Genomic DNA, 71,420 nt, shown 5'->3' on the forward strand with positions numbered 1-71,420 from the left:
ATGGAAAATTGTCCCCCTCAAAGATAGGAGGAGGTCCATCCCCGTGAGACATCTTTCACTAGGCGGTTAAGCCTAAATATGTGAGCACGAGGCTCCGATACCAATTGAAAGGATCAAGATGCCTAAGAGGGGGGGGTGAATTAGGCTAATTCTAAATTTCTTTGCAATAATTAAGTCCTACGGTTAGCCTAATTAACCCATTGTGCCTAGAAAGTATTTCTATTAAACTAACGCACAAAAGTTAAGCAACCTAAGGTCCAATCCTACTCTAGCATGGCAATTCTATGAATATAAATGATAAGAATTGAATTGCTCAAAGTAAATGCACAAAGTAAAGAGAGGAGAGGAAACGCGGCGATGTTTTGCTGAGGTATCAGAGAGTCGCCACTCCCCACTAGTCCTCGTTGGAGCACCCACGCAATGGTGTAGCTCCCCCTTGATCCGTGCAAGGATCAAGTGCTCTCTACGGGTTGATTCTTTGACACTCCGTCGCGGTGAATCACCCATAACCGCTCACAACTTGAGTTGGGTCATCCACAAGCTCTCCGGATGATTACCAAGCTCCCAATCACCACCAAGCCGTCTAGGTGATAGCGATCACAAAGAGTAACAAGCACGAACTCTCACTTGATCATGACAAGCCTAATGAGATGGGTGGATGCACACTTTGCTACTCTTGATCTCGCTAATGAGGGCTCTCTTTGGGATTCTCAAATCTCAATCACCTCACTAGGACCTTGCTCTTCTTGGCACTCTCAAACGTGTTTCTCAGCTGTTGGAATGAGCAAAAGTACCCCCACACATGAGTGGAGGCTCTATTTATAATATGGGCTGAAAAACGAACCGTTATGTGCCTCTGCAGGGTGACCGGACGCTCCGGTCATGTTGACTGGATGCTCCGATCAGTATACCCTGAACTCTAGTGTTTATAGTGTGACTGGACGCTGGCCAGCGTCCGGTCAAGATTTTCCCTCTCTGAAACCTTACTGGAGTCGACCGGACGCTACCTCTCAGCGTCTGGTCACTTGACCTCTCAGCGTTTGGTCAAACCAGACGCAATCACATTGGTCAACTGAACTGACCGGACCCTGAGCCAGTGTCCGGTCAAACCGGAGCCAGGGTCCGATCAGTATTTGACCCTCCATTCACTTCCAACTCTCGATCATATGTGAATGAAGTTTGCTCCATTGGATCTAAGGGTTGTTTTGGAGCTACCTAGTGCTAGTTTTAACAAGTGTGCACCACATGTAACTCACTAGACTCATCTAGGTCAAGCTACCCGTCCATACCCCCTTAATAGTACGGTCAATGGAGAAACAAAGTCCTAAACTACTCTAAGTGTCTCTCCAACTCCAATCGACACTTAGAACTAGTCCATCTTTAACCTTGTCGTCCATCCTTTGAAAACCGAAACGATTTCCATCGTAGGGGCATGACCACCTCGATTGCCCAATCGATCTCCATTACCATGACCTAACTTAATTGCCTCTGCAAAACACACGTTAGTCATAGTAATCTTGTATTGTCATTAATCACTGAAACCCAACTAGGGGCCTAGATGCTTTCACCGGTATTGCTAGACCAGCAAAAAATCAGTTAGCTCTTTTGTCTCTCAAAACTCACATGGGTTGACATGAGCACTTATGAATGATTATCAATCAACATGATGCATCCCTCTTAATAGTACGGCATACCTATTAAACTCAAGATCAAAGGAAAAACGAATTTATACCGCTTGAGTTGACCTCTTTTGAATTGATGCCGTCTCTTTCAATCTTCATCAAGTAAGGGTGTCAACATGTTGATATTGATATTTTCACTTGAACATAGCCATATTGAGCATGTGACTTGATTCCATTCATCAAATATGAATAATCCTAAATGTATCAAGTCACTTCCATCAAATACTCCAATAGTAATTTGATCCTCCACATTAATATGATCATCATAGCTTGATTAGTACCTCAACTAAATGCAAGTACTTTCTTCTTCACCCTAGCTAGATTCTTCGGCTGCCAAGCCATCGCTTGCCATTCACCCTTGCTTAGTACCTTGAAGCCTTTTCTTACTATCTTCACCATCTCAAGCCATCAAGTCACATCTTGTGTTGAATCATCAATTCATTTGTATTGTTATCTTTTTCATTTCAATTTATCAAGCTTCAAATATAAGACCATTCCATATGCAATCCCTCATGTCTCATTAATTAATTCTCACGAGCTTGCTTTCATATAGTATATGAAAATCCCACAATAAATAAGCCTTTGTATGAATTACATTTGCATTGTTGTCTTGTGCTTGAACTAGACTGTTTATATAACAACACATTATTTTGGCTTTCATTAAGTACATGTAAGATAACCTATTACCTGTCCACACTTAGCAGACGGGTTAGATCTTTAATCACGTTGTCATTCAATCATCCAAAACCCACTAAAGGATTAGATGCACTTTCACCTCTTCTCTGCCCGAGGGCCATAGGAAAGAAAGAACAATGTTGTCTTCTTGGGCCACCTGGCCAGTTGTGGGCAACCTGGCTAGTTGGGCTATAGGGCCTAAGGATTTGTATACCTGGGCTTGGGCCCCTTCCCTGCCTAGGCCCTCGGCCGTCGCACCCCATGTTCTCCCCCAAGGGTCGGCAATGATTATCAATATCATTGACAAATTGCAATATACCTTCTTATTAATATATGCAGGCAATGGTCCAGGAAACCTCATTAATATATATCTTTTGTGTACTTCATCAATGCATCAATGAATTTACATGCAAGTGATTTGATGATTGGATCCTGAATTGTGCTTAGATTTATGCAAATTAATGTGTAATTGTATCAATACTCATCTAGTAAAGAAGGAACAATTGCATCATAGCATTCAACATTCTAGACCTGCACATAGGAAGAAAAACCATCGGGTGCAATGAGAATTTACAAAGATAGAGATATGCCGTATGCGAAGACATAATACATGATGCAAGATTGTGAGCTACACATACTTTAGCTGGTTAGGTCATTTGTGGTGCAACTGTGGACGCTGCCCTTCGGATTATTTGAATAACCACACAAATGGCTATAATTTAAAATATTGTTCTTTTAGCCATAGATAACGTGCATGTCAATGAGGCGTCCATGAGGCCATGAGCACTACAATAGTTTCAAGATCTATCGGACGTGTATATGTATTCCTAGGAGTGAGTATGGCTAATCATGAAGATGAGTATGCATATGCGATCATCTACGTTTGTACTATGTTTTTCTTTGAAAAAATAGAATGCAAGATTAGCATTACCACGCATGGTCAAGGGTTCGTCCTGTTGTAAATTCATAATTGCATCAGAGTAATTGAGTATGATTTTTAGTCAATATTTAAGTATTGATTTGGATACAATAACTGCAAAACAAGTGGCTCCGTGCATTGATTTGGTATATGAATAATATATATATATATATATATATATATATATATATATATATATATATATATCAAGAGAAAAATCAAATATTTTCACAAAAAAGAAAAAAAAAATCAAATATTACACAACGTGGTTTCACACTTTTGCAAGTGCTTGACCGGTTATTCATTATCATTTCTAAGAAAAAAAATACCGCGTCCAAATCTACTTGACGTTTTCCTTATATTCACAATTCTAACCACTACTTATCCACAAATCACCGCGTTATTACCGTTTTTAGGTTTCCATGCTAACTGGTGCGGCCCAAAAGAACATTTTATTTTTACATACTTCCATCACGCACGTTGTAATGTGAGGGATGAAACCAATCCATGCTATGCAAAACGTTGCTTGAAACTCTTTTTTGGGATACAAGGTGTTTCTACAGCAACTGAAATGTATTTTAACTTTTTACCCCTTCATCTTTTGACAAAATGTGATTTTTGTTATGGTTGACAAAAAACTTCCCCATTTTTCTTGTTTCATTTCACAGTTCCACACACGTGATCCACACTCCACATCAAATTTATTTTACCAACAAATAATGTCCTATATAAATCTCCCGAGTCTCCAGGATTCTCCATGCTCCATTTTCATCCAAAATTGAGTTACACGAATCTCCAAGTCTGAGAAAGAAGAGGCCAAGAAGAAGAAAAAAGTTTCTTTTCGATCATCCTTCTCTTCTCTTTTGGTTTGGATACTGCAATGGCAGGTCATATGCTCTTCTTTGCATGATTCCAGTTTTTCATCAGAACCAACTTTAGATCTAGTCATTTTTTGTGGTTCCTTCGAATCCTGATTTTTACGTCAAAATTGTTGTCTCCTTTGTCGAGAATTTCTGTTCGACATCCTCTTCATCGTTCGCAGCTTAATGTGGAGCAACGTATTTCCGTGCAGGCGTTTCCTTTGATGAGATTCTTGCTGGCAATAACATGAACATGGATAAGACACCGATCGCAGGCGGCGGCGGCGGCGGCGGCGGCGATGCAGGAGGAGGTGGTGGCGCCGGCAATGGCCCGGAGACGCAATCCACGTCCGACGCGGTGGCGCCTTCGCCGACTCCTCATACGGAGTGCGACATCAGCAGCATGCCGGACTCCCCCCTGCGCAAGCCCGGCCACCGGCGCGCGCTCTCAGAGATCATCGGCCTCCCCGACGACCTGGACCTCGGCGCCCCCGGCGCGGGCGACGCGCCCGCGCTGTCGGACGAGAACGAGGAGGAGCTCTTCTCCATGTTCCTGGACGTTGATAAGCTGAATTCGCGGTGCGGGGCGTCGGAGTCGGAGTCATCGTGCGCCATGGCCGGGGGTCGGGGAGAGGCAACGGAGACGTCTGCGGCGCCTGGGGCAGGTCATGGTCAGAGGCATCATCACAGGCACTCGATGGACGCCTCGAGCTCCATCAACGCAGAGCATCTGTTCGGGACAACGGCAATGGAAGGGGTGTCGCCGGCAGAGGTGAAGAAGGCAATGTCCGCCGCAAAGCTTGCCGAGCTAGCGCTCATCGATCCAAAGAAGGCAAAAAGGTATTGTTTTTGTGGATCTCTTTTGTTTGTTCCTTATGAAGTTCATCTGTTAGATCATGTTTCGTTCATCTGAGTGCGTTCTCCATCAAATAAAAATGGATTTTTGTTAGTATATTATTTCGTACCAAGTAGATGAATTTGGTGCTTTCTTGGGCAGATATCCTTAGGGCATGTTTAGATCCAAAAAATTTTAGGTTTTGGCTACTGTAGCAGTTTCGTTTTTATTTGGCAATTAGTGTCTAATTATGGACTAATTAGGTTCGAAAGTTTCGTCTCGCGATTTCTCACCCAACTGTGCAATTAATTTTTTTTTTCCGTCAACATTTAGTACTCCATGCATGTGCCGCAAGATTTGATGTGATGGGTACTGCGCAAAAATTTTTGGGAACTAAACGGGCCCTTAATCATTCTGGTTCGAGTTGTTACATGATGATTCTGTAAGAATTGATGCAATGCAGATGGCATGAAAGACAATTAGACACGTAGTCGTTGGAGGGAAAGAGAAAATTATTTGTCAGGAACTGTAGAGGGGAATTCTCTTGTGGATTCACTATTTGCCAGGAACTGCAGAGAGGAATTCTCTTGTCGATTCACTGTTCTGACAACCCTCCTAACTAAGAACAGTGAAATATATGACCATGCCATTATAATAAATAGTAAATTGTTAAGTTATAAGGAGGAGAAGATATATGGCAGGGAAGCCATATTAATAATTAATAATAATTAATAAATTAATAAATATAAATTAAGAAGAACAAGGATAAGATCCAGTACCAAGATGGGCTCGAACCCGGGTTGGCTCGGGCGCAACTAGACTATTAACCAAACACGCGACTAGGCTACTAACCAAACAAGCTAGCGCTCGCTCTTGCCTTTTCTTACTAAAGAAAACTAGAAAAGCACTGATTCTTGACTCTGGAGGCTATGCACCTTAACACCTAAGAGAATTTTTTGTGCTAGTAAATAGTAGAGCTGTATACACAGGGTGAAACTTCAAATTAGTTTTTTGGGGATCATACGGGGTGAAACTTCAAAGTTTTGTTTTTCGGGGATCATGTTGCAGTGGATACTGGATAATATAGTATAGTAGCATGTTCTGTTGATGGATGATTCTGTTCTGGTGTTGTTATTCTGTATTTTGGTATAGATATAGAAAGGATACTGACTTTTTGTCATGAAACAAACCTAACTGTGATGACTTATTAGAACTCCTTTTTTCAGAACTGGTTACAGTCCAAAGGAAATTGTACATTGCATTCCTGGACTTCCACCGTATGTCCAGACTTGTTAGTTGCAGAATCTAACAGTATTTGCATTCGTCCTTTTTTTTTCTTCTTAAGAATCACATTTCGTATGTCAAGTAAAATAAATTGAAGTTTGTACCTAAATCTGTCCTCTTTTTTGTGATGTATCGATGTAATTACTTTAAAAAGGAATTGCTTTTTTATGAAGACACTCAAAAGAGTGCCTCATATCTGCTATATATCAAGGAACACAATGAAAGGATGGAATATACTTGGAAAACTGTCATTGGATGAGCATTGAAAACAGCTATTCATGTGCCTGTACCATGAACAGGGTTTAGATCCCCTATTATCATGCCTTGTATATATACATTTTTTTTCTCTTTCTTTTCCTCTTGTTGGTCGCCTATGTTGGGTTTCAACTCTAGCCTACCCAACTTCCTTGGGAATAAAATGCTTTTTTTTGTTGTTCTAAACTATAATCCTTGCATGTTGTTTTTTTCTTGATGAGAAAATCCTACACAGTCAGAAATAAAAGTGCAAGGATAATGAGTTCAGAAGAACTCAGCATTGGTGGAAATCAAACCTTTTCTAAAAACTAATTTAGTCCTTTTGTTCGAGAAACGCTTAATTGTCTATTCTGATTATTACTTGGTGAATCATGTGATAGGATTATAAATAATAGACAGTCAGCAGCCAGATCAAAAGAAAGGAAGATGAGGTACATTGCTGAACTTGAGCGGAGGGTGCAGTTCATGCAGAGAGAAGCCACAGCACTGGCAACCCAGCTGGCATTGCTACAGGTGTGAACGCTTCTTCTCTGTTGGTGATGTCCTGTAAATTTCGATTTTTTTGTTACTACTGTTTGTTACTATTCTGTTTTTGACTAATTATCAATCGTTTATTACTACTCTGTTCTAAACTAATTTTCAGTTGTTTGTTACTACATTTTTAATAATTATGATGTTAGCTAAGACAGTCATTCAGGATGTTTCGAAAACATTGCACTCGGGATATGATGTATTATTGCTAGTGGACATAGATTTGTTGGAGAGAGGAGGGGTGGTATGAACACTGCTGTGAACAATAATTACCGGAGAGTGAGAGAGCAACAACTAGGAGATAGGGATTTCCCCTCTGTCTTTATTGATTACAAATGGTACACGGAGCCACTATTTCTAGGAGGAGGTTCGATTTGATGGTTAAACAAACTATAGATGGGATCTTATAATCATGATCCATGTTGCTTACATGAGATAGACTTACTGAGACTTGATAGGAACCTATATCCTAGTATATTCGAACAGTACAGGCCGGCCTGCTGGCCCATTTGAGCTAGGCTAGCCTGGTCTATGCTGTGATCCATTTGAGCATACAGCAATAGTAGTTTATGACTGTAGCAGGATCCAACAATCTTTTCCCTAGCCTGGATCTAGTTTCTTTGAAGCAGCCAAGCCTTTTTTTTTCTTTAGTATTCTTCTGAGTTCATGTTAATTTCTCATTGCTGTAGGCCTGTAGCTAATCATTCCTCCTTCCTATTTTCTAATACAAACAGAGAGACACAGCTGGGCTGACGGTTGAGAACAGCGAACTGAAGATACGTCTGCAGAGCACAGAGCAACAAGTCCACCTACAAGATGGTAAACAAAGCTCAACATCACACTAACTGCTTATCTACACATTTCCTCTTTCATTCTGCCAAAATCGCAGCAGTGCTTAGCTTTTGTTCTGGCCAAACAAGTGAATGAACAACACAAGCACAATCCTGTTGCAGCTCTGAACGAGGCCCTGAAATCGGAGCTGCAGCGGCTGAAAGTGTCGACAGGGCAGATGGGCAATCAGATGATGATGAACTTCGCCGGACCGCCGCACGCTTTCAGTGGTGGGAATCAGCAGGTCTTCCACCACCCCAGGCAAGCAATGCCGCCGTTCCTGGCGATGCAGCAGCACCCCAACCAGCCGTTGCACCCTTTGCAGACGCAGCAGCTGCAGCAGGCTGCGCTCAGCCTGAACATGAAACGGCCGCAGGCGGCAGCTCCTCCCGGCCAGTGGCAATGGGGTGGTGATGCGTGGTCGGAGAGCAGCAGCAGCTGATCCGGCCGGCGGCGACAGAGGCTAGCTGCATGCTGTCGTCTTGGAAGAGGTTGGGGGTGTATGTCATGTCTGGATGATTGAGGATATACTGTATGTTCGGTAAAAGAAGCGATACATATATGTCTGAAAGGCGCAGATATAATATAAATTTCGTTGGCTTTTCATCTTGCTTAAGCCCTAAAGGATGTTATACTCGGGTTATGTGTGGATGCAAACGATGGTTGAAGAAAACCCTTTATTCCTGCAGTTTATACTTTGATCTGCCATTTTGAAATGGTGTAGCCAGGTGATCTGTATGATGTGGTTAGATATGAACAGAATTTTCTTTAGAGTTGATTTCCTTTTGTTCATGCAAGTGCAGGAGAAAAGTACCCTCGTCGAGGTTGTAATGGCGGTAATGTACAGGCTCCCGTTCGTATATCGGGCTTCGATAACGAGTGGGCTGAGATAATTGGGCCAGATTTGGGCCCATCTGACACTCACGTGCGCCGTCCACCCCCGCGGACGGCGGGCATACCGTCCACCGCCATGGCCAGCGGTCGGGATGGCGTCAGTGCGTGCTGGGCGCCGAGGAAAGGCGCTCGGCAGGAACCCATGGGCGCCGGAGCGTTCTGAGTAGGCGAGGGCGGTCGATGTGCGTCCGGCTGTCTGCACCGCCGCGCCGCGCGCAGACGGCGGAGGCGAAACGGATGGCGATGACCTCGCCGCTTCGGTGCGTCCTCCCCCCGAAACAACCACCGTCGTATTCCTCGTTGCAGGCAAGTCACGGATCCTAGCATCAGCGGTAGCGCTGACGGATTTTTCGCCCAATTTTATATTGTGATTGTCCTATCGCAGGCAACTGAAACTTGCAAAACACATCCCAAACTGGATACTGAAGTCAATTTATACAAATAAATGGTAAGCCAATTATTTAAGTTAATTAGCATCGGGCTTATCCAAAACTATTCATAGTATGCAATGTTCCTCTAAACTGCAGTGGAAGTGGAAGGCCCTCCGAAGTTGTACCGAGTAAAGGAGTTCTGACTTGCTGTCGGCAGGGACAGGTCACGTCCTGCTAACATCCTGTTGATATGGAGCTTCATGTCAGTTGCAGTGTGCAACTTATGAAGTATGCCATCGGCGAACTGAAAATATGCCTTTCTTGCAGCTGCACTGGATATGAGGGTCAGGCAAACAATGGAGAATCCAGTTGCAAAACCCAGCAACGTATACATGTATGTCAGCGTATCAAAATGCTTCCACTTGTTTTTTCTTGGATAATGCTTGCTGTTGTTGGGTAAGCAGATTCTTGATAGTGGAGCCCCGCAAAGATTCGCATTTCCCAAGTAGGAATCTCCATAGAAAGTCAGAAATTGGCCTTGCAATGGTATCTTTCCCGAGAGGTCGTTGTAGGATAAGTTCAGATAACTCAAAGATGACACTGACGTCAAGCTCTGAGGAATTCAACCTGATAGATCATTCCATGAGAGGTCCAGTGATTCTAAATCTCTCATGCTTCCAATTTCATCAGGAATACTTCCTCCAATGAGATTCCTTGACAGATTCAAGCTTCATAAAGACGATAGAAATCCGATTTCACTTGGAATCTCACCAGTCAATTGGTTTGCTGAGAGATCAATGCTCGTTAAATATATATAGTAATACATTCTGAAAATCAATACTTGACCTTTGAGTGTTGCTTCTAAAGTATCCGTGTACACATAAAAGTAAGCACCTCCGACACCGTAAACCATGAATTCAAGAAAAGGAGACGTGTCCCAGATTTGACTGCTTAAGTGCAAGGCTGTTAAATTTCCCAGGACATGTGGTATCTGGCCATATAGTTTGTTGTTACTAAGATCCAAATACTGCAGAGCATGAAGTTGGGATAGTTCTTCAGGTATTTCACCAGAAAACTGATTAGAACCTAAACTCAGAAGTACCAGACTCTGTAGGCCATCACCTATCCATTTCGGTATGTTTCCAGACAAATTATTGTCACCAAGATCAAGAAACATCAGCCTGCTACATGACTGCAATGAGGTGGGCAATATCCCAGATAAGTTATTATTTCTGAGATGTAGTGTAACGAGGTTACTTAGAGATCCTATGGTGGATGGTATTTCTCCCCAGAAATTATTGCTTGAGAAGTCTATGGTATACAGGTTTGAGTTTGTACGCCAACAGTTCAGAAGCTCCCCTGAAAGACTGTTGTTAGATAGATCAATAACTAACATTGATACCATGTTGCATAGATCTGTTGGGATTCCTCCACTAAGAAAATTGTTTGAGAGAAGCAGGTAATATAATTCAACTTCCGCGAGGCTCTGTGGAAATGATCCAGACAGTAGTTGTGGGATAAATCCAACACTTGAACACCAATTGGCAAATCAGGAATACTTCCCTCAAGTTGATTATACCTCATATTCAGAGTTGTCAGCATTTTCAAATGCGCCAAACTTGCAGGCAATTTTCCACTTATGTTATTTGTTGATACATTTAAGCTAGTAATTGATGAAGAGAAGTTCCAGATCCAGTCAGGTAATACACCACTGATGCCTGCACTACCTAGATCAATCATCTCGATTCTAGTTTGTGATTGCAGCCAGGTTGGAAATTGTGGCCCTACCATGCAAGCATGCATTCCTAGCTCTCTGAGCTGAAAGGGGGGCACCCAGCCGTGCTTGATTACAATCTTCAAGGAATTCGATGACAAAACTAAAGTGTCCAATCTTGACAAATTGAGAAAGTGGAGTTCTGATAACGTGCCTTCAAATGAATTAAAGGATATATCCAAATGTGTCAGGTTTGATATCTTGCCCATGCTGGCTGGCACATCTCCAGATATTGAGTTCTTACTGAGATCAAGAACTCTTAAACTTGTCATTTGCTCAAGCCATCCAGATATATTTCCTTTTAATTTGTTGTCAGAAAGGTCTAGAATTTGCAAACGCTTTATGCAAGGTAAAAGATTCTTTGCTGTTTTCATGATATCTCCTGACAGAAGGTTTCGAGACAAATCAATGTGTACGAAGTTGCTCGGACTGCTTGCTGGTTGTGGTATTGCACCTTTCAACTTGTTGTCGGTTAGTGCAAGAAACTTAAGTGATGTCAGTTTTCCTAGCTCATCAGGAATCCTACCATAAAGCCCACAACTAGACAGGTCCAACTCTGAAATGGAAGATAGATTCCAAAGCCAATTTGGCAAGGAAGAACTAAGATTATTACTCTTGAGATCAAGTACTTTAAGGGTCGTGAAGTTCACCTGAGGAAGACAATTGAGGTTGGTGACAGGAAGGTATGCGTCATGCAACCGAATCACCTCGAGCAAAGGAAGCATATTCACAGCCTGCAGCCAATCCAAGGAGGCAGCAAGATATAACCAACTGAGGTCAAGATACCTCAGGGAAGTCAGTTTTGAAACCCAGTGGAAGTTACCGACAGTTATCATATGAGAACCGGATAGGTCAAGGTATCGGAGCCTTGTTAAATTACTGAGCTGAGGTGGGATTGGACCGCCAAAATTGGCACCCGAAAGATCAAGATATCTCAACATGTTGAAAGAGCCCATGAATTCAGGGATGTTCTCCCCGCTGAAGTCACTTTGGCTGAGGTTGAGGTATACCAAGTTGGTCAAACCAGCCAAAGATGGATTGATCTCACCTTGAAGAGCGTATCCGCCAAGGTCCAGCTGGACGACATGGCCAGTCTTCTTGCTACATCTGACACCGCTCTAGTCGCAGCAATTTTCACCTCTCCATGAACTTAACCTCTCATGAGGGTCCTTGATGCTGGCGTTGAAGGCAACCAGAGCATCCCTCTCCACTGCGATGCACACTGCTGTCTCCCTGGTGTTGAGTACCAGGCACCAGAGTGCCAGTACTGCGAACACTCTCTCCAGTAGAGGCCCCATGATTGTTGAAAAAAAGTGTCTAGAATAGGGGAGTTACTTCTTCGCTGTTGCTTGCTCTTATTTATTAGGAAATGGAGCCAGTGCAGGTGAAGACTTGGACCTCTAGTCTTGGTCCCAGTCTTCCAACGTCTTTTGGCGTTGATGTTAGGCGTAGTGACACTTTGGATTGCCTGATCCTTTTAGGCACTTTTTCGTTAAATGAAATGACTTAATGTGACCCATGCAATATGAATGATGTCGTTAGATTTGAACAGTTTTTCTTAGAGCTACTGCCCTTTTGTTTGGCCACAGCATTGCTACAGGTGTGAATTCTTCTTCTGTCATGGCGATGTATACAGAAAAACGGTAAGACAATTATTTAACTTATAATTAGCATCGGGCTTACCCAAAACTATTCGTACGATGCAACGTTCCTCTAAATTGCAGTGGAAGGCCCTCCGAAGTTGTAGCGAGTAATGGAGTTCTGACTTCCTGTAGGCATGGACAGGTCTCGTCCTGCTTACATCCTGTTGATATGGAGCTTCATGTCAGTTGCAGTGTGCAACTTATAGAGTATGCCATCGGCGAACTGAAAATATGCCTTTCTTGCAGCTGCACTGGATATGAGGGTCAAGCAAACAATGGAGAATCCAGTTGCAAAACCCAGCAAAGTATACATGTATGTCAGCGTATCAAAATGCTTCCACTTGTTTTTTCTTGGATAATGCTTGCTGTTGTTGGGTAAGCAGATTTTTTATAGTGGAACCCCACAAAGATTCACATTGCCGAAGTATGAATCTCCAGTCAAAGTCGGAATTTGGCCTTGCAATGGTATCTTTCGCGAGAGGTCGTTGTAGGATAAGTTCAGATAACTCAATGACGCTGACGTCAAGCTCTGAGGAATTGAACCTGATAGATCGTTCCATGAGAGATCCAGTGATTCTAAATAGTTCATGCTTCCAATTTCACCAGAAAACTGCACCCTGTTCGCTTGGGCTTTTGGCTTATAAGCCGTACTTTTTCAGCCAACGAACGGTACTAAATCAGCCAACGGTACTTTCAGCCATGGCTTATCAGCCAAACAAGCCCAAACGAACAGGGCGCTGATTAGAACCTAAACTCAGAAGTACCAGACTCTGTAGGCCATCACCTATCCATTTTGGTATGTTTCCCGACAAATTATTATTGTGACCAAGATCAAGAAACATCAGCCTGCTACATGACTGCAATGAGGTGGGCAATATCCCAGATAAGTTATTCTTTCTGAGATGTAGTGTAACGAGGTTACTTAGAGATCCTATGGTGGATGGTATTTTTCCCCAGAAATTATTACTTGAGAAGTCTATGGTATACATGTTCAAGTTCTTACGCCAACTGTTCAGAAGCTCCCCTGAAAGACTACCGTTAGATAGATCAATAACTTCCATTGATACCATGTTGCATAGATCTGTTGGGATTCCTACACTAAGAAAATTATTTGAGAGCAGCAGGTAATATAATCCAATTTCTCCGAAGCTCTGTGGAAACGATGTAGACAAGTGGTTGTGGGATAAATCAAACACTTGAACACCAGTTGGCAAATCCAGAATACTTTTCTCAAGTTGATTATGACTCATATTCAGAGTTGTCAGCATTTTTAAATGCGCCAAACTTGCAGGCAACTTTCCTCTATGTAATTTGTTGATATTCTTTTGTGTTTGAATCAAAGTTTGATTTTTTTACGTGTTTGTTTTTCAGTATCTCTTTCCAAACTCTTCCGTCAATTAAAAGTCTGAATAACCATTTGCTTAGTAGGCATTTGTTCTGAATGTCTAAATTCTCGATATCCAGACCACCTTATTTTTTGGTTGACATAAAATGACCCATTTGGCCAATCTGTATTTCTTTTGATCATTTTGCTAGATAATCTAGATCTAAAACGCTCCAACTTTTTGGAGTTTGCTATGTCCTTAACACAAATACTTGCATAGATTTTGCAGCCGGAAAGAAATGTTGCTCTAGATGTACAGTGTGTTACTCTTGCAGTATACAAAAAGGATGACTGTTGCAACAGAATGTTTTCACTCATCATCGAGACCTGGTATGTACAGTAAGTTGACGTCGAATACGACGGGGCTGCTAGGAGGTACTCTTGGCCTCCCTGGTGCTGAAGTAAGACCCTTAGGAAACGCTAACTGTTCATGATCAAGAAAAGGAAAATCATCATTGTTTTGTTCAAATCTTCAGAACAAGAAGATCTTTATCAGATTGCTACCTTGTCTACCTTCGTTTTCAACATATACAGTTGAGGTCATTTTTTTACTACCTACGTCCTAAAAAGGATGCAATTCTAGGTTTGGTCAGAGTCAAACTAACTTAAGTTTGACTAAGTTGATCGAAACTAGTATCACCATTTAAGACTCCAAATAGGTATATGATAAAAAGTACATTCCATGACAAATCTAATTATGCTTATTTAGTATGATAAGCATTAATATCTTTTTATATAAATTTAGTCAAATTTAAGATAGTTTGATTGAGCATTATTTTGAAATTGCTTCTTTTTTTTTGGGGATGGAGGGAGTACTACTTACTGGACCAGGTATGTACAACCGACGTAGTCCTCCAACCTTCATTGACAAAATCCCTTCATCAAGCCCCTTAATCACCTGATGTTGACAAATAGATATGAGTTAGTAAACAAAAATAAAGCACATACTAAAACTTCTACTTGAGAGCTGAAAATTGTCTTCTCAGTTTCTTTCTTGTTTTTGCCAATGTGGCTTAGTCCACTGATGCATCGATAGACATGAAGCTGAGAACTCCAAACATTATCGATTTCATATTCAAATCAATTCATCCTTGAATCACTAGCTCCAATTTATAATATATTTCAGAACATGGACACCAACCGAACATGCAGAAAGTAATACCTGTCCTGATCCAACACGGAATATGTAGGGCTGACCTTTCTCCAGTGAACTGCACAAAGCAGCAAAGCACAATAAGAACTGGAATGGATTCATAAACAAAATGCTAAAAGAACAAATTCTAAGTTTGCAAGTCCTCCTGATATGTGAATAGGACATCAGGTACATTCATGTGTCTTTTGTCAATAAATTACTTGTAGACTGGACTAGCATTTGTTTCTATTTTCTTCTCGTAATAAAATTGCAGCCGCCCTTATAAAGAACTAGTGAAGGAAGTACAGATAACAAACAGCTCTTTAGCTGAATGTCACACATAATTGTCCAAATCTCACCTGTCGAAAATCTGCCCATTTGGCACCATAGCAACATAATTTGCAGCAACCTACATGGCAAGAAGTGAAACAAGCTGTGAGTATATGGCTAGATAAAAACAGCAGAGTACATTTGACATTTGACAATATAGTGATCACTTGAGCAACCTGGAAACCAATGGGTGGACTTGGCCCTTCGCCCACTTTGATATCCTTGTATTGTAGACCGGATTCTGTAGTTACCATAGGCACCTATAGATAACATTAGGTAGTTCATGTTCAGATTTAGCGTTCAAACTGCACGAAATGAAAGGCAGGTATCCAATTTTCTGAACCAGCACCTTGTTAATGCTATTTGTTTTCTAACCAGTCAACTGAAAAACTCCAAGAATAACACACGCTATAACTCAACCAGTCAACCTACATTTTCGAGCTCAGTTTCGCAGGAGGCATCGCAGAGCTTGGGCTTCTCCTCGGGCGGCAACCCGGCGGCGACGGCATCAAACGCTGCCAGCCCCAAGGCAGAAGCTCCCAGGGCCACTCCTAGCAACCCCCTCCGGGTACTGCTGCCACCACCGATCAAGAAATCGTCAGCCCCCCTGCATTGCGCCGCGCTTCTACCGGAGGCGGCCTTGCAGCAGCACGACACTTCTGAGCTCAGCGCCCTGCTCCTGAACGCGCCGCCGCCGCGAAGCCACGCCGTCGAGGCCGCCGCATGTCTCGGCCCTGTGGACAATAGTTACATTCATCAGGCACGGACGAGTGAGCTGAGATGGCAAGGAAAGAAGTGAGCTATAAGTGGGGGGTGAGCCAGGATACCTGAGGGGAGGAGGAGCGGCGAGGCAGAGCACGACGCTGCTGCAGCCATGGACAGCTGGAAGAGGAGAGGGCAGAGGAAGGCGGTGGGACACTGGGACGAGAAGGGAAGAGGAGGTCTCAAAAGTGGATAGAGAGTTGCGGTCTCCACCACTCGCTGCCTGCCTACTGCCAAGCGTGGCGACCAGAATCTGGCGTTGGTCTCCGTCCGTGCCCGTGCCAGTGCCAACACAACTGACTCTGATATCAGCCTAAAGCTGAATTCCTGCTCCCTCCGTCTGAGTATCATTTTCATTTACTGAATAGTATATAAGAATAATTAGTATCTTCGGATGAATCGTTAAATATATTTTTATATAAACTTATTTAAAGATATAAATATTATTAATATTTAAAAAACTAGTTAAATTTAAAAAAGTTTACCAATACGAATACTATAGTAACACTTTGTTTTTACGGAGAGAGTAGAGGTTAGGTACTTAGAGGCCTTCTCGACAATCACGGTGTATCTATCTTACTGTCACTACTTGGCATCTAAAAAAGTTGAAAACATGTTGAGGGTCACCCAGCTTTTACTTTGCTCCGGAAATCCTCTTATTAGCTTAAGCACAAGAAACATATTTAGAAGGGAAAAAACACATATGCACTGAGCAAACCCTGAAAAAAACATATGGAAGAAACGGAATTCGCGGTGCTTTAGGTAGTCCTCAACTGCGGTGCAGGGCCTGCTGCAGATCATCAAGACTGAAGCCAGCCAATGGATTCACGCGGGGGTTGTTGTCCTAGGTAGCTTAGCAACCGGGTAGTCTCATCGGGAGTTAGCGGCCTCTGTTGTTCAACGGCAGATTGCTAATCAGTTGTACAAAAAAATTTTTGCACCGAGGGTTCAAATCCCTCTCTTTCCGCCCCCTCACATTATTTGGGACTTTCGAATTGCGGAGTTTTTCATAAATAAATGTACGAAATAAATCCAATTTTAATTTATAAGAAAAAACTCCTTTTTTTTTGGATTTTTACTCCTCACGCCCAGGATTACGTCCTGGGTCATTACATATGAATCCAAAGATAAAGTGGGAAACAAAGAATATCACTACTGAATAGACAAAAAGTTTGAGAGTAAGCATTACATAATCTTCAAAAAAGATTTTGTTAAGGAATAGATTACCCATTTTCCCTTACCACACGGGTCCACTAGGATGGGTTTTCCCGCCGCCAAGTAGCAGCTTACGTTGTAACGGCTGACATGGCTGGTTGTCTGTAAAACTCTCTTCTTCCTTAGTACAGTGATATACAATGCTCTTGTGTATTCGAGAAAAATGCAAACCCTGAAACACCTCTTCCTTCACTGCATATCCACTGCAAGCTGCTAGAATGACGCCACAATCTTTCAAGATTTCAAGCTTTGGAATTGATAACACAACTTAACCAACCATTTTTCCTCGACATCTTATCCTCCTTTGCTGGTGCATTCGGGCAGAAAGAAATGATCTTATCTTTAAAGGAATTCAACCTAACGTTGCGAAGTGCAAGTCAAACCTTTTCAAGGAATTGGCTCTGTTGTTGCATAGGGTCAAGAGAAAATTAGCCTTTTTTATTCTCATGGATAGAAAGCTTTTTGTACTTCTTCTTATCTTTTTTTTAATCCTTTTTTTGTCTCTAGAATATTTTCTCATGTTTTTCCTCCTCTTGCTCTCCCTATTTTTTGTATTTATGTATTTATTTGTATCACTTTATCTTTTAATTAATTTATTTAGCAGGGGCTTTGCCCCTCGTGTTCCTTAAAAAAGTTGTGGACTTTTTACTAAGGTCAGGTTTGGTACGGCTCCAGCTCCTTACTGTAGTGCACTAAGGAGCTGGTGAAATAAAAAATACTTACTTCATCGGCTGCTAATGTATTTTGAGAGAAAAGGTAAAAACAGCTTGCACAAAAGTACTAGAGCCACATGGAGCTCTACCAATGCAAATAGGGCCTAAGTCTCATGATACGCACTAGGGAAAAATATAACTCTAAAGGTTTACATAAAAATTAGAAACATCCTACTATTAGTAATTCGTTAGACTCACATTAAATATATTGTGTTTGTGAATAATTACCAATATTCAACATTATATTAAAAATTAAAGTAACAACCTATATCTATATCTAAATAACCCACATATACCATTATGAAATGAAGAAATTACCTAAACGTCAGTTTATTTGGTTATCGAACATAGGCCAATACAACTTGGAGAGTAATTGAACTTTTTTTTATTGAAAATAGCATAAATTAACTCCTAATTTGCATATAAAAACCTAAGTCTGTCATTATAAAAATATCCTAAAACACCCCTATATAAGTTTTTTAAAAACTAAGTCAACGCACACATGTGTGATGCATATCATCATGCAAATCATGTATATATGTATGTAGAATGTCTTGAAAATGTTGATTTATGTGTCAAACACATATCTAGAGCTAAGGTTTAACTGAACACATGTCAAACACATAAGCAGACACGATGCAAATGAGAAAATAACTTTCAATGGGAATGAAAACTATATAAACTTATAAAGTATTTGGTAACTCAAAATCTATAACAACGAATAAAGAAAAAAAGATTATATTAGTGTTATAGTTATCAACTAAGATCTATCATCACAGGATAAAAATAAGAAAGTATATCTCTAGATGAGTATTATGGTAGAATATGTGTAAATATGAGAGAGTAATGATAACCAATTTTGATTAGACGTGATCATAAATTTATCCATGGATTTTAACACTCATGCCTCCTAAAATCACTGGCTTGTGCCGCAGCATGGGTCGGTGGAATACTAACCAAAAATGTTAGTGGCAATTATGAAATTTCGAACGCAGAGAATCCTCCAAGGAAAACTCAAAACACAAGGTTAATTTTTATGAAAAAAAAAGATCAACACCAAGAGACTCTTTATATACTTCATAATTTATAGGAATAGAGATTTTGATGAAAAAATACTCTCTAACAACCTCTTTAAATGGAACTCGAAATATAGACATCATCTATTCTGGATTTCTCGCTAGTTGATGGCTCTCTAGAGTGCGCATATAGAAAAGTTGTTGAATGGAATAAAAATATAAAAAACAGTTTTCACTCAAATAACTTTCCAAATGATGATTTGTATTATAGAGTAAATTTTAAAAAGAACCTAGGAGACGCTCTTAGCAATACCAGAATAGGAACGGAAAGATAATCAAAACAGACGCTTGTTGCCCAAGTTTTCTCCTTGACATGTTCAGAGAAACATTTATACAGTGTTATAAGCAAGAGAGTGGCCACAGCACAGCAATGTCTACTCCCTCACCACAACATTCTGCAAGTTCAACTCGCATTATCACACGCTGATTAAGGCGCACATCCTTACATTGCACTATTCATCTTCGTAACTTAACTTATCTGCAGTTCTGCACAAACAAAGGAGCTGAGCAAGAACACAGAAGGCTGTGCAGTGTAGCTCACGCTGAAGAAGAGCCGGAGCCGGACGGCCGGTCACCGCAGTATCCCGTTCTTCCAGTAGTAGAGCATGGCGACGACGAACAGCGTGGCCGCGCCGGCGAGCGTGCCGCCGACGGCCTCCCAGAAGACGTTGAAGTCGGTGATCCTGTAGAGCGCGATGTGGATGTTCATGCCGAAGACGGCGGTGACGACGACGGCGCTGGTGATCAGCAGCGTGACCGTGGACAACACCACCCCCATCTGCAGCAGCTGGTTCTGCTTGTCGTCCAGCATGATGTTGATGTAGTCCTCCGTGTCCTCCACGTACTCCCGCTGCTTCAAGTATTTCAATACAAACCAATCCATGAATGAACCAAGAAATTAAGCGTTTCTTCAGCGCACGGCATGGATTGAAATTGAACGCATCGGCGGGGCAGGAGAATGGACGTACAGCTGAGAGCTTGTTCAGGGTGCCGTCGATCTGCACGAAGTAGGCCTCCAGCAAGTTCTCCAGCTCGTCGATCTTCGGCATGAAGGCCATGGATCCTTGCTCTGCTTCTGTTTCGTCGTCATCCCTGCGCGCGCGTTCATCATGAAAAACAATGTCTTAGCTTGGATTAATAACGACTTTGTGGATGGAAGGAAACGATAGCTTCTGCTGGAGGTGTTCAGTGTTCACTGATCAGAAATTGAGAATTCAGTACCCATCTTCATCGATTTCGACGAGTTCTGTCCCGATGTCGAATCTGGACGACTGACTAGCTGCTTGGAATGCGGCCTTCTCCGATAGGTGCATCGCTGCCATGTCAGCATCGTCGTCTAGCAGATGTTCGAGTTCATCCCTGACCTGTGGTAATGAAATCATAAAACACCTAAATGCTCTCTCATAGCATAATCGTCCGGTAGCTTATTACCTTATGAACTCCCCCAGAAATGGCAACTAATCGGCACTTTATTTGCCGTACGTGCTCAAGATTGAGAGTGCTGACTCTTGAGGTGAGTGCATCTAACGCTGGGTACGCCTCTTTCTCCAGCATCGATGTCTGATGAAATATATGCACGGTAGGAAGCAAAGATGATTTCAGTGAACAGGTTAAAGGTCCCTATGCTGTTTATATGCAATTCCAATTCAGCACAGAGCATCCAAAATTAAAGCTAGCAGATCGTGGATATGTAGGGACCTTACCTCATGTTCGAGTGACTTGCACGCGTACTCGAGGCACACCTCCAGCGCCCTGAACTCAAACGGCAGCACCTTGCCGCCACCGCCTCTCGGCGGCGAGACGCCCCCGTCCTTCCCTGCCTCGCCGTCCTTCAACCCGCCCAAAAGATGAGATCTTGCGTAAGCAGCCATAAACAGTCTAACAAAGCCAATCGGATCAGATTCAGACGGAGAAAAGCAAGAGAGACAGAGACAGACCGAGACCGCACGCGGCGGCGCGGGCGAGGCGGCGGCGAGCCGCGCGCGGAGCTCGGCGACGAGCGGAGCGACGGAGGGGTCACGCGGTCCGGGGACCAGCGCCTCGGAAGCGGTGATGACGGCGCGGACGCGGTCCAGGTTGACGACGATGGCGCGGTCCCGGCCCATGACGCTGGACGGGTACGACAGCGCCGGGTCGAGCGCGCGGAGGTCGCGCGCCGACAGCCCCGTCCGCCGCACTAGCTGGTGCTTCCCAATGGCCTCCGACCGCCACTCGCCCGAGGTCGACACCGCCGCCCACTCCCCCGCCGCGGCGCCCGTCGCTGCGTGCCTCCGCCGCGGTGGCATGGCCGTGGCCGTCGCCATGGAGGGCTAGCTCTTCCTGGCGCGGGTGGCATCCGGGCCGGTGTGCCCGCGGCGAAGCTTTACTTGTCCGCGCGTCGTGTGCGCTGCCCCGTGGCGTGGCTTGCCGGAGGCGGCAGCATGCGGGGGAGTGGCCATACGGGCGAGGCCTCCAGCCCGCCAGGGAACAAATTCGGCTGGCTGATTTTCTGTTGCTGATGCTGATTTACTATTTATCGTGGAAGGAAAATACTGTTCTTTAATAAGTAGTGCTGATAAGTTCAATCGAAGAAGACGAACGATCGTTATGCCCTGTGGTCCCACCGAGCTTAATCCCGCGTGCCGGCGTGTGCTGACGGGCTTGTGTTGTTCAATCTTCAATGGGCTGCCTGAATTAGGTAAGCCGCAACTGTTGAGAAGCCCATTTTTGAGGATCGGTTCATGGGACTCGTAGTTTCAGTCAAAAGCACCACACTTTTGTGTGACAAGTGCTGGTGGAGGGGGTTCAAATAGCAATGGATCAATTCTTATTTCTTGGTGAATTGTGAGATGCAAGCTGAGCTTGCTTTGAGATAAGTCCTAGCAGTATATAGACTTATGCAGGTAACTCTCAAGCTCGCTGCCTTGCCCGAGGCCCAATGTGCTTAATTCATTTTATTTTATTTTGGAATCAATGGGTTTTCCCCCATACCCACCTCACCCGTGTACTGATTTTTTTTTTTCGGTTTGGATGTGATTAAGATGGATGTATTGGGCAGGTTGTAAAATCATGAACATTCTGATCCAGGGTGATGTTCTAGGAATCTAGGATTGCACCCTCCTCGTGGCCAAGACGGTGCCTGGCAAGCATAATGTCATAACTGCTTAGGGATGCAATGGATCGGACAACTACTCAGATTTTGTTTTCCAGGATTGTACAATGAAGAAGACGGTGCCGGGGCACAACTTCAACGAAGCGTCGATTAGAAAAAGTGGAATACCACAATTGAGGAGACGTTTTTTTTTCTTTAAGAGCATGTGCCCCTCTGCTCATTATTATTGGATGTGCAAGGAGGCACATGCCTTTTAGGGCAAAATTTACTTTTGTTGTAGTTTCGATCCTTGACACCATCTAATATGGCGAGTACCAAGACACGGGATTCGATGCGGACATAAAAAGGCACGTCAACTGGACAGGGTTCCATGTCTTCAACGATGCTGCTGTGACAGCAAATTGCACAAGTGGCTTCTAGGATTGGAAATCACCTACACTCTCGACCTCAACTATACATCATTTGTTTCCTTTGTTTCACAGAGTATCTCCCTCCTAGTCTCCCTTCCTTTGGTTTCTCTCCCATTTAGTTTTTTTATTATTGCCTTAGCTCATTCTTTCTCCAGTGCTTGGACTTGCCATCATCTTATCTTTCTATAGGTAGTTCTTCACCTTGAAATAGCTTGCTTCAAATCTAATAAGAATACAAAAGCGGTCTTTGGCTCCTTTTGGTTGGGCTTCTCAACCTGCTAGCTTCCTAAAAGGCCAAAAGCCAACTAAAGAGGTAAAAACTCACAGCTACTTTAGACCAAAATCTGATTTTGCTCTAATACAAAACTCACAGCAGCTCCCCCTGCTTTCACCTGCTATGAAGGTGGGCAACTTCAAAGAAATTACCTGCCTGCCACTCGTTATGGAAGATACTACTTTGTTCTTTTTCCCCGAGCGACCATTTCCCTTTGTCGTGGGCTCTTTGTCCCCGAGCGTGAGATCCGCCACGGGGCTCCGGTGCAGGCACGCAGCCCTACTCCGGTGAGACGTAGCTCTGGCGCGGGCGCCTCTCGCCTCTCACTCCGAAGCGGAAGGGTAAGTGGCGCAGGGAAAGCGACCAAGAAGTGACGATACGATGGGAAAGGTGTCTAGCGGCGGCGGTGGATCAGGATCGTGATCGGCGATGGGCCACAAGTACGTCGAGGAACTGCTGGACCGATTCCTCCAAGGTATGCGACAACTCGAGGAGCGACGAGCGCAGCGCGAGGAGGCCTGGCGCGTGGAGGCACGCTCAATGACCGCAACGCTCAGTGCCAAAATGCAGGCACTAATCCAGGTGCTCACAGGTAATGGCATCCCAACCGCCACCTCCCTCATAAGTGTCGCCACCAGCACAGGCGCCGTGGCCAGACTCACTGCTTCCGCACTGAGACGTTTTTTCTAGAACGTGCTTAGCACGTGTTTCATTAAAAAGAAGTTTAGAAGTTTACACGCTCTACATCACATCATAGCGAGATTTCATTAGTGATGGGGTTGAACACAAACAAAAGGTACCACAAGGCAGTGGAACGCACACTGGTTTGATTAACTAAGAAACTAATTGTGCGACCAAAGAGCTGGGTCAGCGCTGCCCGCTAGGCAAATCTGACATGGGCAGCACTCCGCCCTTGCACGCTCCAGCCATTGGGAACAGCTCACGCATGGCGGCCTGCTTGGAGGCAGAAAGCGGTTCGGCAAATGTTTCATGGAACTTCGCCGCAATGGCCGACGTCTACGACCTGTTGGGTGGCATGCGTGTCCACTTGTAGAGAAGGACGCGCTTCGCCTGCTTCTCTAGGTTGGGGTCGCGGTGGATGGACTTGGCAGCTAACCTGTCACTGTGCCTTGGGACGAATACGGAGTCGTCAAGACACAATACATGCCGGCGTGGGGGGGGGAAGCGATCAGTGGTTCCTCCAATTAATGGCAGCTTCAGGGATGCGATGAAGCTCTGCAAGGAGGCCGCGGGCACTGTAGGTGATCCGACAGCCGCCGCTGCCAGCTGAGCTCTTGGGGTCACAACTTGGGCCACATCATCGCCCACGGTCACAACTGTGGAGGGCGCAGAAGTTGATCACTGGACAACAGGGCTCGGCAGCGCATCGCACGGTGCTGGAGCGACCGACAGTGGTGCTAGGGTAGCAGTCTTCTCTGCCTCCACCATTGTCCATGTTCCAAAATTTACAGACATTGCCTAATTAAACAGGATACCAAATCACAAATTTAGACATATGAAAAGTCGAGTAGGGGCACATGCCCTTCCATGAATTGGATGATTTTGAAAACATAAATCGACCACAATTGTGTCGATTTGTCTCTCACCCGAAACATATGGCTTTCGGTTTGTGATAAGCATATGCTAAATTCACTGGGTCCCAACTAAGGCTCCTCCTAGTTTGTCACCGACAATGTACTATAGTACTTCTTCTATTTCAAAATGTAGGGTGACTAGGACCCAAAAGGTCAAATATTATAAACTTTGATATATCGCACAAAATACATACATCAAGATATTTGTGTCTCAAATGTTGTTTAGTAAACAATAGTTTTATAATAATAAATGACAATATGTTGTAAAACAAATTAATTATAATAGACATGAAAAAGCGACTTTAATTTCTCAAAAATCCTAATAATACCCCCCTTTTAAAAGGAAATGGAGTGAGTAGCACACGATATTTAATTTTCCAAGCCAAACCCCCAACGTGCTTGGCTTGCACAGATAACAAACTTGGGTAGTAGCTGGTCAATGGTTTGTCCCCCAAAGTGGGTTCTAAAATGATATTGATTATTTAGGAAATAACAACATGTTCTAAGAGAAACTAGTGGTCAAAATCTATTATGTACGGATAACATTTTATTGATCAAACTACCTTTATGATTTCAAGACTAGAGGAAGTAGTTAGAGAAAGAAAAAAGATAAATTTTGCTCTAAGACATCCAACAAGGTGAAATTAGCGTTTTTAACCTTGCATGCCTTCATCTTCCCATTCTCAGAAGTGTGAAAGGGGCTCTCTTTGTTCTTGGCCACCACACCCCGCTATGTGTTGCCTTGCCACGAAAACAAACATAGGAGTGCATGGCGATACGTACCAGAATATCTTGAGATGTGTGCACCGAGGCAACCCGTATGTGGAGGTTGAGTATTGCTACGGTGTCATGCCCAGTTAGGTCAAGCAAGCTGAGCATGTATTTCCTTGTGGCAAGATAGGCTTCAAAGACACCGTCCCGTTGTAAATGGCGAGTAAGAAGGGGAAAGAGAAGGTCGAGAGTGGCACCATAGGAAGTGGTGGCAAGGTGTCGCGCTCGGTTTTTCAAAGAATACCAAACACTAACTATATGTGTGCCTCGGATGTCCACACAACACATATAGTGACAAATATGAAGAATATCAAGAACAATGCTTTATTATATATCGAAACATAGTTACATCAAGACTTACATCTATTACAAAGCATAGAGGAAGCTATTCTATATCTTCTATTCGGGACTCCATACTCCACAGGGACGGTTGACTGGAGGAGCACTCGCCTAGTACTCTTGGAACATCTCATGTAACTCATCACTTGAATCCACCGTTTGGTACCCATCCAGGATTTTTGTTGATTGTATGTAAAGCAAGTGTGACCGCACCATACTCAACAAGTTTAACATGAGGGGATGCAAGGATCAAAAGGTTGGACACGGCTAAACTACGGTAAACATTTTTAGTTGGTCATATTTTATTTGTTAAACCTATGTTGCTAGGTTATGCTTAAGCTCCCAAGGTGAAAGTATAATTATCATCAAGATTAATCATCACCCAAACCATCCATAGAACCATCTATCTCGAAAAGGATCCAGGCCACTCATGTCCGTGAGCATGGCTGATATACCAGTTTTACACTCTATAGAGGTTGTACACTTTCACCACGAGTCGTGACTGCCCATTGCTCAAGGCGACCAACCTCTTGACTCACTTCCAAGGTAAGTTGGTAGGGATCACTACAAAGCTTTTCACCAGTTGTTCTAATAAGTAGCAACCGCTAAGATTTTAGCCGTCTAGTTGTATGCAGCCCTCCTCTAGGAGTGGCACTCATAGTCGTGGCATAGTACACACCCTGGCAGGAAAAGAAACATACCAACTAGTGCCCCCCTCTTGCCCTTTCGATAAGCTGCTGATGAACTAGAACAGATCAAGACACTAGGTTAAGACTAGAGCCATGTAGTTCTTGTGGCTGTACTATAAGTCCTGGGTTGCCGCTTTAAGATTCAGTCCTTACGGAGGGCAAACTAGAGCACTCAAAAAGGCCCAATGCTCTAGCCCCTTCTATCCATGTTGCTAAAAAGCATCATTTTATCATTAATTCCATAATCCATTAGTTAATATTAACTTCATATGGTTTGGTGATTGCAGGCTAAGCAAAACTACCCATATGCATAAACCCAAGGTAACAAGGAATCATGATACAAAGATGCTAGGTAATCTCCTTAGAGGTTCATCATATTAGACACATGCACATGAAAGGTGAATATATAGTTATTGGGTAACAAGGGTGTTGGTATAAATTAATGCACATAGAATAATCCACAAGCGCACAGATAATATACCGATGTAGCACTTCACCAGGAGTACCCAGTTTTATATCGAACTCGAGGAAACATGTGTGATAATAACTAAATCTAACTTATCCCAACTTTACAATCAAGGCTAGATAATAGGAGCGTAGAGAAGACTGCTAAGGTCTTCTAGTTCTAACTTTGGTAAGCTTTGTCTTCTATTATTCAATTTTGGGGATATTACTAGAGAAACCATGTGCAGAGTATGTTTTCTATAGCAACAATATCCTGTTAGGCCTACTAACGGGAGGTGGACTACAAAGGATTCAACAAGGCTATAAGAGTCACCCTCGCGAGCTACCACCGATCCAAAAAAATAGGGTACATTCACGAGTAACTGAGTCTAAGCACCACACTTACACTACGAATACTACTTTAACCCAAGAGCTACAAGGATTAAAGTACTCAAAAGAGAGTCGCAAACCTGAAGAACAATATGAACAAGATGCTTACTTGAATTAGAAGTCGATTACCAGAGAAATCTTAGAAGCAAGCTCAAGAAGAACTTGATTCCGCCAGGGTACAAGCCTTAGCGAGAGCATCGACAGGCCAGGACTCCTCCAAACTCTTCTCTCTCACTCTATCTCACTATCTCTAATACAAGACTAGATCCTATTGAGGACTAATCTTCTCTTGATTATTAGCTCTAATCCTGGTGGACATATAAATTAGGGTTTCTGGCTTCTCAGCTCTCAGGATCAAATGAGACATGCCCTAGAGGAGGGGTGCAGGCTTGTATGTATAGGTCGGAGCATCAATCCTGAGCCCTTAGATCAAACCAACTTAAAGAATAGCGGACATACAATCCTTAAGGCGGTGGAGAACCGACATAACAACGAGGCTGATAGGTGGGACCCATAGGGGCCAGGTGGACTCCAGGTGGGGCCAGGTAGCCCCACATGTCAAAGACATGTGTCTCGCTTCGGTGATTCGCCTTCTAGAGTTTTCTAGAGTCTTTCCATGTTGATTACGTGGCGGAATTCCATGATTTCTTTTTATGAATAGGTCCTCCTTTGGCGGTTTTCTGATTAAATCCTGTTGGAAACACAGATTCACCAAAACTCGTGGAATTTGTCAGTTTAAACCCCTAAGTTTACATTGGTGATCCTTTTTAGCCATTTATACAAGTTATATTGATGGTTTATGATGAATATTAACTACCGTCAATAAACTCCCCCACACTTAGGCTTTTACTCGTTCTCGATAAAAGGATGGATTACTCAAGACATAACATCAGGACAAGACATCAACATAAAACCATTCCCAGCATGCACTGTAGGATTTAAAGTGTCTACCATGAAACTTTGGGCGGTTGAAGAATGGAATAGTTTGAAATAGATCACCATCTTCCTTCAGTCAAGACAATTGGAGAAATATTTTAAGATTTTTGAAAATAAAACATAGCTTACCTTCTCCTTTTGTAGTACTCTCAAATCACTCTGTATATATGGTATTTTTGATCCTCACCAAGGTATTGATGACTTTGCTTTCTTTTTGCCTACTTCTAAAAGCTTATGTAGAGCTCAAGTAGGGATGAATATGAAAACATACTTGCATTGCATATATTGTAAAGTTAAAACAAGGATCCAAGGAGAAAGATGTTATACTCTTAGATCAAGATGTGCATGTGTGTGGATATGTATATGGTAGCTAACATAATTCTACTATGCTCTTTGAAACATATCTCTCTTGATTGAAACTTAAAAAAATTGCAAGAAAACATGACCTATCTTATTCATCTCTCTCTTTTTTTTCTTTTCAGGCGGGCATATGAGTACCCATTGTTTTAGATATCTTGGATATCTGTCTATTTTTTCAATACTTTTTTTCTTTTCTTTATGAATAACTTTTGCATAGCTCATGCCTCTCTTTCTGCGATTGAAACTTTTCAAAAGAGACATTTTCAAAAACTTTGAGCATTTATCCTAACAAACTTATTTTTGTGTCTATTCCCAGTGTAGGAGTAGAACATTTTTTGGTGGATGAAAAACATGTTTTTGCGTACCCCCAGTGTAGGAGTAGCAGATATTTGTGGAGTGTACGTGATCTTGATCTTGAGAGCATGATAAGTTTCTTAACAAGGGTCACAAGGTTTGACCAAACTCAATACAATGACAAGTAGTATATGTAGAAGGTTTATTTAGTCTATATATGGCTCTGGTGGGATATTGCTTACCACAAAGGAGAGGCGTAGCTATTCTTTTTACTTTTTGAAATAAAATTCTCCAATAACAAGACATCAAGAATCAAGTTCTCATTATTCTACTATATCTCATTCCACAACAACTTAAGTAACATGGGGTCCCTAATAAAAAGTTTCCAACAGTAGCATGACTTCCAGGAAAAATATTATGTGAGTCTATCCTTAAGTCATGACTAAAATAATCTTTCCTCAGATTTTAAAGTTGTTTTATCAAAGGATTTTCAATTCGGTTTGAAACAGAAAGCGAAACATATAAAAATAGAGTGTATTGGGCTCGAACCTGACCGAGGACAAAACTCGGGGCGAGAGGCGTAGTGATGGGTCAGCCAGCCATAGAGGAGGTCGGGCGGCCCACTCTCGAGCCCATTTCGATCCAACCTTTGGCGAGCGTGGTTTTTGTTCTAAATTTCGTAATTTTCGTGATCAAATTCCGTCTTGATGTCGCGGTGTGCCTCCCCCACACTTATTTTCAGGTATACCTTTATGCACAACATGTGGAGACAAACACATATCCAAAAGAAATAGAGAGCAGATGATAATAATAAGACTCCATTAATATATAAGGCACTTTATTACACAAGCACAAATTAAACACAAACTTTTGACCTAACACGAACTTCAATATTCTAATGATCTGAGCTCCTAACGATCTGAGCTCCAGATGGGGCCGGGTGGCCCCACATGTCAGAGACACGTCCCGCTTCGGTGATTCACCTTCTGGAGTCTTCTAGAGTCTTTCCACGTCGATTACGAAGGGCAGACTAGAGCACCCAAAAAGGCCCAATGCTCTAGCCCCCTTCTATCCATGTTGCTAAAAAGCATCATTTTATCATTAATTCCATAATCCATTAGTCAATATTAACTTCATATGGTTTGGTGATTGCAGGTTAAGAAAAACTACTCATATGCATAAACCCAAGGTAACAAGGAATCAGGATACAAAGATGCTAGGTAATCTCCTTAGAGGTTCATCATATTAGACACATGCACATGAAAGGTGAATATATAGTTATTGGGTAACAAGGGTACTCATGTTACACTTGCCTTCCAAAAGCTTGCCATCCAACTTTCCAACTTTTCTGAATCATCCTTGCATAGCTTCTTCTAACGATAGAAGAAACTATAATAGGCAAACCTAGAAACAATACATCAATCATTATAAAATAAGACATAAAAGTTTTAAAACATGTAGGGATTGTAAGTACGATCGTCGAGCGCAAAAACAACTAAACAAAGCTACAGTTTAAAAAGGCATGGAAGTTGAAAGGTAGAAGATGGAAGGTATGATAATTGATAGGAGTAGAATAGATATGATGTATGTGTGCTAACTTGAAAGATTTAGAGAGCATAAGGATTTATAGATGAATGGTAAATGATCATAGGATTGTATACAAGATGCGTAGGACATTATGAAGTAAGAATACAAAGATTTATGAGCTAGATCACATGGGATGACTATGCAAGCTTGATGAGAGGAATCATATACTTGGCAATGGCTATGCAAGAGTGAGATGGTATGGTGAGATACTATCAAAAATATATTTTTTCTGGTCATAGAACATGAAGACACAAGAACAATGGTGGTGGGTGGCATAGTTGGAATTTGCCAACAATGAGGCGATCATAGATACAAGACGAAAAGTGAAGCTAAACTTATGGGTCATGTTATGTAAACTCCTTTAGGATATTAGGATGGTGTTTTGGATTTGTGAGGAGGACAGTTGGGAACATATTTTGACAAGTGGTTGCACTAAGGTGGATGCTAGATCAACGAGGGACACATTTACAGCGAATTATGCACCGACTGAACATGCACGTGCAGCGGGGTAGCAGTGGCTGCGACCAACAAAATGAAGATCATTGCTGAACTTCTGGGATTGAAACTCAACGAGATCGTGTGCAGCTACTAAACACACCATCACATCAGAGGGCTCAGCGATCTAGACAATGATTCAGCGGGAAACACACAACAGAATGCTAGTGTATCCAGGACATGCACTTCGGCAGATAGCAGGGGTTATGATTATTGGTAGCAGGGACATAGCAGCACCAATCAATGATCCTACTTGTGGGGTTTTCAAGGAGGGTATGAGGTATGTTTTGGGTAATGGCATGTTATTTTGATTAGCAGTCGGCCGAGGGATCGTGATTACAAGATGGAGCTGTCTGGCTGCAAATGCAGCAGGAGCAGCGAGCATGGGGGCAGTGATATCTCCGTCGTCTCAGATCCTATGGTCAATCCATATTTTTGTGGACATGTGCAGAGATATTGTAAACATTTTGGTTGAAGGGCATGGCCACCGGAGTGATGAAACAACGAGAATGCGCATGCTAACAAGCAGCAGTCCGGCTGCGAGGCTGCAGGGGCAGCAAGCACAAAAACAATTATATCTCTTTCATATTAGATTCTCTGGCCATGAAATTTTGCAGAGGTGTGTGCGATTATATGATTCACATGTGGTTCAAAGGAATTTACAAAAGGAATTACAGATTGTCAAGAACATGCAAACCAACCAACGGTACACTGGCTGGCCGCAGGGAATACAGCAAAGCATTTGCGATGAAACCTTTGCCGGGGACTGATCTTTCTTGAACTATGATTTCCCAAACTGTGATAGACATCGATCTATAAGATAGAGAGGGATGTGTGGGTTCTCACATTGGGGAATTGTTGCAGCTGGTGATGTGGTAACAGACAGCCGTCATCGACAACGAGCAACGAGGTGGCTGGCGGTCACTAGATGGTGGTGATTCTTTTCACGGATGATCTGCGATATGCGAAGGAGCTGTGAATGGTGAGATGAATCATGGCTAGGATAGAAAACCAAAAGAGAGAGGGTGCAGTCTCACCATGGACGTGACCATGTGCTATGTACATAGGAGGACGATGAAGGTGGCCTGCGTTGACGGGTGACACGACAGGGCCTGCGATCAACGGAGCAGCGCCTAATTTCACTTCAGTGATGGTCTACACCACACGAGAGGTCAAAGAGATGGATGAGATGTGCAAGAGCAGCAAGATCACAGAAGGAATAGGAAGGGGCATCCTCACCATGTGCTGTACAGAAACGGCGGCGACGACGATCAGTGAGGCGCTGCTGCGGGTTTAGGGAGACGGCAAGGCACACCGGGATGGCTTCCATGAAGCGCTGCAGCACCATGGTGTTGCCTTGGGGCTTCACAACAAAGAGGGGGCATGGTGAACATGATTTGCATGAAAGGACAGAGAAGGCCATGACCCTTACCATAGCATGATGCAAAGGATTCCGGGATTCCGGCGACGGTGATAGACGTGCAGCGGCAACATGGATTCGTCGCAGCGAGGGCACTGCATTTTGATGGAGGGGAGGGAGAGGAAATAAGAGGATGAGCAGGGGCATCCATGGTAGATGAGGAAGAAGTGGAGGAGGCCATGCCTTCTGTATTCTGCCGTGAAAAGAACAGAAGGAAGGGAGTGGAGGAAAAGAGGAGATATGGCCTGTATTTCACGAGATGGAGAAAATTGAGGGAGTAAAAGGATGGTGTTAAAAGGGGATTAAGAGAGGTGTGACCAAGGGATTATGGAAGAAGTAACTGCTGCTATTATTTTTGCATCAAGTGGAGATGAGGAGGAGGGGATAGGCGGCATGCAGGATGGCGACTTGGGAGGTGATGTCCATTTGTTGTGCATGATGGAGGGAGGGAGGGAGGAGAGAAGATGTGGCTGATGTTTTCTGCATGCATTCATGCAATTGAAGATGAGAGAAACCCATGGAGTAAAGGTGGTCTAGAAAATTAAGAGAGGAAGGAATTGGTGCATCTATTTCTGCATGAGGTGAAGGGAGTGGCGTGGGGGGCAGCAGAAAAATGGTGGCCAGCCCATCTATTTCTTAGCGGCATTAGTGCATAAATTGCAGGAGGTAAAGGAGATTGAAGAGGTATGTTAAGGGGTTGTGCTAAGGAATTAAGAGGTGCTGAAAGTTTTTGCATGTAAGGAGGGAGGGGCGACCAGGGTGGATGGTTGCATGCCATTGATGCCCGACAATTTTTATGCTCTTACTCATGCACTAAGGGAGGGAGAGAGATAAGAGAGATTGATGAGGGGGCATGTAAAGGAGGTGAGCAAATGGATTAATTGTTGTTGTTTTTGCATGAAGGGGAGAGGATGAGCTGCAACACAAGGAGAGGAGGTGTTTTCACGTGAGAGAGGGGAGGAGGTCAACCAAGTGGTGGGAGAGGGAGAGAAGATGTTTGGGCTAGTTTGGACTTGGCCCAAAGCAAGAGAAGACACTCTGGCCTGATCCGTTAGACAAAAATAGAAGGTGCAGGACTATTTTGGAGGTGTGCTAAGATTGTGGATTTAGGCATGAGATGGGAGAAGGTGTAGCTAGGATTGGGTTTGATCCATTAGCAAAAGAGAGAAAAAGTCTGGACTGCACGGACAAACTATGCGAGGGAGATTGGTTGATATGGGCTTGCCCCAAATTGATATTAACATTGTAAGTGAAATGTGATTGATTGGACTTGACCATAGTGATGATAGGATTGTGTGAGAGGAGAGCGAGGCAACAATTGGTCATCTAGCACAGTTTTAGGGATTTAGAGAAGACTTGATCAAAAAGAAATAGGAGCCCAAAAAGAAGAGGAAAGAGAGATGGTCGGGCTAGGATTTAAGTAGGATTTCGGCAAAAGACTTGATTTGAATTTTAGAGATTGTTTTGATGTTTGGGGAGATGAAGTTTGGATCAAACCCTAGATGTAACTTGAAAACATTAAAATTCATTTTTCATACATAAACACTATGCAATGGCATGAAATGCAACATACAATTAAATTGCATTCCAAAAATTTTAGAAACTCACATTTTCCACTATCTAAAATGTCAACAACTTAACTAAGGCTTGGAAAATTTTAGAAACTATTAAAATCTATTGTTTGTTTTTAGTGTTTTCTAGTCACATCCCAAAATGGAAATTTTGGGGTGTGACACAAGGAGGCAAAGGGGATGGCAAGTCGGGAGGGAAGAAGCAAACGTGGAGAGAGGGGAGGGTCATGCCACGGTCAGTGAGGAGGTGAGGCGGTCCGGGCCTGTTTGGTTACCTGCATTTGGGTGAACCAGGCCCACGGGGTGCAGGCATCATCTGTTTGGTTTCCTGGAGGAGCCTTCGAGCCAGGCTCCGCTCATGCAAAAGAGGTCCCTCGGCCAGGCTCTGTAGATACGTGGGAATCAAGCGTTTCCCTCGGGCCTGGCTGGCGCGGTGCAGCGGCGGGAGCGTGAGCGACAAAAAATTAGCCGGAGGGAGCTCGCGCCATCTCGCTAGGGTTACCACTCCGTTTCGCGCCATTCACCACGTATATATCCCCATCCCCGCCGCCTCCCTTCTCAGCTGCTCACCATTCGCTCAGCTCTGGCAGCAGGTGCTCATATCCTCTCTTCTTCTTTTTTCCTTTTTCCCAGTGTTTTTCATTGATTCAAGCCAGCCTAATCCCCTCCCTTTGTGGTTGTTTTGCAGGCATTGTGGATCTGGGTACTTGCACAGGCAAGTGAATCTGGTTCTCCCCATCGCCCCTCCCTCTATTTTGTTCATCTTGTAACCCTAGGTTCTTGGGGAATAGATCGATCCCTAATTATTTCGTCTCATACTTGATGCAGGCACATCAGATCTGTTGTCCCTTGTTTGTTCATCTGCTTTTGATTGCGGTGCTATCACCACATCTGTTTGTTATAAGCAATCCTCCTCTTTTGAACCCTCCCCTCCTCCTTATTCTAATTATTGCGGTAGTACTTGATGGATGATGTCGGTGCTGTCTAGATCTGTGAATGGAATATATTTCTAAGCTCATGTCCAAGTCAATGATGTTGCTATGTTTTCTCTGAGCATTTGTCCAATGCCAATGATAATTTGTCCATGCTTTTCATGATTTCTTTCAGTAAATTTGAGCACTGTCCAATGCCAAAGATTTTTGTCCATGCCTAGGATGTTTGTTTTCAGTTAATATGAGCATTTGTTCAATGTCAATGATGTATTTCATATAGTACTAAAGATTGAATAGTAAGCATTGGTTGTTGTTTACCTTGTCTGGGAAACAAAACACACCCTTATTTTCATAGCTTTGTTGTGTTGTTGTGTTCATTGCACCTGTGTTGCTTTGGTAGATGGCTTTGGAGGACCAACGACGACTATTGATTGCTCGGGCAGCTGCTCTTACCACTGCTATGTATGCACTCTTGTTCAGTAGACTTAGAATGCAACATGATTCAAGGCCTCAGATCACTTACGGTCCTTTGAGAATCATGGATGAGGAAAGGCAAAAAAATTTGGATTTAATTTACAACTGCAATGATATAGAGTGTGTCAACATGCTTCGTATGAGAATAGCACCATTTTTAAGCTATGCCAACTGCTTAGAGAAAGGAACTTGCTCACAGATAGCTTACATAGTTGTGTAGATGAGCAAGTAGCAATGTTTCTTTATATTGTTGGCCATAATCAACGCTTTAGAGTTATTCACCAAAATTGGAGGAGGTCTATAGAGACAGTGCATAGATATTTCAAAGAGGTCTTGTATGCTATTGGCGAACTTAGGCAGGACATGATTAAAGCTCCATCTAATGAGACACCACTTAAGATAAGCAACAACCCAAGATGGTACCCATATTTTAAGGTAATGAACAAGCCATACAGCTTGTAGGTTGTTCCTGCATATTTGGATAAATACCTTGTAACAAATAAATGTTGGGTGTTCATGTAGGATTGTGTTGAGGCTATAGATGGAACTCATATTTATGCTAGAGTCCCAGCCAAGATACAAGCAGCATTTAGGGGTGGGAAGCACTACCCCACCCAAAATGTTCTTGTTGTTGTTGACTTTGATTTGAAATTTACCTATGTGTTGGCCGGCTGGGAGGGTTCAGCACATGATGCTATTGTTGACACCAAAATTTGGTAAGCTTTCCCTGGAAAGGAGGGAATCGGCCGATAGTGTCGAAAATAAGAAAATATCCTAATTTAGGGATATTTGTGATTCAGCCAAAAAATATTATTTAATCTGGGAGAAGCCTCACGTCCAAGATATCTTAACGATAAGGAGCAGATCATGAGTTGGTTTGCACGTGCGTGAAGAGAAGATATATAAAGATAAAGATAAAGATACATGTAGATCGGAGTTCATGTGTTCAAGGGAAAGAAGGGAGGCCTGCTTGATTAATTAAGACACGCGGTGCCTACATGTGTATATGCAGATGGAAGGCTAGCTACTTTGCCGTAACCAAATCAAAGACCAACTTCACGATTAAAGCAAAGGAGATATACATGCATATGTAGACTTGCATGTTCAGCTATTAGGAGGAGGCATGCAAGTGTGACCAGTTAACGTATTTAGCCATGGTTATTCCTATTTGTTTCATGGATATATACTACAAGTAATGGATTCCATGCATGGAAGGAAAGGAATATTATTTGGGATAAGCACGACGTCCAGGCGCATAGAAGAAAGCGAGGACATGTATCATGTATGTGCATGCACATGGCCGGTTAGGTACTTAGGTGTCATATTCATATATGTGCTCAGCAAGGTGGTATGTTTGCATACAAGATCTTTGCCGGTTGAATTAAACAAGAGAAGACACGTCGGTTAAGGAAGAAGCTTTATTAGCAAGGATTATACAAAAAGGGAAATTAGAGTCCATGTATTTTAGTATTTGTTTTCGTCTAGATATTTTGCCAGGGAAGTTACGTACAAGGCTTGTCATGAGTCATTAGTCTAGGATATAAATATATACCCTGTCCATTGTAACGAGACATACACACATCAATCAAAATCAGTCTTTACTTTTTTGGCTTCACGCCAACCCTTAGGAGTAGGAGTAATGTAGCTTTTCGGCGAGTTCTTCAGCAAACAGGGCTGCATCGACTGATCAAACTCCAGCTTGCTTGTGAGTACCATCATGACTTATATTGTGCTTGTAAAGCTGCATCAGTTGATTGATCTTTTATGAGCCATAATATAAGTTAGTTATCGATTTGTATCGTAGTTTGTAAGGTTGCATCAGCTGATTGATCTCTTCCAAATCATAATATAGATCAAAGTTATCGATCTTATGTTAAATAAATTATTGTTTAATACAATATCACCAGTTATCGAATCTGCTAAGATTAGTAAGATTTTTCTTGCTGTTTTTGGTTGATTCACCAGTTATCGATCTTGTTATAATTAATGTTTTATTAATTATAACAAATCACCTAATTGAGATAGAGATAGATCGATATCATATCATCTTAATTGGTCGTTCTATGATCTGGTCACGCTTTAAATCTCATAATTGATAACTTAATTCCGCTAGATCGGCTGTTTTATCTCTACTCCAATCAAACATAGTATGCATCCAAAGACATATTTCAATCTTGAATAAACTCACTAGTTAATGAGATCTAATCTAATGACACTACCATAGCTGTATCGATTGAGTCGAACCTCACTAGTAAGACTTTAGATTAGAAATTATTGATTAGTGGTTTTGTTCATGATCGAGATATGTACTCTGTTTGTTTGCTATGCCTGCATCGGCTATTTTAGCCGATTACCTATGCTCTCACACATATATCATGTTTTCATGAATCTGTTGATATATAGATGGTTTTATAGATTCTTTGGCTTTAGTTTGTTATCATTATTATAGTTGCATCGATCCGATCAAACCTCACTGTTGATGATAATAGATTAGATTCAGATTATTTATGGATTCATTTATGGTAAATAGTCGATTGTTCGCGTGTTATACTCTTTTCATCAAACTTATCGGCTCAACGTTTTATACTGATCATGTTCTATTTAGGCGATGATGTTTTCTTATATTGCTTTATTGCTGGATGTCAACTCTGTAGTCGATGACCATATCAATCGGCTATTTGGCCATATATTGGAACTATCTGGTGCAACACCGATATGTTCCACCTTAAACTACTGATTATTCTCTCCTTGTCAATTGCAGGGTCAAATTGACTAGCACGCCTTTGGTCTCGAAACCGACCGTTCTTATGTTGAAGCTAAGCAGATCTTCGGGTTCACTCCGTCAAGATCATCCGGCTTGCTGTGTGTTGATCACATCGCCACATTTTTGTGTCAATAGCTACCATCCTTGCTAATGCACTAGAGAGGGAGGATGGGTTAAGGGTTGCACCAGGTAATCAACTACAATGGCTAACTACATAAAATCTATAAATGTGTAACACTAAACCTAATACATGTGTGTACTTATTTTAGGAAAATTCTACCTAGTAGACGCTGGATATGCATGCCATCCTGGATTCCTTCCCCTTATCGTGGCACTAGGTACCATTTGAAAGAGTATGGTGGTATAAACTACCCAACCAACCCGAGGGAATTGTTTAATTTGAGGCATTCAAGTTTAAGAGTAATTATTGAAAGGGCTTTTGGTGCTTTGAAGAATCATTTCTGTATCATTGACAATAAACCATTTCATCCCTTCAAGACACAATTTAAGTTAGTACTGGCTTGTTGCATATTGCATAATTGGATCCTTGGGTATAGGGTTGATGAGATAGTTCCTACTGAGTTTTCTTGGGTGCCCAACAACAATGGAAGTGATGCCCATGGGGTGCAGTTGGATGACAGTGCTGCTTCGGCTCAAACTAGGGATGAATGGGCTAATCACATGTGGGCAAACATGGGAAACTCTCACATCTAGGATGCCTATGTACTGTACTGTACTGTGTTTGTTCAATGTACTATTCTCTATTTGTTGGTGTTGTACTTGAAAGAAAGCAAATGCTACTGTTCCAATAATGTTGAACAATGTTTTTCATGTGATCTGAGGCATTGAACAATGTGCAATGATGATTTATTTTTTATGCTACACTTGACCTGAGGCTTTGGACATATGCTATGATGATTTTTTATGATACTACACTTGAATTGAGGCATTAGACATATGCTATGATGATTTTTTATGATACTACACTTGAACTAAGGCTTTGGACATGAGCAATGATGATTATTTCTTTATGTGATACTTTACCTGAGGCTGGAGGCATGTGCAATGATGTTTATTTGTTACTCTCTTAATTTACCTGAGGCTACATGCATGTGCTATGATGTTTATTTGTTACTCTCTTAATTTACCTGAGGCTACAGGCATGTGCTATGATGTTTATTTGTTACTCTTCTAATTTACATGAGGCTAGAGACATGTGCAATGATGTTTATTTCTTCTTATTACAATCTGAGTGGGGTGTGCCAACTAAACTAGGGGATGGCTGAGGAGATGAATGTTGACATGCTTGCACCTGATGAGCTTGTGTTCCCTAGGATTGGTGCTCCTACTGGGTTCGCTACTGCTGGGGCTAATCTACCTGCTGGTGTTGGTGTGGCTGCTGCTGGGGATGTAGATGCTACTGCTGGTGGTGCTACACAAAGGACTACTATGAGGTGGACATATGTGATGTCTGGATTTGTCCTACATCACATGTGCCAGTTGATTTCAACTGGTGTGAGGACCGACAAAGGATTTAAGGAAGTTTACCTCAATCAGGTTGCTAGGGCACTGTAGGAATTCAGTGGCAATTATGTCACTGGTACCCAAATCTACAACCACTTGAGGAAGTGGTGACAGAAGTGGGTTAGGATCTCCAAACTGAGGGAGCTTAGTGGTGCTTTGTGGGATGAAGAGCACTCCATGATTGTACTTGAAGATGAGCCTACAATGGCCAAATCAAGGTATTGGCTTGGCGTCTCTTTTCTTTCACTAGATAAAACCTGTCAATGTATAACACTGAACCTAATAGACTTTGCTGTCCTTGCAGGCACACACTAAGGATGCTGAGTTCCTTAACAAGCCAATTCAGCACTACAAGCAGATGCAGATCATCCTTGGCAATGGACAGGCAACCGGCAAATATGCTATGGGGTCCAATGAGCCTCTTGGCACTCCCTCAGACTTTGCTGAAAGCTCACTGAAGACTGATCCAGCTGAGGATATTAGGAGTGGCAAGACAGAGGCAGCTGATCCAACTAAGTCAGAAGTAGGTGTTGGATGTAAGAGGAAGAGATTAGTGCTGTCAGAGGATGATGTTATCCTGTTCACTGGGATGACTCAGGCAGTTAACAATGTCGTTGATGCTATTTGTTCAACCAAGGTTGAGGATTCCCACCCAGAGCTGTATGGGGCTGTGATGTTCATGCCTGGATTCGCTGATGAGGCACTGCTGGCTACATATGGCCACCTTCTTGACAACAAGCCCTAGGGTACTGCTTTTGTGAACAAGAATGCAGATCATCGTGTGCTATGGCTGAGAACCTTCTTGGCCAAGCACTATTACAAATGAGCTGCTTGCTGGTCCATTGGTTGATCCATCTTTTGTGCAGTGCCTACCTTCTCCTGGTAGTATTTTGTATGCATGGTTTGGTGCAGTGGCTACTCTCTCTTGGTGGATGCATATGGTCTTCTCTAGTGGCCTCTTTTGTGCATAACTCACTCCTGCTAGGCTTGGTTGTGCAGTCGTCTTACCCATCTTTGTGAGAAGACTCCAAGAGGCGTGTATATAAAAGGTATTGAAACCCACCATGCCAGAATGGCAAACGTGTATTCACTGGTGGAGTGGAGCTCAACTAAGTCTTGGTGAATTAGGTGCTCTAGCATGGATTAGGGTGTTGTGGCAACAACCCGAGACCATTGGGGGGGTGAATCTGGTTCTCTCTTTGCCTTGTTTTTTCTTACTTTCTTTATTTTCCTTGCTTGAAAGTCTTGTTGAGTAACAACTAGGATGCATGGTACATAGTGTATGCTTAGCATAGGTCTTATTTCTGCATTCTAAGGATCTTAATCTTAGTGTGGACCTTGCTAAGGACACGATTAGCTTATGGGCCCTACAAACTCACCAGTTTGCTTTGTAGAAGAACTTAGGGGCTAAAAAACTTGGGGGTTTAGAATATTGCATAAATAGGCTAAAGTTTGTTACTTAATTTTTTTTAGCCCAATTCACCCCTCCCTCTTTGGGAGCGGATAACAAGAGTATAACTTTTTTTTCCAAATTTGTTCAAATTTTAAATTTTTTTAGTGGAAATTGTATGGACTTAGGGGGTCTTGCCCCTTATCTCCGCCGTTGGTACGATAAGACAGTGAATATTAAGCATCAATATGAACTTAATTTGTGGTTTTAGTAGGAGATGGTATGGGTCGGACAGTGATCATGAGAAGCTATAGTCAGGGCAGCGGCCACAACACAGCTACACTAAGTAAGTAAGTTATGAGAATCGAGCGTAGCTTGGGTGGCGAGGCCCGGTTGTTGGGACCTTGCTGGCCGGAGTTCGAGCCCCCGTGGCTGCGAATTTCCGGTCTCTCACCGGGGTTTGCCCCCAATAAATTCCATTGCCTCTCACGCATGGAGCCACAGAGGGAATGCGACGCGGCCGTCGCCTACGGAGTTATGGTTGGACCCGATGATCTCACGAAGGACGCGATCTTGTGATCTGGGTGTAGTTGTAGGTTTGTTTGTGTACGCGTGGTGTGAGTGTGGTGTGCGTGTGTGGGGTTGGTGTGAGTCTGTACATGAACAGATGCTACAGTTGTATCCAGATGAGAGGCGTAAAAAAAAGTAAGTTATATCATCTAGCCAGCAATAAGCTTTATTTGTATCTATTATTTTTATTTATCGATCCATCATCGTATCGGTGGTATATACTATATTAGTAGTGTATGTATATGCACGCGCTAGAAATGACAATAACGATGTTGCATGAATGATGTTTGTGCTTATTAAATCTTATTGTCCGTATATATGCATGACTGTTACGGGCGCTCTAGGCCATTGATTCATAGAACGGGACACAACCTTGTCGAATACGGCCAACCAGCTGGACGCGGGACAAGCAATTGCTCACCCTATGGTCTACTTCCAACCAGTTGGTCTACTACTGGTGCAGCATCGAGGGCTTCCAAAATAACCAGGCCTACAGTTCTACTACAAGCATCTGATCGTTTGAGCTTGTTTAGCTTATAAGTCGTATTTTTTCAGCTAACGAACATTATTTTTCTCTCACACCAAATCAGCCAACAGTACTTTCAGTCATGATTTATCAGCCAAACAAGCACAAACGAACAGATCTCGGGGTACTGTTGATTTTGTGTTTGGTGATGCCAGGGCGGTGTCTAATAAGGTTGTGGCCTCCTCGTGCGCGCAAGACAGCCCCTAGTAATTAAGTCCAGCACTGTAATGAACCAGACACACAAGTTTTGTTTTTCAGGGCTACACAACGAAGAAGACGATATCAGGGGCGACTTCAACGAAGTGAACCTACCTAGCGACCATGGAAAACCCACTCTCACGTGGTTTTCATGAACTGCTTCCTCGACGACATCGCGAATCCTTTCGGCTGGGTAGAGTGGAAATGTGAAACGATACAGTTCCGGTCCCGGACACCGTCTTTGTACTATAGCGGGTTGCTCTATGCACCCTGTTTTTTACATGGCCTAATTAAAGTGGATACCAAGATACAAGGTCAAAAGTCGAGTGGGGGCACATGACCCTTCATAAATTGGATGATTTAGAAAACATAAATGGTCCACAGTTTTGTCTCCCTGATCTCACTTGAAACATAAAGCTTTTGGTTCATGATAATCACGTGCTAAATTCATCGGGTCCCAACTAAGGCTCCTTTTAGTTTTCGATATTGCTACTATGCGGGCATCCGTCCCGTCCGGACGCCGCGCACATGGGCATGCGACCCAATTAGACCAACGCAGATGCCGCCGACCGAAGACAGAAGACCATATTGATTCCTCCGACGCCTCATCATTTCCATCCACCTTCGCGTGTCCCGGCCGCTCGCTGCTGCGCTCGCTATTTGCTCTCGCTACTGCGCTCCGGGACGGACGCGCACGCTCACATCCAGCTCACTGCCATGCCCGCCTATTCGCGCTCCCTCCCTCCCTCCCTTTGCTCCACGACCTCCATGCCATCGGAGAGGAGGGCGACGGCGGTGGCTTCTGGCGAGATAGGTGAGTCCTTCTCTGGATCTGAGCCCTACTCCTCCTCCTCTGAATCTGAGCTCTCCTCCTCCTCCTCCTCCTCCTCCTCCTCATCTGGATCTGAGGGACGCGGCGTGGCTAAGGTTTCGGCGAGCTCTGTTGCAGTAGGCTTGTTTTGCTGTTTCAACAAGTAATATTTATTTGTTGCATTAGTCTCTTTTTTTCCTCATCTCGCATTGCGCTTTGTTTCTATTGTTGCAGTACCATTGTTTTGTTGTTCACAACAAGTAATTTTTTTTGTTGCGTTAGTCTTTTTTTCTGATGTTGCATCTCTTATTGCGCTTTATTTCTTGTTGTTGCAGTAGCTTTGTTTTGCTGTTGCAACAAGTAATTTTCCTTTGTTGCATTAGTCTTTTTTCTGATGTCGATTTCTCGCATTTGCGCTTTTGTTCTGTTTTTGTTGTAGTAGCCTTGTTACGGTGTTGCAACAAATAATTTTTCTTTGTTAAATTAGTTTTTTCTGATCTTGCATCTCGTATTGCAGTAGCTTTGTTCTGTTGTTGCAGTCGCTTTGTTCTAATGTTGCAGTAGACTTGTCATGATGTTGCATCTCGCATTACACTTTGTTTGATGTTGCAAACAAGTAATACTTCTGATGGGAGCGCGGTGAGGATGCGACACACCTAGCGTGGGCGCGGCGGGGGGATGGGCGGCGTGACGGGATGGCGGTGGGACGGGCGGCGCGGTGGGATGGCAGATTGGCAGCGCTTGAGGGACGGAACGAGTCTACCGTTCCATGGGGCGGCTTGCGCTAGGTGCTCTGTTGTTTTTGGTCGGTGATCGAAACGAGTCTACAGTTCCGTGGGGCGAAGGGCGTGGTTTCGTGCGTGGGGGCGGGACACTCGGACAGGGCCTGAGGTGCGTCCGAACGCGCCCCTGAATCCGGGCGCTAGGAGCATCGTTTAGTTTTTCACTAGCAATGTTCTGTAGTACTATATATATACTTCTTCTATTTCAAAACATATATACGGAGTCAAATATTAGAAACTTTGATATAGGGGAGCACAAAATATGTATATGAAAGATTTGTGTGTCACGATGTCTTTTAGAAAACATTAGTTTTATAATAATAAATGACAATATGTTGTAAGAGAAATAATTATAATGGTTAAAACATAAAAAGGCTAGCGACTTTAATTTCTCAAAAATCCTGATATACCCCTTTTAAAAGGAAATGGAGTGAGTAGCGCACGACATTTAATTTTCCAAGCCAAACCAACAACGTGCTTGACTTGCACAGCAGCACACACAGATAATTTTGGATCTCTCCCTCCTAACCTCACTGGTAGAGAACAGAGCTTTACTCCTGGTGGGGAACCCCCTCTAGTCCCGGTTCCCCACTCGGGAGGAAGCATCTGGGACTAAAGGGGGGTCTTTTAGTCCCGGGTCAGAAACCGGAACTAAAGGAGGACCTTTAGTCCCGGTTCGTATTACCAACCGGGACTAAAGGTGCCTCCTGACATGCCACGATGGCCGGCACCTTTAGTCCCGGTTGGTAATACGAACCGGGACTAAAGGTTTTATTCCTTTTTTTCTTTTCTTTTCAAAATAGGTTTTCGAAGTCGTATTGTACGCTGCTAATTATACATTTATACGCGCGTATAGTATGTTTCGGTTCAAGCACAATGAGCGTATTAAATCACACAATTCAAGCATAGAAAAAAAAAATATATATATATATATGCATGCATGCATCATATATATATTTACATGCATGCATGCATATGTGTATTTTACATTATATTATTTCATGTGCATATATTACAAAAAGATTGCATTACAGTTGTTGTGATATAACAAGTTTCCTCTCATCCTCTAGCTTGGCTTTCATGGCAGTGTTGGGTCGAAGTAGAACTCGCCCTTGGAATCGATGACCTGCTCATTAAAAAATCCGGCTATAGACTCTTGAATTGCTTTGATTTGGTCTTGTCGTATGACCTTTTCCTCCAACCATCGAGTCTACAGGTTTGAATTAAAGGAAAATAAATTAATATATGTATATATATATAAAGACATAGTAACACAATCAATAATAATAATTAAATGAATATATAGTGTATTTTTAACGTACTTTGAGTCTCTCTTAAGGAGTTCTTTGGGAGACTACCTTGATAAACTTGCAAACATAGTAACCACAGTAGTTGTTCCCCTGTTCCTGCCTCAGACACCACTTTACGAGAAAAAGATCTATCATCCAATCTGGTGATCCGGTGAAAGCTATATGTTTAATTAATAAAAATGATGCGATTCAGGGGACTTACTTTCAAAGGGGACTTACTTTCAAAGGGATTATATTCAGTGGCGCTTTGCATTTTTCCATGTGTTGCTTCTCAATAAAGGTTTTCCAAACACTGCCCAATAAAAAATTTGCTACGTCATCAGATATAGTTAATCATCATGTTTGTGTGTATATATAGTTGCTAGAGATCCCGAAATTACTTCTGGATAATATCTAGCATATCTTGGTAGTCTTGTTGTGGTTTTCTCATCGAGTCATAGATTATCAAGTGACTTTTCACCAGATCGATGTCCATCAATATCTAGTGATTGCTGCATGTGTTTATAGGATATAACGCATAACACTCATTAATTAACTAGAATCAGCATATGAGCCATTAAAGATGATCGACATTATTAACACTCACTTGAAGTTATAGGGAAAGAGTATATCCTTCTTGTGGCGTTGGTTCACTAAGAAGTTCATGAGGTTACTCTCTAACTCAGACTTCCAATTAGTCTTTGGAGTAATTGGGTCTTTGAATACTATATGGGGATCAACAAAACCAATTTCATTGCAGCCTTCCTTTCTGAGCTCTGTCATTGTAAATCTACATATATATAGTACTTGTTAGGATAATTTATATGCATATACACACATATGATGAGTTTAATAATAGATCGAAAGAATTATTACTTATAGATAATAGCAGCTAATGATAACTTTGTCCAGAGAGGTCAGGTGGCATAGTTGATGAAATTCTACAAAGTCGACATACATAACATCATCGCCACGGAATCAATGTTCGTCTCTAATTCTGACACCAACGCAGAAGTCTCCACCGGTAGACGCCTGCATGTACCACTTGTTTAGCAGGTACATTTGCGTCCCCAGATTAGATAAGGCTTGAGGGTTGTATAGACTCTGGCCTAGTACAAATTTTTTCTTCCAAATATCAACCTCCGCTGCACTCTTAATGTTTCCATCACCAAACATCTGGTAAAGGTCGAGACCAGTCTCATCAATAAATTTACCAAGGTGATCCAAATCGACATCTGGAGGTATGTTTGCCTGATGCATTAATTCTAAATTCGAACCATATTCATTACCAACAACTAGCGGGGGGACTGATTGGTGCGCTTGTTGTCCGAGTTGGGCAACTCCTTTTCCTGCCCGCTTCTTTTTCTGTACCGCCTCAATTGACTTGGTGAGAGTGCGGTCATAGTCTGATAACGTTGATTTGGACGGCTTACGAGATTCCCACTGTTGTTGCTGGTAAGAAGCCACCCTTTTTCTTAGAATATCTGGAGCTACGAAGAAGTACGGTTTCTCCGGGTTTCTCCTTGCTTCTTGATTCTTTTTAAGTTTCATAGAATCTAGACATATCTTTTTATATGCATCAGTTCCTTCTTCCTTCTCTTCAGATATTATTTTGGGAATAGCCCTTGGTTTCACAGTGGCTTTCTTTGCAGGCGGGGACTGGTTCTTCGTTTGAGGGGCTAGCCTCTTGCTAGGCTTCTTGGTAGGCGGGGGCGGGGGAGGCGTTGGAGACCTCCTTGGAGGTGTTGGCAGCGGCGTTGGAGACCTCCTTGGAGGTGGCGGCTGCGGCGTTGGAGACCTCCTTGGAGATGGTGTGGATGCAACCTCGCCTTCCAACACAATGTCATCGTACAGAGCACTATGATGATCTGGCGATTGAACAATTGGATTTAGGTTGGGGGAGGATCTGCTATAAAAAAAGGAATGACATATTATTATGAGCAAATTGTTAATTATTTAAGCCAATACAAATTAATGATGTAGTGTTTTCATTTGCACGTACCTATGGTGAGGTAGTTCAGGAGGAGGTGGAGCCAACATCCTTGGAATGATGATGTAGCGCTTGCGCTATAGAATGAAGTCTTCTCCGCTTCTTCTAGAGTCTTCTCGCCATCACCTCCAGGAATGTCAAGAGGCAAATCACTAAAACCTTTTTTAGCTTTATCTACCGAGATGGTAGCATATCCTTCTTGGATTATATTCCCATGAATGCTTGGTGTCTTGGTTCGGTCGATAGGATTAACAAGACCAATAGCCACCTTGATTGTGGAATTCCCCTTTGGAATGTGTAGCTCACACGTTGTATAAGGTTCAGTGATGTCATCCACAGGGAAGCGCAGTCCTATGTCCCCTTGATTTGGTATCTCTATGGAAGCGCAGCTGCTTTTCAACTGAACAGATTGGCTAATGTTGATTCCTGGCTCTGATGCCTGCTTGCTTGCACTCACTGCTATTTGCACTTGCCTTCTGATTTCCTCCTGCATTCTCGCTTCAAGGTTTTTTTCCCGCTCCTATGCTTCACGCACCGCTTCCTCCAACCTTTGGAGCCGCTGTGCCTCTTCTTCCTTCTTTCTCTAGCGGCTTCTATAGGAAGGTTTGTCCTGAGGGAATCCATGCTCCCATGAGACACTTCCTTTGCCTCTAGTTCAGCCACCATGTTCAATAGTCCCGATGGCGTATGTCAGCTCATCCTTCTCTTTGTTGGACCTGAACGCACCACTAGCAGTAGCTCTCTGAGCATAAAACAATCTTTCTGCTGCTTCTTGCAGTCTTGCGCCATAAACGCACTTCCCTGTCTCCTGGTCTAGTGTTCCCCCATGAGCAAAAAACTAATTCTTTGCACGTTCTCCCCACTCGAGTGATTCTGGTCTGATACCCTTGGCAAGAAGGTCTGCTTCCATTTTGTTCTACTTCTTAATGGCAGTCGGGTAGCCACCTGATCCCAAGTTATGATGGTATGTCTTCTGTTGGGCATTACGTTGGTTCTTTATCACCCGACTCACACCCTCTTCCGAAATCTTGTACTGTACAAACTCATCCCAATAGGGCCTCTGCTTTGAGATCGGGCCTGGGACAGTAAAAACTGGTGCTATGTTCTTCTTGACATACGTCATGTATAGGTGTTTCTTCCAAGTCTGAAACTGGGTGGCCATCTTCTTCATTGCCCAATCCCTAACTAGCTCCTTTAATTCATCACCATCTATTATATCATCATAACCATCTGTTTGGAGCGTGAAATGTACCAAGACATCTTTCTAAATTAACGTCTTGTCACGATCGGAGACAAAACTGATATGAGGAGCATTAGTCTTCTTCTTCCATTCATGGGTACTAATCGGGAGCCGGTCCCATACAAGGTAACCACAGTGGTGCACAAATTTCATTTTATTCGCCCCCCCCTGGTTCTCCTGTATCCACATTGAACTCCAAGATGATGAAGCGGCCCTCCAATGGCTTTTTGGAACCTCGAACATTTTTACTCTTCGTTGTAGTTGTTGATGTCGATCTAGAGGGCTACAAAACATAAACATTATTTTTAATGTCATGAGCACACATAAGACATATGATAATATATATAGCTAATAATAAAAAATATATACTTGGCCAATATGTTGTTGCTCATTTTGTTCAAGAGCTAAGTACTGACTCCCGTCATCTGCATCCTCTTGCACGTTATTTTTAGCACCATCATCGCCGGTAACTTGAGTGCCAGTGTTAATCAAATTCATCATCAACTCCTCCTCATCCATGTTTCTCGGGTCGGCCATCTAGCTTCAAAAAACAAAACCAATATATAGTACGTCAAATCTTTGCTTACATGCGTAAAATCTACGAACAATATGCATTATTAAATCTTGCCCCTCAGTCACGGACGCAATTTGCCACACTAGGGCGAACTGCGTCGGTACTAGGGCGAATTAGGGCTATACATAAACGGCCGAGGGCGAATTGCGTCGGTGACTAGGGCGAACCACGTCGGTGACATCAACAGCGCGGTTCGCCCTAGTGTGATTGTTTAGCATTAACGATAACGATAATACGAATGTTGATCAACTAGGCCGCGAGAGAGGGCGGTGTGACAAGAGTGGCGGTGCTCCACTCCACCGTATATATGTCTGTACACATGGGTGAACGAGGGCGGCGGTGCCATGTGAACCATGTAGTCATTCATCATATGAGAAAATTCTATGCTGATAATGTAAGTATAAGTCATTATGAAATGTAAGTATATGTGTCTTATTGCTAATATAACCATTACTATTTCCGAAATGATAAGAATTTATTTTCTTCTTCTACAGGCACAGTACTTCGTCTCTGATGCTATGATATAAAGTTTAAAGATAGTCTTCTCGGAAAAAATATGTAATACTCATATTACTTTAGCAACATTAATATATTATATCTGTATATTCAAAGTTCACAAATGAAGAAATGTTGAATTTTCCTTCATTTTTATATGATATTTGCATATATAAAATCTAGGACATTTGTAATTTACTTTAGAACATCTATAAAAAACTTTTGGGCAGCAGAAAGATATAGAAAATATTTTTATCCAAATAGCCCTCTAATGATGATATAAAGAGTGAGCTTTACAAAAACTCTAGAAGATGGTCTAAGTTCCGCCTATATAGAGCATCTACATGCGCCTCTAAAAGGCTCGATGTAATAGTGATATAAGGAACAAAAACTAGTGCAATTATTTAGGGGAAAATGAGAAACAATGTTGAAAAGGTCCCTCTATTGTAGAAAGACATTATTCATTGTAGTCTCTAGAGCAAGGATGGCTAAATAGACGACCGATCAAACTAGAGTATTGTGCTGACCCCATCATCTCGGCTTGAGTAATCTTCTTTTTGGACTTTTCTTTCTTGTGGCCCAAATTGTCTGTAGCCATGCATGCAAGTCCAACCAAAACTGCTTACATCATCACATGTGATATTTTTTATAAACTAAAAAACGCTTAGTTTACAAACTGGGTATCCAAATTGAGTTCCTATTTGACCATTATATATCCTACAACAAATCCTTCAAAAAAAAGACCCTACATGAATATATTTGGATAAAATTTCGTTAACAAACATTGATCTATGAAGATAGAAAAAATTCTTCTATTGAGCAAAGGCAATGTTCTAGATTTATGAAACAATGTTCTACTTTCAAAAGAGAAATGTTTTCAGTCCAGGAGAACAAATTTCTACGTTTCAGATCTATTCGGTATCACAGCAAAATATAATATTTTTTGAAGTTTTCCAGCCATCGTCTGAGAATGTACAAAGAGACGAACTGATCACCTTGAGCTCGGTAGTGGAGGGCCTCGGACGCGTGCGGAGGAGGGCGCAGTGGAGGGCCACGGGCGTGCGCGGAGGAGGGGCATGGGCACGCGCAGTGGAGGCCGCACGAGGAAGAAGAGGGCGGCGGTGTCATGGAAGGCGAACGGACGGCAGCGCGAGGAAGAAGAGGGCGGCGGTGTTCGACGAGGAAGAAGACGAGCGGATCGATCTGCGCCAGGCGCTGGCGGTTATATACTAGAGAGAATTACTCCCGGTGCCAGCCACCAACCGGAAGTAAAGGGTCTTTACTCCCAGTGCGAGTTACCAACCGGGAGTAAAGGTATACCTTTACTCCCGGTTGGTAACACGCACTGGGAGTAAAGGGTTTTTTTTGGCGGGTCACGAAACTACAGCCCACCTTTACTCCCGGGTGGGCTTCCCACCCGGGAGTAAAGGTGGCCTGCAGTTTTGTTTCCCGCCTGTTTTAAGCAATAGTCTTGTTAAATACAATAGAAATGCCATAGTTTTTGTTAAATACATAGTAAATTAAATAAAAGGCATAAAATTATTTTGTTAAAAATATGGATTTTCTTTTTCTTTATTGCACATAGGAAAAATCTATAACCTAACTTTTTTTATTTTTTGTTACAATTATAAAACATAATGTAACTAATATTTATTATTTCGTTAATGTAAAAATATAGTGTTTAATTAAAATTATTAAAACTATTGGTTTTGGACAGGAAATTTGTTTTCACATCATTTTAACGTTAATATTTTAATTTTTCATCACTCAATATCCTAATTTACCTTTTTGAGAGAGAAATCCCACCAAATCAAACATTGATTTAATTTGAAACATGACATAATAAACATCTGAATTCACAATTATTACATAATATCTCAAACACACACTACATTAAATTACTATATCATCAAGTGGGCACAGCAGTGAACTTCTTCTTTACGTATGTCCCTTGGTTATGATCGCGTCGTAACCATGGAGTGTCCTCATCATTTACCAAGATGCTAGGGTCTTTGTTCATTTTGAAGGGCGGAATTCGGTCATCCTTTTCATAATCTTCTGACATGTCCGACTTATCCTCAATTCCTACGATGACTCTTTTTCCTAAAAGAACTGTGGCACTTTGGCTCTTTGATTGAGTCATTATCATTTTTTCCTCTTTTTGGTTTGGTAGACATATCATTGACATAGAACACCTGATTCACATCCTTGGCAAGGACGAATGGTTCATCTTTGTACCTAATATTACTAAGGTCTACTATTGTCATTCCATACTCGTTGTCTACTATTACCCCGCCTCCGGTCACCTTGACCCATTGGCACTTGAACAATAGGATCTTCAAAGTAGGTGTATATTCTAGTTCCCATATTTCATCTATGCGTCCATAATATGTCTGTTTATTCTCATTCGGGTCTGTGGCATCTATGTGGACACCACTGTTTTGGTTGGTACTCCTTTTATCTTAGGCTACTGTGTAGAATATGTTCCTATTTATCTTGTACCCTTTGTATGTGACGATATGCCATGATGGTTGCATAGCCAATAAATACAGTTGCTCATGGATGCTCTCATCACCTTGACATTTTTTTCGCAACCAACCGCCGAAAGTTTCCATGTGCTTACGCGTAATCCAAGCTTCAGTCTTCCCTAGAAACTCGGATCGTAAGAGATCCTTGTGTGTCTCAATATATGGATCTACCAAAGAGGAGTTCAGTAGAACTGTGTAGTGCGCTTTATTGAAATAATAATCATCCATACCAATATATGTTTTCCTCCCTAGTGTCCTCTTTTCGCTTAGTCTCCCCTCATGTCTCGATTCAGGAACACCAATCGAGTCAAGGTCGGGAATAAAGTCAACACAAAACTCAATGACCTCTTCTATTCCATAGCCCTTGGCGATGCTTCCTTCTAGGCGAGCACAGTTGTGAACATATTTTTTTAGGACTCCCATGAATCTCTCTAAGGGGAACATGTTGTGTAGGAACATAGGAGCGAGAGTGAAAATCTCCTTGACTAGGTGAACTAGGAGGTGTGTCATAATATCAAAGAAGGAAGGAGGGAACACCAACTCAAAGCTGACGAGACATTGAACCACATCATTCTGTAGTTTAGCTAGATCAGTTGGATCAATTGCCTTCTGAGAAATTGCATTGAGGAATGCACATAGCTTCATGGTGGCTAGACATACATTTGGAGGTAGAATTCCTCTTAATGCAACTGGAAGTAATTGCGTCATGAGAACGTGACAGTCATGGGACTTTAAGTTATAGAATTTCTTCTCTGGCACATTTATAATACCATTTATATTCGAGGAGAATCCAGATGGTACCTTGATGTCGTTTAAGCATTCAAACATGATTTCCTTCTCCTCTTTGCTTAGAGTGTAGCTAGCAGGACGTAAGTAATGGCGTCCATCATCTGTCTTCTCTGGATGTAGGTTGTCTCTTTCTCTCAAACAACGCAGGTCCTATCGTGCTTCAAATGTGTCCTTAGGCTTTCCATACACACCCATAAAGCCTAGCAGGTTCACACAAATATTCTTCGTCAGGTGCATCACGTCGATCGAGCTACAGACCTCTAGGACTTGCCAATAGGGTAGGTCCTAAAATATGGACTTCTTCTTCCACATGGGTGCGTGACCATTAGCGTCGTTCGGAATAGGTTGGCTTCCATGTCCTTTTCCAAAGACGACTTTCACATCATTGACCATATCGAGTACATCCTAACCGGTTCGGTTGTGAGGCTTGGTCAGGTGGTCTGCCTTCCCTTTAAAATGCTTGCCTTTCTTTCTTATGGGGTGATTTGCAGGAAGAAATCGACGATGGCCAAGGTACATGACCTTTCGACATTTTTTCAAGAATACACCTCTAATATCACCGAAGCAGTGTGTGCATGCATTATATCCCTTGTTTGACTGTCCTGAAAGATTACTTAGAGCAGGCCAATCATTGATTGTTATGAACAACAATGCTCGCAGATCAAAGTGTTCCTGTTTGTACTCATCCCACACACGTACACCTTCTTTATTCCACAAAATGAGAAGTTCATTAATAAGTGGTCTCAGGTACACATCGATGTCATTGCTAGGTTGCTTTGGGCCTTGGATAAGCACAGGCATCATAATGAACTTCTGCTTCATGCATAACCAAGGAGGAATGTTGTAGATACTTAGAGTAATAGGCCAAGTGCTATAACTACTGTTCTGCTCTCCAAAAGGATTGATACCATCTGTACTTAAAGCAAACCTTAAGTTTCTTGCGTTATTTGCAAACTCTGGGAATTCTCTATCGATTGCTCTCCACTGGGACCCATCAGGAGGGTGTCTCAACATATTGTCTACCTTACGGTCTTCTTTGTGCCATCGCAACAATTTTGCATGTTCTTTGTTTCTGAACAGACGTTTCAAACGTGGTATTATAGGAGCATACCACATAACCTTGGTAGGGATTTTCTTCCATGGACGTTCGCCCTCAACATCACCAGGGTCATCTCGCCTGATCTTATACCGCGACGCATGGCATACCGGGCATGCATCCAATTTCTCGTACTCTTTACCACGGTACAGGATGCAGTCATTAGGACATGCATGTATCTTCTCTATTTCTAGCCCCATAGGACAGACAACTTGTTTTGCTTTGTAGGTAGTGGTGGGCAATTCATTATCCTTCGGAAGCATCTTCTTTTGGATTTTTAGTAACTCTCCAAATCCCTTGTCAGATACACCATTCTTTGCCTTCCATTGCAGCAATTCTAGTGTGGTTCCCAACTTTTTCTGCCCTACATCATAAGTTGGGTACAATAATTTCTTGTGATCTTCTAGCATCCGCTCGAACTTGATCTTCTCCTTTTTACTTTCACATTCTCTTTGTGCGTCACGAATGACCTGAGAAAGATCATCAACCGGCTCATCTTCTGCGGCTACCTCTTCTTCAGCTTCTCCCATTGCAGTATCATTGAAGCACGCACCATCGGGAATAATATCATTGTCGTCCCATTGTTCTTCTTCACCTTCTTCCATTACAACACCGGTTTCTCTGTGCTTTGTCCAACAAATATAGTTTGGCATGAAACCCAACTTGAACAAGTGTGAATGAAGAGTCCTTAAGTAAGGATATTCCACCGTATTCTTATATATGGCACATGGGCAGCACATGAAACCATCGTATTTGTTTGCCTCGGCCGCACGTAACAAAGAATGCACGCCATCAATGAACTCTTGGGAGCGGCGATCAGCATTATACATCCAATGACGGCTCATCTACATTACATGACATAAATACCATATTAAAATCTAGATCATAATTAATTATTTATACAACATGCGTGCCACCACAAAAGATACAAATTTATGAAAGCATCGCTACAATGTAGACAATCCCAACTACCACTAAAAGAACTAAAGCTAAAATACATTTCAGGAGCACAAGGATTTCGCGACCAATCTCAACTAAAACAGACAAATCCCCCGATTGTGCAACATCTTTGGGCTTCTTCGGCTGGATCACTGCCTCATTAGCCGCCGTATCTGCATGTTGTGCAAGATATTTTTGCACGAGTTCAACATACTCTTCCTCCCAGTAGAAGCCTGAATATCGTCCACTGCCATCCCACTGAAATTAAAATAAAAAATTAGAACTTTAATCACAACCATCATGAAAATAGGTATAAACTAATCATAATCATTAAATACGATAAAATAACTCACATTGCGATCCGGACACTTATAGAAGATACGATCCTTGTTGGGACCCTCCTTCTTCATTCGGTACTCCATCACAATCTTCGTCTCATCACGACACTTGCCGCATGGAATGAGAGGGAGGCCCGGCCTAAGTCGCTTTGGAAACCCATGAGAGGCCGAGGACCCGAAAGCAGTTGCCATCTACTCTCTATACTCATTTTTTAATACACTATAAATTTCTCCTTTTATAAACAAATAAAATTAAGAAATTATAAAATTATCTAGATCTCTATACTCATTTTTTAATACATTATAGCTCAAAAACATGTTTTAATAAATAATCATCTGTACTAGTTGACCTTGCTTACGTGATCATCTCGGCGAGCATTTCTCCACCAGACGGCACCATACTTGGTCAAGGAAGAGCCCCGATTCTACGAGCAAGGGAACACGGTCTTCCACGACCGTTGTCGCTCTTCCTCGTAGAATCAAAGCTCCTCCTTGACGTCTGTTACCGCTCGGCAGAGAACATGCTCGCCGAGATGAACACGGTCCGCAAGTTCAACTAATACGGATTTTCTATAATTTTCTAACTATTTTCTAAGTTTATATTTATATATATACTACGTTTGGGTACGGTGATTGATAGACTACTGCGATGATATCGGGACATGTGAATAAATAATCATTCGTACTAGTTGAACTTGCTTACATGATCATCTCGACGAGCATTTCTCCACCGGACGGCACCGTACTTGACCACGGAAGAGCTCCGATTCTACGAGGAAGGGAACACGGTCTTCCACGATCGTTGCCGCTCTCCCTCGTAGAATCAAAGCTCCTCCTTGACGTCCGTTACCGCTCGGCAGAGAACATGCTCGCCGAGCTGAACACGGTCTGCAAGTTCAACTAGTACGGATTTGCTATAATTTTCTAACTATTTTCTAAGTTTATATTTATATATACTTTAACCTTCATGTAAATATGCAAACTTGAAGTGATTTTGAGCTCAAATTGCTTACAAATGAAAAAAACCACAATAAAGAACCATATATATATAGTGAACAAAATGGCATAAGACAATGGTGAAAAATGAGAGTATGAGATTGGTAACCTTTACAACTGAAGAATCGACGGAGGAATCGAAGAAATCGATGGAGGAATCGAAGAATGGATGGATGAACAATGAAGGGAGGGAGGAAGCAAGAACACTAGTGCAGTGAGCTTCAAAATGTGCTGAGCTCGGGCTCGGAGAGGAATAAGGAGACGGCCGATATATAAAGAGAGAACATTTAGTCCCGGTTGGTGGCTCCAACCGGGACTAAAGGTAACTTTCCAACCCCGGGCGCAGCCACGGCCCGGGAGTAGACCTTTACTTCCGATTGGAGCCACCAACCGGAAGTAAAAGTATACCTTTAGTCCCGGTTGGTGGCTCCAACCGGGACGAAAGGTCCCTGCCACCTCTGTCTGGCGCAGTAGCCGTTGGGCAGGGACCTTTAGTCCCGATTAGAGCCACCAACCGGAACTAAAGGTATTTCTAGTCCCAGGGGCAAAAAAAAAATCTGGAACTAGAGCCCATTTTAACCGAGGATCAAAGGTCTGTTCTCTACTAGTGCCTAAGCGTGGAACTCATAGTCAACGCCACGATATCGTCTCTAATCCTCTCCTCTCAGCAGGAAACCAATCATTCGTACTACACACACGGCCTCGTGTGTATCTCCCAGCTGACCAATAATACAGAAGCACTTGACCCACACGGCCACAAGCTAAACAAAGTCTTAAACCAGCAGCAGCCAAGGGCCAAGGGCCAAGGCCTTCATCCCCATGATTGCACCCCGGCCGTCTTCCTATATAAAGCTAAGAGCACAACACCCACCGTCGAAGTATAAGCTGCTAAAGCTTGATTCTCAAGACCAAGCCAGCAGCGAGCTCCTTTATTTCACCTTCTTCTTCTTGCACACGCACGCTAGCTTATAACCTAGCTCGCTCAACCTTTCCTTTGGTTACGTTCCGTGCAACCACATGCGGGATTGCGGCAGCCGCCGTACGTGTCGCTATATTTGTTCCTCCATCGCGATCTGCGATGGGTCGTTGTTCGTCGGCGCAACGCCTGCTTCTTGTTGTCGCCTCCTTCGTCGTCGTCGTTCTTGTCTGCATCACGCGCTCCGCCGGCGCCACGAGGTCAGCGCCGGGCTCGGGGTGCCACAGCTGCCACGCGACGGCGGTGGACAGCAGGATCACCGTCAAGGAGGCGGTGGAGCTGCTGATGGCGCGGCTGCCGGCCGGACCAAGCCCCGAGGGACCCGGCCACTAGTTAGAGGATGGCGATGATGATCTCCTGGATAGAGAGTCGTTCTTCATGTGGTAAACGTCGTATACTCTTCCTGCGTTGCTTATTGCTCCTACTAACTGGTTTCTTTTAGTTTCTTTTTCCTTTTTTTCGGATCGAGATTCTTTTAGTTCTCTTATATTATTAGATTATACAGAGATATATATATGGTTTGTTGAGTCTTTTTGGGCCTGTATTATACCGCTCAAAGTTTTTTTCCTCCTTTTTCATCATCCATCATTGTACAAATCGACCTAATAAGTTCGACCAACTTTATATATACAAAGAAAAATAACATTGATCTGAAACCTCGCCTGTTCTTGTCCAATAGACATACTGTGAAAACGTATTTTCAAAATTTATCTATATATGTAATGTGATACGTGATAATACCTTTTTAAAAAAATTTGATCAAACTTATAATGATTTAATTTAGGCCAACTGAAAACCCTTGTATTCAAAGACGACGGAAGGGATATATACGTACTGCTGATACGTGAGTTCAGGAGATTACTTGACGACACAGAACGACACAATAATATATACTTACTTTACAGTGCACCTGTGATGGACAAGATTGTATTATATGTGTTTATTTATTTGCTTTCGGATCGAATCGAACGGAGAAAATTAAACCGTTTCTGTGTTCACATTGGGAGAGCAAGGAAGGAGTATATATGTATATAGTTTTGTGATGTTCGTATCTGCTCGACAAGACATGGTAAGCTTAATTAGAAATTAAGTGGTCAAAAAACTCAGAGCAGCGCTAACAGAATGCATTCCACGGATCAAATTAAGAATTCTCAAACGGTCAAAGACACAGATTTGCCGGCAAGCATCTATTGGAAAATCGTGTGCGGATGAGATTCTCGGTTCGCGTTGCTTCCAAGAAATAAATTAGCCACAGCTGGCAGCACCAAGTCAACTCCGACTCGGCGCGTCAGCATCTCAGCACACAGTGACAGACAGGGGCCTAGTTACTTCAAGCAAACTAAGCATATATTGCCTTGTGGCGAGACAGGCCTTAAAGACATTGTCTCGTTGTAAATGGCGAGTAAGAAGGGGGCATAGAAGGTTGAGTGGCACCACACGAGGTGGCAGCAGGGATGGCAAGTTGGGAGAGAAGAGGCAAGTGTGGAGAGAGAGGAGGGTCATGCCATGGTTGGTGAGGGATCCAAGGTGAGGAGGAGTGTATCGGACTGTCGATTAGGAGTGCGGAGCAAAAACGAGCGGTGAGAGTGATGCTACATGGATCAAGGAGGTGCTCCGCTGCGCAGCGTATGACGTTGTTGTGTGAGCGTGTGTCCAGACTCGCTGGCAGTAGATATGGTAGGAGCTAGCTGAGAGGACGAAGCATACAGAGACCGCACGTTCAAAAGAAGATGATGAATACAAGGACAAAAAAAAGACATTTCCTGCGCTTCTCCCTCCTCGTATCGAAGAAATTAACAAAATATATTTGTTATAATGTCTTATGGCGTGAAAGTGGATCTCTCTCTCTCTCTCTCATCAGCCGTTGTGCACCGCTATGTGCTACCTCACCACGGACGCGAACATAGGAATGCACAAAGATATGTAGCATATAAGACAACGAAGATGTGCGTTGAGGCAAGTCGTATGAGAAGGTTGATATGGTTGCTACAATGTCGTGCCCAGTTAGCTCAAGCAAGATGAGCTTGTTGCCCTGTGGCGAGGTGGTCTTGAGAGACATTGCCTCGTTGTAAACGGTGAGTAAGAAGGGGAAAGAGAAGGTCAAGAGTGGCACCACAAGAGGTGGTGGCAGGGAGGCAGTAGGGATGGCAGGTTGGGAGGGGAGAGGCGGGCGAGGAGCGCCATGCCATGGTCAGTGAGGGAGTCCAGGCAGAGTGTGTCAGACTGTCGATTATAAGGAGCGCGGAGCGAAAAGGAGAAGGATGAGCAGTGACAGTGATGCTAGGTGGATTTAGGAGCAGGGGCGGATCTAAAGTGGGGCTGTCGGGGCTACAGCCCCCCTAGTGAGCCTGATTTATTCGTTATATCATGGTTACTTAGCCTCAAATTATCATTAATCTTTAGCTCTAGCTCTAAATCTTTATTATTTAGCCTCCTTCTTTGTCCTCATCTTGCATCTGCCACTGTCGAGGAGGTGCCCCGCCACGCAGCATATATATGATGTGGCCACTTGAGCGTGTGTCCAGTCTCACCAGCGCTAGATATGGTGCATGGGCTAGCTAAGATGATGAAGCATATCAGAGACTGCGGAGAAGATGAATACAAGGGCATACAAGACATTTCATATACCTTCTCCGTCCTCATATTTGAGAAAATAATAAAATCCTTGTATCTCTTCTCTACATCTAAAAAGACTGTAACGTCATCATCTATCTAGTGATACCAAATCCTGATCTTCTCACGAATCTGCGTCCGATACGAATCACCCTCCACTCGGAGCACACGCGTCCTCATCCTACCTGGATCTAATACAGAGACCGGATCCACTTGCCTTCATCTAATACAAAGTCCTCAAAGCTTATGGGTTTGTGTCCAAGTATTGAGGTTGAGATCGTGATTCCGGTACAACGCACGCATATATATAATTTGAGAAAATAATAAAATAATTGTGGCCCTGTCTCACGGCAAAATTTTGGTGTTTACGGCGTCAGCAGACGAATTCCTCCATTATCAAATTTTGAATAAATTTTTTGACATGTGTAACAGTAATAATGCAGCCCATAGAAGAACCGTGTGGCTAGATGGCCTCACGAACCTAAGCATTCCAATCATCCAATGGACTGGCCCATTTCAACACCACGGACAAAAACCCATGTGGAACGCCGAATACCTAACTTCACGTTAATTGCACACTTGGTTACATGCTACTATGCAAGAAAGCAAAATACTTCTACTCATATACTAGTAGATCGACCCGATGATGCGGAGCAAGAATTCTCTCCGGTTCTGGTATTCACAAAAACCGATCATTGCATGGCATGAACTGATGAAAAAAAGGACGTATTCCGGGGCATGGCTAGCGCCCAGAGGACGCCCGCGCAGCCTGCCCCCGTCTGCCTTATCTCTCCTCGCACGCGCACCTATAAGGAAAATGGACCCTAGGCCCATTTATTTTGGATTTTGGTGTTTGATGACCAACACAACTAAATAGGACTAATGAATTTGCAAGTGTTTGTTTTGTAGTCCAACAGGGTGCAAGACGTGACTTGGACAAAGGCGACGTGATGATCCGATGATCAACACCTTAAGCAAGACCTTAGGAGCACAAGAAAAGACCCAAGATATCAAGCAAAGTTCAAGCATGAAGATAGGAACCAAGCCGTACGCAAGATCGCGAAGAAACGGGCTCGCAGAGGCGACCGGACGCTGGACCGGACGCTGGACCGGTGGCTCGACAGACAGGCGACCGGACGCAAGGACCGGACGCTGGCGGCAACCGACCGGACGCAGGAACACAGCGTCCGATCGAGTACAGAAAGGTTCCAGAGCGGCATATCTGCGACCGGACGCTGGCCAGCGTCCGATCGGCATATTGCCGGCTCAACGGTCGGGACGACCGGACGTGTCCGGTCAGGATGATTCAGCATCCGGTCAGTAGCAGTTTCGCGGGAATTCGACCCCAACGGCTACTTTTTCAGTGGGGCTTATAAATACAACCCCCAACCGGCCATTTGAGATGTGTGGAGCTGATGGAACATACCAAGGGTGTTGATACACCATTTTAGTGATCTTCACTTGCATAGTGCTTAGTGTTTCATCAGGTGATTAGCGTAGGTGCTTTGCGAAGTGCTTAGGTTGATTAGACCACCGCTTATGCGCTTGCTCTAGGTTTAAGCCTAGTGTTTAGTGAGGTTTGTATACCTCTTGCCACCTCGTGCTTGCGAGTACAAGTGTTGTACATCGGAGGGGCTTGAAGTCTTGCGAGATCACACCAACCGCGTTTGTGGTGTGGTCGCCACCGTGTACCGGAGGGAACAAGGCCCGCGGCGTTTTGGCCGGAAGCTTGATAGTGAAGACGGCGGGGAGCATCCGGGAGAGGCTTGCCGGAAGGCACATCGGAGACCCACTTGCACGTGGGGAAGGCCCGAGGCTATCCATGGAGTTACCCAACCGGGAGCTTGGTCCTTGCGAGGGATTTCTTGCGAGGGGCTCCAACGAGGACTAGGGGGAAGCTTGCGCGCTTCTCGATACCTCGGTAAAAATACCAGAGTCGTCAACGAGAGTTTGCATATCTCTACCTTGCTCTTTAGCTTCCGCATTTACATTAATTTCTTTACTACGTTTGCGGTAGAGATAGCAACACATTAGCAAAACCATAGTTGCACATCTAGATAGCTTATCTATTGCATAGGTTTTGCTAGGGTTAAAAAAAGAAGAGGCCATAGTTTTGAGTTAGTATTTTAAGTTGCCTAATTCACCCCCCCCCCCCTCTTAGGCGTCACGGTCCCTTCAATTGGTATCAGATCCGGTTGGCTCATATTTGGACCTTTGGCTTAACCGCCGTTGAGCCGACGCTATTGTAGAGTGGTTGGGATGGATACCGCTAGGCCTCCACAATTTGATGGCACTAACTTCCTCTACTATAAGGCTAGAATGGCTTGCCACCTTGAGGCGGTTGATTTAGGTGTATGGAGAGTTACTCATGACGGGATGAAACCCATTAAGAATCCTGAAAAGCCCACAAAGAGTGACGAAAAAGAAATGCATTTTAATGCTAGAGCTAAGAATTGCTTGTTTGAATCATTTAGCATGGATGTGTTTAACCAAGTGTTCACCTTAAATACGGCACATGAAATTTGGTTAAAACTCCAAGAGCTCCATAACGACACAAGTAATGTCCATGAGCAAAAACATTGTCTAGCTAAGCAACATTATGATTCCTTTACTATGAATGATGATGAGCTTGTTCGTGATATATATTCTCGATTGAATCTAATTATCAATGAGCTCCATTCAATAGGATTATTAAAGCTAGATGATGCGGACATCGTGAGGAAGATCATCTCCATTCTACCACAAAAAAAATATGCAAGCATCATCACCATTCTTCACAACATGGAGAACTTGAGCACCATGACCCCGGGCATTATCATTGGCAAGCTAGTGGCATTTGAAATGTCACATAAGAAGGGTCAAGGAGAAACATCTTCATCAAACAAAGGCAAAGCTCTCGCTTGTAGCGAGAAGAAAAAGATGAAGGGCAAGAAAGTTGAGTCAAGCTCAAGCTCAAGCTCCTCAAGTGAAGAAGAAGAAGATAAGGATGATGATGATGATGAACAAGAATCAAGTGATGATGATCAATCTTCTTCCTCCACCTCCGACCTTGATGAAGAATCAATCAAACTTATCAAAAAGGTGGAGAAGATGATCGTAAGGCTCAATGTCAAGGGTGTGCCCATCCAAATTCAAGACCTCGTTTTCACTAATAAAAAAATGAGCAAAGAAAGAGAGGATGCTATGGATGCGGTGAGTTGGGGCACTTTGTGGAAGTTTGTCTAAACAAGCCCACACCCAAGGCAAAGAAGAAGGTGTGCAAGAATAAAGCCCTCACATCAATAAGGTCATGAGATGATTCTTCAAGTGAAGAAGATCATCACAAGAGACAAGGGCGCAAGCACTCATTATCAAGCTCTTCTCGTGTGTGCCTTATGGCACGAGGTAATGAAAGCTCACCCTCTAGTGAGAGCGATAGTGATGATGATTTGCCTTCTTATAATACAATTGTGCAACAAAATCGTAAATATGCTAAAGTTTGCACTAGTCAACAAAAGAAGCTCAAAAATTTAAAAGAAGAGCTAGGTAGTTCACAAAAAGCATACAAGAACTTGCTTGAACAATATGAAAACTTTGCAAATCTCAATGTTGAACTATCTACTAAAATTGAGCAACTTGAGGCTAGTGCAACAACAAATGAATGCACAATCAATGATAAGCAACTTGAAAAGAAAAATAAAAAATTAAAGGAAAAGTTAGCTAGCTCACAAAATAATTATCAAAGTCTACTTGCTAAATTGGAAATCATGTGCAAACATTGTGATGAGCTAACTAATAAAGTTGCTAATCTTGAAGCCGTCAAAAATACCCCCACCAAGGCACCTAAAAAGAAAAGTTCTATCATTAAAAGGGATGCCTCTACTTCTTGCAATGATTTATGTTTAGACTCACCTTTGTGCAACCAAGTTTGTGTTGAGAAAGTTATTGTAGATACATGCACACAAGAGGTTGCAAAGGAAAATGAGGAACTTAAGCAAGAAGTAGCTCGCCTCACGAAAGACTTGACTCAAGTAAAAGGCAAGGCGAAGCAAGCTCAACTTCATCAAGATAACACCGTCAAGGGAGTGAAGAAGCTTGATAAAGGACAAACCGTGGTTTACTACGTGTGCCATAAGGAAGGCCACAAGTCCTATGAGTGCAAGGTGAAGAATGGGGGAGGAGTAAAGAAGGAGGAGAAAAAGTAAACAAGCAAGTTCTCCAACACCTACACCAACATGGTGGACAAGAAGGCCTCCACACCTTATCTCTTGAAGAAGAAGAAAAATGACAAGGTGGTGGCCATCAAGATGAACAAGCAAGCCAACAATGGGGTTAAACGATTTTGGGTGCCAAAGGAGATCATCTCAAACATGAAGAGCACCAAGAAGGTTTGGATCCCGAAAGGGAAGTGAGGAGTCCGTTGGAAATTGGGGAATTTGGAGACTTGGCAAAGTTTGGGTGTATTTCATGGGGTGCATCATGATGGACAAAGTCATTGCCAAGTGGGTTAGTGAATACTATAGACCCAAATTCCCCTTCCCATGTTAGGTAACTAGATGTCATTACTTTCAATTAGTTTTCATTTCAATTGGTATTGTTTTTCAATTGATTTACTCTTAAAGCATCTAGTTATATTTCATACCTATGTTTGTATCTACATGCTTAAATCTTTTGTCATGCATTCAATAGGTATATCATATGGTAGGCTTGCTCGATTTCATGATCAACCCTTGGAGCAAACCTACATGGTTTAAAATTGTTTAGGAGCACGGCACATAGCTTGTTTTACAATTATTTATCTAATATGTGCTAAAGTCCAAATTGTAGAGAATCTCTCCCAAATATCATCCTTTAAATGGTATTTTGATACTTAAATCAATGTGCATAAATTTTACAAGTATTCAACACTTGTGTGCACAAATTTAGGGGAAGCTTAATCTACAAGTTGGATGCCTTGAGACTAACACCTTTTTAAACCTATCACATGTGTAGTAGTCTTATTGTAAGGAAATTGGAGTCCCCTGAGTTAAGCATCACTCTTCTATTGGCATCATCTTGTTGTTTTCATTTCATATTTACATGCTTTCTCCATGCATTATATAGATTAAACTCTCTTGTACAATAAATTACTAATTATGCATATGCTTTGCTTTCTACTATATGTATGCATATATTTAGGGGGAGCTTAGTCTATATAATGTGAGAGTCAAAATTTATGATTCATTTCTCTCTCTACACAAAGGATCACGAAGTTTGACCCTCCATTGTGCTACTAATGTCTTTCTTTTCAGTGTTTGATGCCAAAGGGGGAGAATTTGAAGGACCAAAGATAAGCATTTAGTTACAAGTAGTAATGGTTCGAAAAAGGGAGGAAAGTGAATTATGGGAGTCTAAGTAATGGGAGAATTTTTAGAAAGCTAGGCTTTAATTCATAATATCATATGGGGACATTTGCAAGGGCAAGACAAGCTTTTAAGTAAAGTTTTAATTGGTATCTGTCAATTAGTATCATATAACCTTGCCCTTTGCATTGCATCCTAGCAATTAGGTACTTTTTAACTTCCAAATTCTTATTATTTGCTTGCTTTGGTCGTGTTGTCATCAATCACCAAAAAGGGGAAGATTGTAAGGAAAATGGACCCTAGGCCCATTTACTTTGTATTTTGGTGTTTGATGACCAACACAACCAAATAGGACTAATGAATTTGCAAGTGTTTGTTTTGTAGTCCAACAGGGTGCAAGACGTGACTTGGACAAAGGCGATGTGATGATCCGATGATCAACACCTTAAGTAAGACCTTAAGAGCACAAAAAAAGACCCAAGATATCAAGCAAAGTCCAAGCATGAAGATAGGAACCAAGCCGTACGTAAGATCACGAAGAAACGAGCTCGCAGAGGTGACCAGACGCTGGACCGGACGCTAGAAGCGCGACCGGACGCTGGACCGGTGGCTCGGCAGACAGGCGACCGGACACAAGGACCGGACGCTGGCGGCAACTGACCGGACGCAGGAACACAGCGTCCGATCGAGTACAGAAAGGTTCCAGAGCGGCATATCTGCGACCGGACGCGTCCGGTGACAGGCGACCAGACGCTGGCCAGCGTCCGATCGGCATATTGCCGGCTCAACGATCGGGATGATCGGACGCGTCCGGTCAGGACGATTCAGCGTCCGGTCAGTAGCAGTTTCGCGGGAATTCGACCCCAACGGCTACTTTCTCAGTGGGGCTTATAAATACAACCCCAACCGGCCATTTGAGATGTGTGGAGCTGAGGGAACATACCAAGGGTGTTGATACACCATTTTAGTGATCTCCACTTGCATAGTGCTTAGTGTTTCATCAGGTGATTAGCGTAGGTGCTTTGCGAAGTGCTTAGGTTGATTAGACCACCGCTTATGCGCTTGCTCTAGGTTTAAGCCTAGTGTTTAGTGAGGTTTGCATACCTCTTGCCACCCCATGCTTGCGAGCATAAGTGTTGTACATCGGAGGGGCTTGAAGTCTTGCGAGATCACACCAACCGCGTTTGTGGTGTGGCTGCCACCGTGTACCGGAGGGAACAAGGCCCGCGGCGTTTTGGCCGGAAGTTTGATAGTGAAGACGGCGAGGAGCATCCGGGAGAGGCTTGCCGGAAGGCACATCGGAGACCCACTTGCGCGTGGGGAAGGCCCGAGGCTATCCACGGAGTTACCCGACCAGGAGCTTGCCCTTGCGAGGGATTCCTTGCGAGGGGCTCCAACGAGGACTAGGGGGAAGCTTGCGCGCTTCTTGATACCTCGGTAAAAATACCGGAGTCGTCGACGAGAGTTTGCATATCTCTACCTTGCTCTTTAGCTTCCGCATTTACATTGATTTCTTTACTACATTTGCGGTAGAGATAGCAACACACTAGCAAAACTATAGTTGCACATCTAGATAGCTTGTCTATTGCATATGTTTTGCTAGGGTTAAAAAAAGAAGAGGCCATAGTTTTGAGTTAGTATTTTAAGTTGCCTAATTCACCCCCTCCCTCTTAGGCGTCACGGTCCCTTCAGCACCCCCCTATTGTTGCGCCCGCGGCTCCTTTCTAGCGACCCGCTCCTCTCTCTCCACGTGGGCGGGACCCAGGAGCCGGGATGAGGACGAGCACGCACCCATCCATAGGACCCAGGCGGGCCACGCGCCCCGACCGTGGGCCTCTAGCATGCCCCATTCGTCAGCACCTGGCTCACTGCGCCCCATCCCCCGACGCCCGGGCGGTGCCCCCATGACTCTCTTGAAACACTTGCAACATAAAACACTTAATGCAACATACGTCTGAACGGATGAAACATTTGAAAACATACACTTAAAACATATCTGTGAAACATATGCAATATTCAGATAAAACACTTGCAACTTGTAGCATGAAAACACTTACTGCAATATAAGACTGAAACAGCTGAAACCATTGGAATATAGTCTTGCAATATGTGCGAACATATGCAACATCCAAATAAAAAACGTTTGCAAATATACGCTCTGAAAACATATGAAACATCTTGAACAAACACTTGCAACATGCCTTTGGAACACGTGCAACATATACAACATCTCGATCTACTTTTACAATATTTGCATAAAACACTTGCAACATATCTCTGAAATATTTGAAACACTTTGAAACATACGCTTGCAACATGTCAAGCGCGACAACTAGTGGACGACGACCACCATGTCAGGCACGTTAAGGAACTCAATAACCACCTTGATGGTAGATCGGGGCTAGGAGGCGGCGGAGCCAAGAGCACCATAGACTTGCCCCCTCACTCCCCTCCCCTGCCAACTTCTTCTGTTGGGGAACTAGAGCGTGAGGAGCCTCGAGGCCGGCGCGAAGTATGGCACAGCCACGACGCTCTCGTTGTCTCGGCCACAGAAGGAGGTGATGAGGACGATGTCGGTGATTGGGCATGGGCAGGCGGGAGGCACGACTCCAGCGGCGGAGCCTAACATTGCAGAGGCGGGCGAGGGCCACGGGTCGGAGGAAGCGGAGTGGTGCCTGCAGCTAGGACTGGACAAAATACTCATGGCTCACCAACTCGCTCGACTCGTGGCCGGCTCAGCTCGGCTCGACTCGGCTCGTTTTAACTTTTTCACGAGTTGAGCTGGAAGTCTAGCTCGCTATTTTAACGAGCCAGCTCGTGAGCTGCTCACGAGCTGAAACGAGCTGAGGCCTATCAGCCCACGACCATGAATCCAGAAGATGATGATGCTGACCTAGAAATGTACACATATTCTATTGCTATGTAATCCTTATTTTTAGTTGTTTCATATGAATTTTGATTTTATAATTGTTGTGGTACTTAAATGTTGATTTTATGGATTGTTTTCCAAGGAGAAGATGATGATACTAATATTGAATCTGTGGACTTTCCTAAGTTTGAGGCGTCAAGCAACTAGTTAGTATGCTGGAACTGCATGATCATGGATGGACCAGCTATGTTGCATGATTGATATTTTTAATAAACCTGATATATATTAATTATGTATGATTGCATAATGGTGGACGTCACCTTTTGAATTTAATATAGCATAAATATTATAAATATATGTGTCCTATTTTTTTTTATAGTTCGCGAGCTAAACGAGCCAGCTCGAGCTCGGTAACGAGCTGAGCCGAACTATCCTCTAGCTCGTAATATTAACGAGCCGAGCCGAGCTGGCTCGATATCCGGTACTACCTTTTGGAGGCCTAGTGAGAGATTTTATTTTTATTTAGCAGGACGGCGTCCCACGAACGGAAGCCCGCACCGCAGCATTAGCAAGTCCAAATACATAAAATGCAAGTACGATTATTTGAGTGTACACAATTTCATGCATGCCTGGACTAAGGACATCGTCACACGCGACCACACGATCTATCCATCGTGTCCCTAAACTAATAATAATTAAACCCTAAATTAACAACACCTCGAGACGGCGACGATGCGGCGCTGGTCCTCGCGCACGGACACGAGGAACACCATAGCCTCGGCCTGCCCCTGCACGTCCACGAAGTGGCGCCGCGTGCCCGTGCCCGCGTCGAAGAAGCTCTCGCTCTCCAGCACGCGTGGCGCCGCGCCGCCGCCCCTCGACACCTCGGCCACCTCATTGCGCTCCGTCACCGTGAACTCCACGCCCTCGCACTCCACGCTGGCGGCGGGGGCCGTTGGCGTGTGCACCGCCGCCGGCGAGGAGAGCTCGCTGTTGCCGTCGCCGGTGGAGGAGCCCGTCATCATTATGTCCGTCGTCTCGCGGTTGATCGCTGCCTCGATGGACACCGTGCCGTGGCTTGGGGATGTATGGGACCCCTTGGGCGCCTGCTGCACGCCTTTATAGGGCGAGAATGGGCCGAGTCCGACACGACGTATGGGTTCGATCTCGTACCGTATCCTAGTCCTAGTCGAGTGTCCGGCCGATTGCCAAACGGCCGATTTCGGCTGGTCTCCGGCGTCGTTAAGATCGTTCTCCTAGACTCTACCATCTACGACAATCAATTTTTGGAGTTTAGGGTAAAAAAATCGTAAAATCGAGCTATCTATGTAGACTTTTATATTTGGTATAGATGCTATATATGTTAGAATCATGATTGTTCTAGATCTGATTATTAAAGACGTTGTTGCCATGCTTATACTAGTTCTGTTTAAGGGAGGGTTTCTTCGACTCTGACTCTATGCTACACAAGCTGAGGAGCCGGAGCCGCAGGATCCATAAATCGTGGTTTCTCACGTCTCCCTCTTCATTTGAGATGAGAGAGAAAACCAACTTCCTGCTATAGTCTAATAAGCATAGTGTAGATGTGATGGTTTAATACAAGCATATACGTTCACGCCTTTAAAAATAACTTTAAAAACCCCTAAAAGTATTGAGCCAACAATCTAAGATTGGAAGAGGCCACCATGAGCTCCTCATTGTCGATAGGCATGTTGCCTATAACTTAAAAATTAACCGTCTACAAATACTGCACATAATATAGATGTTACTCCCTCCTATCATAATTATAGGTCCATTCAAACTTCAGGATTTTAACTATCCGTATTTTAATTTGAGGAAAATTCACGGACGATCCTTCAACTTAGCAAGGGGTGACATCTAGGTCTCTCTACTTTTAAAATGCCAATTCTGGGTCTATGAAGTTGGCTTCGGGTGTCATCCAGGTCCAAACGGGTCCAAACCCACTCTGGAGGCTGACGTGGTGCGCTGGTGTGGCTCCTACATGTGGGTCCCACATGTCAGTTGGTTATATTTCTGTTTATTTTTATTATTCTGCTGATGTGGCACACTAATTTTTTAGAAAATAATTCATAAGTTTTTCATATAAGCTCGGATGAAGACAAACTTTATATTAAAATTGTAGCCCTCGACAGGATCTACAACTTTGCAGTTGAAAAGTTTTTGAATTGAAACTGTTTAGGGTCCTAAAATACTATTGTAAGTTTACATATTTTAAAATTTGAAATTTAAAAATTAACAAAAAAAGCTCGGATGTTGACATGGTGTATATGAAAGTTATAGTTCTAAATATAATCTACAACTTTGTAGTTGAAAAAAATATTATTTGAACTCATTTAGTATCTCAAATATGTGTTCTAAGTTAACTTAGAACATATATTTGGGACACTAAACAACTTCAAATAAACTTGAAGGACCATTCGTGAATTTTCCTCTTTTAGTTAGCATTTTGAAAGTAGAGGGATCTAGATGGCACCCCTTGCCAACCTGAAGGACTGTCCGTGAATTTTTCTCTTTTAATTTTTATTACAAAGATTGACAATAAAAAACTGACATCGTTAGATTCATTATGAAAACTTTCATGTAATACATACCACTCTCCATCCAAGGTAATACTTTTCTATAAATATTGCTATTCAAAGTGTCATATTCGAGACTATATCGATGTCCTAAGGGGCTTATATTTGTTATTGCAGGAAATACAACATTTTTTTGTCTAAAAATTTATTTTATACAATATATAACTGTTTTTAGGCAATGAATTATTCACACACGTGCGGGTGTTTAATTAATGCCCCCCACACCTACACTACTCCCCTCTCTCGATCTCGCTCGGTCTCTCCCCACGCGCACGCCCACCTCTCTCTCATCTCCGGTCGCCTCTTCCCAAACTGGAGCGCGAGCATATCCGGCGGTGGCATGGACTCCTCTCTCTCTCTCTCTCTCTCTCTCTCTCTCTCTCTCTCTCTCTCTCTCTCTCCGGCGACCTCCTGCGCAGCTCCGACGAGCAGATCCAGAGTGGTGGCATGGAGGATTCGAGCGGATCCAGCGAGGTATATATGTCCTCCTCCTAGATCCAAGAGTCAGGTTCCGGCGAGCTCTCCCTCTCATCTTCTACAACTCTTACAGGCTTAGAAAGGGAAGGTTTGAGGGGAGGAAGGCCGGCTAGGCAGTGGGGATGGCTAGAGCACGGTTAGGGGCCCTGACGGCAGTGGAGGCGGCCTAGTCAGGTCGGGGGTGTCACAGTGGCGGAGCTAGGGGAGAAGGAGGTCATGGCAGCGACGGGAGGGAGGGGAAAGGAGGCCACCGCGGGTGCGCGAGGGCTTGGTCGGAGCTCTACGGCTGTGGCTCTGGCCAAGCCCTAGCGCATCGCGACAAGGCATGGGGCGACAACGGGGCGAGGGTGAAGATTAGAGCACGGCCGCCGACGAGGAGGAAGAAAGGAGAAGGGGGCGCACAAGGTTGACAACCACGCGCGTGGCCGTTTTTTTAGCCACGTCCTTGTTTTTATTTACATGCCATGTTTTCATAAAACTTGTTAATTAA

The 71,420-nt window shown here is 43.2% G+C and overlaps 3 protein-coding genes, 1 long non-coding RNA gene and 1 pseudogene across 5 annotated transcripts; 1 reads left to right on the forward strand and 4 right to left on the reverse strand.

The window, feature by feature from the left end:
• Nucleotides 1–4,200: 4,200 nt before the first annotated feature.
• LOC136502085 (transcription factor RF2a-like) lies at nt 4,201–8,498 on the forward strand. The gene is made up of 5 exons (XM_066497571.1): nt 4,201–4,266; nt 4,349–4,976; nt 6,891–7,023; nt 7,776–7,860; nt 7,995–8,498. The coding sequence occupies exons 2-5, from the start codon at nt 4,384–4,386 to the stop codon at nt 8,312–8,314; spliced, it is 1,131 nt and encodes a 376-aa protein (XP_066353668.1). The 5' UTR covers nt 4,201–4,266; nt 4,349–4,383; the 3' UTR covers nt 8,315–8,498.
• A 1,369-nt stretch (nt 8,499–9,867) lies between these two features.
• LOC136501577 (receptor-like protein EIX1) lies at nt 9,868–12,209 on the reverse strand (annotated as a pseudogene).
• Nucleotides 12,210–14,041: 1,832 nt separating this feature from the next.
• Nucleotides 14,042–16,425, reverse strand: LOC136501650 (peptidyl-prolyl cis-trans isomerase FKBP16-3, chloroplastic-like). Its single transcript, XM_066497162.1, has 7 exons — nt 16,228–16,425; nt 15,833–16,134; nt 15,577–15,660; nt 15,430–15,479; nt 15,101–15,149; nt 14,762–14,836; nt 14,042–14,362 (listed from the first exon to the last, which is right to left on the reverse strand). The coding sequence occupies exons 1-7, from the start codon at nt 16,274–16,276 to the stop codon at nt 14,249–14,251; spliced, it is 723 nt and encodes a 240-aa protein (XP_066353259.1). The 5' UTR covers nt 16,277–16,425; the 3' UTR covers nt 14,042–14,248.
• A 3,174-nt stretch (nt 16,426–19,599) lies between these two features.
• LOC136501257 (putative magnesium transporter MRS2-D) lies at nt 19,600–21,649 on the reverse strand. 2 transcript variants are annotated; one of them, XM_066496757.1, is made up of 6 exons: nt 21,104–21,649; nt 20,870–20,995; nt 20,598–20,726; nt 20,388–20,530; nt 20,135–20,258; nt 19,600–20,016 (listed from the first exon to the last, which is right to left on the reverse strand). In XM_066496757.1, exons 1-6 carry the CDS (start codon nt 21,467–21,469, stop codon nt 19,738–19,740), a joined length of 1,167 nt encoding a protein of 388 aa, XP_066352854.1. In that variant the 5' UTR covers nt 21,470–21,649; the 3' UTR covers nt 19,600–19,737. The 2 variants fall into 2 exon arrangements, with proteins under 2 accessions (XP_066352854.1, XP_066352853.1); XM_066496756.1 differs by having other exon boundaries at nt 19,600–20,019; nt 21,104–21,647.
• Nucleotides 21,650–29,474: 7,825 nt separating this feature from the next.
• LOC136502030 (uncharacterized) lies at nt 29,475–32,433 on the reverse strand. Its single transcript, XR_010770404.1, has 5 exons — nt 32,274–32,433; nt 32,081–32,204; nt 31,879–31,996; nt 31,688–31,796; nt 29,475–30,163 (listed from the first exon to the last, which is right to left on the reverse strand). It is a non-coding gene; the product is annotated as an uncharacterized lncRNA (long non-coding RNA).
• Between the last annotated feature and the right edge of the window lie 38,987 nt (nt 32,434–71,420).

Source organism: Miscanthus floridulus, chromosome 13 (genome assembly GCF_019320115.1).
Source record: "Miscanthus floridulus cultivar M001 chromosome 13, ASM1932011v1, whole genome shotgun sequence".
Lineage (NCBI taxonomy): Eukaryota > Viridiplantae > Streptophyta > Magnoliopsida > Poales > Poaceae > Miscanthus > Miscanthus floridulus.

What these genes read in the sequence shown, in the direction of transcription:
- LOC136502085 (XM_066497571.1), top strand. Translation starts at nt 4,384, where the DNA reads ATGAACATGGATAAGACACCGATCGCAGGCGGCGGCGGCGGCGGCGGC. An exon ending in GATCCAAAGAAGGCAAAAAG is followed by an intron (nt 4,977 to 6,890) that starts GTATTGTTTTTG and finishes ATCATGTGATAG; the next exon opens with GATTATAAATAATAGACAGT. An exon ending in ACAAGTCCACCTACAAGATG is followed by an intron (nt 7,861 to 7,994) that starts GTAAACAAAGCT and finishes ATCCTGTTGCAG; the next exon opens with CTCTGAACGAGGCCCTGAAA.
- LOC136501650 (XM_066497162.1), bottom strand. Translation starts at nt 16,276, where the DNA reads ATGGCTGCAGCAGCGTCGTGCTCTGCCTCGCCGCTCCTCCTCCCCTCA. An exon ending in GCGAAACTGAGCTCGAAAAT is followed by an intron (nt 15,661 to 15,832) that starts GTAGGTTGACTG and finishes TGTTATCTATAG; the next exon opens with GTGCCTATGGTAACTACAGA. An exon ending in TCCGTGTTGGATCAGGACAG is followed by an intron (nt 14,837 to 15,100) that starts GTATTACTTTCT and finishes TGTCAACATCAG; the next exon opens with GTGATTAAGGGGCTTGATGA.
- LOC136501257 (XM_066496756.1), bottom strand. Translation starts at nt 21,469, where the DNA reads ATGGCGACGGCCACGGCCATGCCACCGCGGCGGAGGCACGCAGCGACG. An exon ending in GTCGAAATCGATGAAGATGG is followed by an intron (nt 20,259 to 20,387) that starts GTACTGAATTCT and finishes ACGCGCGCGCAG; the next exon opens with GGATGACGACGAAACAGAAG. An exon ending in CCCTGAACAAGCTCTCAGCT is followed by an intron (nt 20,020 to 20,134) that starts GTACGTCCATTC and finishes AAATACTTGAAG; the next exon opens with CAGCGGGAGTACGTGGAGGA.